Raw genomic sequence first — 72,089 nt, 5'->3', positions numbered from 1 at the left:
TAGTTAATGAGTTAGAAGTTTTGTCTGTTTTGTTAGTTGTAGAGTGCAAAGGTTTATTGAGTTACTAATGGTCATTAGTGTGTCATGTTTTGTAATAATTAGCAAAATTGAAGGCTTGAAGATGGAAAGCCAATATTGAATCTATAAAGTTCCCGTTATAGTTAGTGTATGAACAAATATTTGATATCAAAACTTGAGAACTCTAGTATTTTAGTGTTTGAGTGAAATGACCAACCTTACGAACACTGTGCCTCTACTTAGGTTGACAAAGAAAATTAGTTAACTCACCTTACCTTTTAAACACTCCGTCTTCTATCCTGATTTCTCCCTTTTGTTATTTCGTCCCGGTATACGTCCCTTTTTAGGGTCATATGTCTTGAAGTGATGTGCCTTACCAACGATTTGATTCGAGCAGCTGAACGGTTATCTGAAACTTTACCCTTCTACTTGTCTCATCCTTAGGATGTTTTCCTAAGACGGATAAAGTATAATTAATTGCTTGCTGCTACAAGAAGGCTATAAATTATTATAGGTACTAGGATTACTAAGGAAGGTTCCTATAATTTAGCCTTTTGGTACAAATTGTAGCTTTTATGAAATTACTTTATTTACTTAAAGAAAAAAGGTTCTGAAACTCCTTTTCATAGCTAATTTGACTTCCTTTGACTAAGAAAAGTTGGTGAAAGATGTTTCTAGTCTAAAGATTAAAGGTATTGGTCAAATCATGAACGAATCAGTGATATATTATTAGATTAAGCAAGGTAGTAATAGAAATAATCTTAGGTTGGGTCTTTTTTCGCTCCTCAAACTATGAGCAATTAATATCAGACATCACATAAAGTCTACGTGGGTGGGAGGATGTTGTGACCCTAGACGCATTAGACGGTGTAACCCAATTAATGTCTCTTTGAAAGAGTTTTGATGATAACAAAAATTCCAATTTCAACCCCTATGTTAGTCTCCTAAAGTGTGAAATTTGTTATCCATCAGATTAAAACTAAAACAGAAAATACGGAGTGCTTTAGTGATTGAATTCATGGCATATAATAAAAAAGAATGATATACTTTGATTTTGTCATTCGCTTTCTTTTCCCTCTTTCTCCAGAAAGGGACACTTATACAAGCTAAGAGAATGCCTATTGTACAAAATTTCTACTCTAATTTATGTCAGTCTCCTGAAGTGTGAGCTATATTGTCAATTCAATGAAGAAGTTATACGTTGGAAGACATCTTCGCTGCAAGGAATTGTGAGGCCACCCAATGGATGATCATATCCAAACTCTTCCTCAGCTTTACTCAACAGCTCTTGGAATAAAGGTTGGTTCCAGTATGATACAGGGATCACAAACCGCTTCATTTTCTCTCCAACATAGACTGCAAGATGGCCCTTTTGTGCATCCACTGCTTTTGAAGATGCTTGATTTACTGCAAATAAGGCCCTTCTGATAATAGGTAAACGAAAACCCATTGTTGTGTTGATTTGAGAAGATAAAGTTTTCAAGAGATGTCTCGAGAATTTTGAATACTTTCAGATGTGAATGGTTTGTATTGATCCTAAATGCTTGAATAAGTGAATATATATATATATATATATATATATATATATATATATATATATATATATAGATAAAAGGTTATGCAAAAACTTTGAATTGGTTACTTGAATTATTGGTGGAGGTGGTACATGGGACCGAATAAGAGACATGGCATGTGGTGTTGTCTTTGAGGACTTTCATGATAATCAAAGTATCATATTATCAAGTAGATAATAGAAGTGACCCACCTTCTGGATCAATGAAAAAGAAGTGTAATTTGATGTTGTCGACACTTGCTTATTCAGGGTGGTGGGGGAGAGGAAATTGATTGATGCAAATTCCAAGGTGTGTTTCTTGGTTCTCCTCTTATCACAGTGGAGCTATAAGGTGCTGTAAGACAGAGCCATAAGTTCTTGTCTCCTATTTGGTCTCCTCACTCCTATCATAGCCCTCCGTTAAACATTCAGATACAAGATTTCTCACATAATAGGTATGGTGTTTAAACACTTTTGCGTGATCGACACAATTGTGAATCATTAGGCGTTAAATTGGAATGTGTGGGACCATCCTATTGGATGACTTAAGAAAACATCACATCTGGTACGGTCGCAGAAGTTGTTTTCAGGGATTAGGAAACTCAATGGGAGTGCATAGCCATAGCCACCTTCCGAGATATGATCGACAAATTAGCCACCTTATATAACCTCATGTTTGTCCATGCATTGCGATAAAGATAATCTAATTTGAGATTATATATCTCTGGTGTATCATCAAATAATATCAGATGATGGGTAGCAACCACATTGAAAGCACTGAATAAGTGTATGGACTAAAAAATAGAAGCAACATACATGAGGCCCCACTATAACATGTTACCTTCATTCTTGAGGAAATTCTAAAGACAACACCAAGTGCCCCTGTCTTTAACTTGGTTGAATTACTAATATTGAATTGAATAGCCGTCCTTCAATAATTCATGCACCCAATGGTTTCTTATCTATCCATTTCTCTTTATATATATTCACAGCTAACCATTTAGGATCAACACAAATCATTCACATCCAAGAGCATTCAACGCTGAAGAACTTATTATCAGGACTTTTCGTAAAGCATTTTCATCCCAAATCAACACAATGAGTTTTCGTTTACATGGTATCCGAAAGGCATTGTTTGCAGCAAAAAATCAAGCATCTTCAAAAGCAGGGGATGTGCCAAAGGGTTATCTTTCAGTCTATGTCGGAGAGAAAATGAAGCGTTTTGTAATTCCCGTATCATACTTGAATCAACCTTCATTTCAGGACTTGTTGAGTAAAGCTGCGGAAGAGTTTGGATATGATCATTCCAATGGTGGCCTCACAATTCCTTGTAGTGAAGATGTCTTTCGAAATTTAACTTCTTGCTTCAATTGACAAATAGTAGTATGCTTTTGAACACTAACATAGATTAGTGGAGACATTTTGTACCATAGACGTCTTCTCAACTTGTAGAGATCTCCCTTTCTTCAGATCGGGAGAGAAAACACTATTCAAATGACAAATTCATATTCTTTACTGCATACGGACAAATTTTCTGTCTCATTGTAATATTTTACAACTGTTTCATACAATTCAATTTTATCTCTCTCGCTATTCGATTCATGTATGGTTCATATGCCTTTAGCTTCTAACCATGACTATCCTTTTAGTCCAAAGTAAGTAATTTTTAACAAGTGTAATATTTCACAATGATATGCACGACCTATAGCAGCAAAAATATGTGCAATTGAAAATAGTATATACTAGTGTCATCAGTATAGAAGTGTGTTATCGCTACTAAAAATTTGATTTTCAACGTCAGTTAAGGGTATGGTTTAGTAGCGATTTTAATTGCCACTACTTTTATTTCCATCAATACCGACATAGAATTTAATGTCATAAAAGTCTCATAGTGTCGTTTTATTATATAAGCTTTATAATAGCTCCCATTAAGATTATTAAAGTCTCATAGTATCGTTTTACAATATAAGCTTTAGAATAGCTCTCTCATTAAGATTCTTAAAGTCAGTTTTAACCGCCTCTAAATTAATTAGTAGTAATTATAATTACCAATGAAAGGATTAATTATGAGATTGGCAGGTCTGATTACGTATCTATGAAATTTCAGATCTGATATTGATATTGTTTATTTGGGATTGGGAAGTTGGAATTGTATAATGCACTGCAAAATGGTATTAAAATTACCGACAAATAAATCCATTGCCACATTCGTCGAAAAATTCACCAACTAACGCAAGTAATTACCAACAACTATATTCTTCGGTAATTACCGACGAATATATCCTTCGATAATTACCAAAGCGCATAATCCGTTGGTAAATATTACCTACAACCTTTTACGGACGAATATGCGTCCATCTGTAATCTGTCAAAAATATAGTACACAAACGAATATTGGTTGTTTTCGATGGATTTGGACCGCCAGTAATATCTATTTTTTTTATAGTGATACTAAAATAAAGCTAATGTCTTAGATATTTTACCAAAAGTTCACATTAAATTCAGATATTCAAATGTTTAAAATGACTAATTGATTACACTTTATATCTAGAGGTAAACTGTTAGTTATACTATCCCAATCAAGGTTACAAATTATTTGCCAACAATTAGATATCAAAAGCATGCAATCAATAATCATGCAGTTAAGAACAACAATAGAACACAAGGGTGATGAAAAGGAAGTATATTGAATAGCAGAAGTCACAAAGATGGATGATACATTACATCCAACCCAAATGAATTAAAGAATTAGTTACTCCTATACACTATGAGCACTAGAAATATGAAGAATAATGGTGATGATAGATGACTCCAGCCTCCAACACGGGTCTGTGCCATATTTCACTTAGGGTTAGTTTCCCAAAAGATACATTACGTCCAATCCCAATGAATTAAAGAGTTAGTTACTCCTATGAGAACTAGAAATATGATGAATAATGGTGATGATGGATGACTCCAGCCTCCGAAACAGGTCTTTGTCATCTTTCTCTTAGGGTTAGTTCCTTATTCCCCAAAAGATTACATTAAAACTCTATAAAGCATTCTATTTAGAGATTTTTAGAACACATAGTTTGCTGGGCGAACTGCACTCACTGGGCTACCTAACCTCTCCTCGTTGGGCGAATTGGTTAATGGAACGAAGACGACTGGGTCTGAAATTTATACTTGAATTTGTAATTGAAGTAAAGAACCATAGATAACTAATTCTATTAATAATTGAATTACCCAATTTTGTTGATAATTTTCTTAAATCTTTTGATATTTTCATTTTTTTATAAAATATTTCACAAATACAAACCAAATACTTATATTTACAAAATTATTAAATAACACCTTATTCAATTAAAGGTTAAAATACCTTTTTGGTCCCAATTTTTGTCAAGTTTTGTCAAATAAGTCCTAATTTTGGTTGTGTTCAAATAGGTCCCAATTTTCGTTAACTTTGTTCAATTTGGTCCTTTTTTGCTAACACCGTTTAAATCATTAACGGTCATGAATAGTGACTGTCACATGTCATTTTGTGGTTGTTTTGAATTTTTTTTTGAATTTTTTTGTAATTGTTTTTAAATGTCCACATGTCAACCTAGTAGCGTGCCACATGTCAAAGTCAATGTTCTATATGCAATTTGGTCCCTATATCTATTATTTTTGTTCAATTAAGTCCTAATTTTGTTTAAAATTAACCAATTTTGTCCCTATTAAAGATGTGACAAAATTTAATTTTTATATCAAAGTTATAATGATGTGAATTTGAATATATTATATAAAAATATTTAATAAAAAATGTGAATTTTAATATAAAAATTAAATTCGGTTTCAATTTGGAGAGGAATCAAATTGGTTTATGTTAACAAAAATTGGGACTAAATTGAACAAAAATAACAAATATAGGGACCAAATTAAATATAGAACATTGACTTTGACACGTGATATGCTGTTGGGTTGACACGTGGACATTTTAAAAAAAAATTTAAAAATTTTAAAAAACATTCAAAAAAAATTCAAAAAGATATTCAAAAAAACCACAAAGTGACACGTGGCAGTCACTGTTCATAGCCGTTAATGATTTAAATGGTGTTAGCAAAAAATGATCCAATTGAACAAAATTGATCAAAATTAGAAATTATTTGAACACAACACTAAAATTATGACTTATTTGACAAAACTTGAAGGGACTTATTTGACAAAATACCAATAATATAAACATGATCATGCCAATTATAAAAACAAAAAAGAATAATGAAGGGACTTTGAATGCACGCATGTGGCACCAATAAAGCATACTTAATCCATTTGTTTCTCTTAATAATGCATCAGTTACCTTAATGTATTACAAAAACGTTTTACGCTTTTTTTCTGCACTTGGTATCCTAGGATTTCTTGAAGATATATAGGGTCGTACATGATTAGGATGAATTATGTATGAAGATTAAGTATAGATGTCATATGTCTTGAAGTTGATTACTGCGGCTGAAGGGTTATCGTTATCTGAAACTGAAACTTACCTTTGTACTTGTCTTATTCTAAAGACGTTTTTTTAAGATTGCTTGTTGCTAGAGGAAGGTTATAGGTTATTAAAGGGATTAGGATTAAAAGGTGAAATAGATTGTATTAAGAGGTTTAATCAGTTCGACTTCCTGGAAATGATTTTCATAGCCACTCGCACGACAGAGATAACCAAGGTTTTACCTTGGTTCTGTTTTTAGCCTGTAAATTGTTACGTTTTTTTTGAAGTTCTAAGGTGCTAGGTTTTCTAGTAAGGATTAAAGGTATTGGGTCGTTTTACGCTCCTCAATACATGAGTGGGAGGGTGTTGTGACCCTAGATGCATTAGACAGTCTAACCCGACAGTCTAACCCAAATAATGTCTCTATGAAAGAGTTTTGATCATAACAAAAATTGCGATTTCAACCACCATGTTTGTGCCAGTCTCCTAAAGTGTGAAATTTTTTATCATTAAAAAAAAAAGTGCAGATTAAAACTAAAACAGAAAATACGGAGAGCTGTTTTGGTGATTGAATTCATGACATATAAACAAAAGAATGATATAATTTGATATTGTCATTCGCTTTCTTTTCCCTCTTTCTTGAAAAAGGGAAACAAGTTAAGAAAAGTCCTATTGTACAAAATTTCTCCACTAATCTATGTCGGTGTCCTAAAGTGTGAGATTTAAGATCAGTTGAAGCAAGACGTTATACTTAAGAAGACATCTTCGCTGCAAGGAATTGTAAGGCCACCCATGGGATGATCATATCCAAACTCTTCCTCAGCTTTACTCAACAAGTCCTGAAACGAGGGTTGGTTCAAGAACGACACAGGGATCACAAACCGCTTCATTTTCTCTCCAACATAGACTGCAATTTGATTTGCTGCAAATAAGGCCTTTCTGATAACAGGTAAACGAAACCCCATTGTTGTGTTGATTTGAGAAGATAATGGTTTGAAGAGAAGTCTCGAGAATTTTGAATGCTTTCAGATGTGAACGATTTATGTTGATACTAAATGCTTGAATAAGTGAATATATATAGATAAAAGGTTATGCAAAACCTATGAATTGGTTACTTGAATTATTGGTGAAGGAGGGACATTGGACCAAATAAAAGACATGGCATGTGGTGTTGTATTTGAGGACTTTCTTAATAATCGACCTATGATATGACTCAAGAAAACAACATCGCATATGGTATGTTCGCAGACGTTGTTTTCAGGGATTAGAATGCTCAATGGGAGTGCATCATAGCTCACCTTCCTCAATAATGATCGACAAATTAGCCTCCTCATATAACCTCATGTTTGTCCATGCATTGCGATGAAGCTAATGTAATGGTGGATAAGCTTCAGACTTTCAAATGTTTGAGATGACAGTTCTATTCATAAATATATATCTCTGTTGTATCATCCAATAATATCAGATGATAGGTAGCAACCACATTTGAAAGCTCTGAATAAGTGCATGGACTTAAAAATAGAAGCAACATCAGTAACATTCATGAGGGCCCACTATAACATGTTACGTACATTCTTGAGGAAATTCTAAAGACAACACCAAGTGCCCCTGTCTTTAACTTGGTCGAATTACTCATATTGAATTCAATAGCCCTCCTTCAATAATTCATGCACCCAATGGTTTATTATCTAACCATTTCTCTCTCTATATATTCACGGGTAACCATTTAGGATCAACACAAATCATTCACATCGAATAGCATTCAACACTGAAGAACTTATTATCAAGACTTTTCGTAAAGCATTCTCATCCCAAATCAACACAATGGGTTTTCGTTTACATGGTATCCGAAAAGCATTGTTTGCAGCAAATCAAACATCTTCAAAAGCAGGGGATGTGCCAAAGCGTTATCGTTCACTTCGGTGTATGTCGGAGAGAAAATGAAGCGTTTTGTTATCCCCGTATCATACTTGGATCAACCTTCATTTCAGTACTTGTTGAGTAAAGCTGCGGAAGAGTTTGGATATGATAATCCCATTGGAAGCCTCACAATTCCTTGCAGTGAAGATGTCTTCCGAAGTATAACATGTTGCTTCAATTGAGAAATAGTAGTATGCTTTTGGACACTAACATAGATTAATGGAGACATTTTGTACCATAGACATGTTCTCAACTTATAGAGATCTCCCTTTAGACTATACTCACACATCTTCTATCTCATTTTGCGATTGTTTCATACAATTCAATTTTTTCTATCTCTAACTTTTGTGCCTTGCTACTTTTCTCTTTTATAGTTTATGGTTTTGATGCCTTTAGCTTGTATTGTATAACTCATAATTCATAACCATGACTAACTTTTTAGTGCAATGTAATTGTTAACAAGTGCAATATTTTACAACGATATGCACGACAAGGAAAAGATATATGCAATTGAAAATTGTATATACTGGTGTCATCAGTGTAAATGAATGTTAGAGATCTTGCTGATTAGTGATATGATCATATTAAAATATATAAATGAATAAAAACCTTATTTTATAATTTGATTTTGCAAGGTTGACTCAGATTAGAGTTTACTTTCTAAAATGAAATCAAAATCTATCATAAGATTGTTGAGTTCATTATGTCAATTGCTCTTTGTTGTTACCGGACCACCCACCTGTATATTATAGTTTGTTCATAATTTGCTTCTTCATACTTTCTACGAGGGCTTGTGCCTTTGCATTGCATTTTTCTTTAACACCCTTCTGTAAGTGTAATGGGCTTCGGTGTTGCGTACTTGACAATTATGGGAACAAATATTTGAGGTTGCATAGTGAAATGTATGAAAAATGTACGTTGTGCTGGTGTCTATATGATTATGAGTATTTGTGGTATTTATAATAAAGGGTTAAATATGTTTTTGATCCCTCAAGTTTCAGTGAATTTTAGAATTAGTCCCTCATCAAAACTTTATACCAATTTAGTCCTTCATCTTTCAAAATGCGTGAATTTAGTCCTTTTAACCAAATTTTGTTAAGTTTATCTGACGTTTCAAACACATTTCATGATAATATTTAAGTTAATATTGAAGCAAAAATGTGTCAAATAGTGTAAATAATTTAAATATTATCATGAAATGCGTTTGAAACGTCAGATAAACTTAACAAAATTTGGTTATAAGGACTAAATTCATGCATTTTGAAAGATGAAGGACTAAATTGGTCAAAAGTTTTGATGAGGGACTAATTCCAAATTTCGCTAAAACTTGACGGACCAAAAACATATTTAATCCTATAATAAATTCAAACCTTCAATGGTTAACTAACTGTATTAGTTTTCAAACACTCAGACACTTTTGTGAATATTTTGATTGAGTTTTTAATTCATATAATTTAAGTGATACAACATGAATTTAATTATAGAGTAAATTTGGATTTCCATCTTCAAGCCTACCAATTATTACAAAATAACCACTAACTCCTGACATTCTAAAACTGCTAACCCATTAACTCTCATTTAACTTTACTTAAAATATTAACTTTCATTTAAGTTTATTCAACAAGAGCTGCATATAGTTGCCTAATCTCCTTGATTTAGACCAAACCACTATATCTTTCAAAATTTACAAGAACACCCCAAGAAAATAAGAAACACTATAAATATCTTGAACCCTAGAAGATATTCTAACACTACTTGTGAAACCCTATCACAAGCAACACAACATGAAACAATGGATTATACAATGGAACGAGTTCATCGGGTACACAATAAGCACTGTAGCAAATGTAAAAACTAGGGTGAAACACAATGTCTTTCTCTAACACCGAGAGAATAATCTTCCAATCACACAAAGGAAGCCTTAAGAAAAATGTGTTTTTGCTTAGGCATAACTTCTGCGAGACTGCGACCGTACCATCCGTGATGTGGTTTTATCGAGTCATCCAACATTCCAATTGCGTAATGATTTTCAATTCAAGTATTTGTGTTGATCTCCCAAAAAGTGTTTAAAGCACCATACACAGATAAAAGAGTATTTGAGAAATCTTAATTTTATTTGAATGTTTAACAGAGGGATATGATAGGAGTGACGAGACCAAATGGGAGACAAGAACTTATGGCCCTGTCTTACAGCAACTTATAGCTCCAAGGTGATAAGATGAGAACAAAGAAATGAAATTTGCATGAATGAAGTTCGTCGGCCCCACCAGCTTGAATAAGCTTGTGTCGACAACATCAAATTACACTTCTTTCTCATACATCCAGAATGTGGGTCACTTCCATTATCTACATGATATTATGATATGTTGATTATTATGAAAGTCCCCAAAGACACCGCCACATGCCATGTCTCTCATTTGGTACCATGTTCCTCCTTCACCAATAATTCAAGTAACCAACTCATAGTTTTTGGATCACCTTTTATCTATATATATTCACTTCTTCAAGCATTTAGGATCATAACAAATCATTCACATCTGAAAGCATTCAAAATTCCCAAGACTTCTCTTGAAACCGTTGTTATATTCTCAAATCCACACAACAATGGGGTTTCGTTTACCTGTTATCAGAAAGGCCTTATTTGCAGCAAATCAAGCATCTTCGAAAGCAGTGGATGCACAAAAGGGCCATCTTGCAGTCTATGTTGGAGAGAAAATGAAGCGGTTTGTGATCCCTGTGTCGTTCTTGAACCAACCTTCATTCCAGGACTTGTTGAGTAAAGCTGAAGAAGAGTTTGGATATGATCATCCCATGGGTGGCCTCACAATTCCTTGCAGCGAAGATGTTTTCTTAAGCATAACATCTTGCTTGAATTGACCTTAAATCTCACACTTTAGGAGACCGGCATAGATTAGCGGAGAAATTTTGTACAATAGGCCATTTCTTAGCTTGTATATGTTTCCCTTTCGCAAGAAAGAGGGAATAGAAACTGAATGACAAAATCAAATTATATAATTCTTTTGTTTATATGCCATGAATTCAATCACTAGAACATCTTTCCGTATTTTCTGTTTTAGTTTTAATCTGCAGTTTTTGTTTGAATGTATTAAAGTATAATGCAAATTCTAGAAGAATCTCTAAAAAATATAAGATAGAGTTATTGAAATGTAAAGAAACTTCTAGAGTATTGGAGAAAAGCCTAGGATAGAAAGAAAAATCAAGAACATTCAACTATGTAGAAAAATCTAGAAGTATTTGCATTAGTTCTAGCTAGGAGTTTCTAGAATAATCTATGGGACTATAAATACCCATGTATCCTACCATTTTGTAACATCAAGAACAACTAACACAACATCCAATACAACTACTCTCAACTACAAATACACTTCTCCAACTACTACTTTCACACTCTACTATCTACACATTTTCTCTATCCCTTTCACAACCTTTGAATTACTATCAGTGGTACCAGAGCTACGTTCGGTCATCTACTGGGCGTAGATAAACTTTTCAACTACTTCAAAAAAATTAGAACTTCATTCTATACTACTTCCAAAATATTTTCTCAACCTATGGCCACTACCAATCAAACATCATCAATTCCAGTACCTATTTTCACAGGAGAAAATTATGATTTTTGGAGTGTCAAAATGAAGACATTCTTTCGCTCCCAAGATTTATGGGACATTATAGAAGAGGGATTAACTATTCCAGAAGACACTTCCACTCTTACTGCAGCTCAAAAGAAGGAGTTGAAGGAAAACAAACAGAAGGATTCAAGGGCTTTATTTGCTCTTCAACAAGCAGTTAATGACACAATCTTTCCGAGAATAATAGGTGCCACAAACGCAAAGCAAGCTTGGAACACAATACAAGAAGAGTTTCAAGGAAGTGATGAGGTACGCAATGTTAAACTTCATTCTCTAAGACGAGAGTTTGAATTAATAAGAATGAAAGAATCTGAGACCATTAAAGACTACTATTCTAGAATAAAGGAAATAGTTAGTCAGATGAGAGCCTATGGGGAAACTATTCTTGACAAAAAAATCGTTGAGAAAATTTTAATTTCTATTCCCCAAAAATATGATGCAATCGCAACCGCAATTGAACAAACAAAAGATTTGGCCACATTGTCAGTAACACAACTAATGGGCTCTCTTGAAGCTTATGAACAAAGATTGAAAAGGCATGAAGAAGACTCAGTCGAAAATGCCTTTCAATCAAAACTAAAATTACGGTCTCAGAATAAAGAATATGAAGAAAATAAAAGTAGAGGAGAAATTTCTAGAAATAAAGAAAATTCTAGAAGCTTCCCTATGACTCGTCAAGGAAAATATCCCCCATGTGGCATATGTAAAAAGACAAGTCACATGGAAAAAGATTGTTGGCATCATGGAAAACCTCAATGTCAATACTGCAAGAAATTTGGCCACGTAGAGAAGTATTGTCGTAATAAAAATAAGCATCAAACAAACTTTGCTGAAGAACATAATCAGGAACAACGCTTATTTTATGCCAATCAAGAATCTCCTAACGGAGGAGAAAGTTGGTACTTGGATAGTGGATGCAGCAATCACTTGGCCAAAGATCAAAGCATCTTCAAAGACATTGATAAATCTGTCAATGTCAAAGTTCGACTAGTAAACGGTACCACAGTGGAGTCTCAAGGCAAAGGAACTGTCATGGTGGAGACAAAGAAAGGTACGAAATTCATCAAGGATGTTTTATTGGTTCCCAATCTTAAAGAAAATCTTTTAAGTATTGGTCAAATGATGGAGAATGGATATTCTCTCCACTTTGAGAAAGATACATGCAAAATTTATGACAGTAGAAAGACAGAAATTGGCCAAGTAAAAATGGAGAAGAGAAATAGAAGCTTTCCCATAAGCTTCAAACCTGGAACTAATATTGCCATGAAGGCAGAAGTTGATGACTCGTGGCTTTGGCATATGAGATTTGGCCACTTCAACACATATGCCTTAAAGCTTCTATATAAGAAAAACATGATGAGAGATCTTCCATGCTTAAAAGAGAATAATGAATCATGCAAAGGATGTCTCCTTGGTAAACAACATCGATTACCATTCTCGACCAACAAAGCATGGAGAGCAAAAGACTTACTAGAGTTGATCCATACTGATGTTTGTGGACCAATGAGGACGCCTTCACATCACAACAACAGGTACTTCATCCTCTTCATTGATGACTTCTCTAGAATGACATGGGTTTATTTCTTAAAGGCAAAGTCAGAAGTATTTGGAATATTCAAGAAATTCAAGGCCCTTGTTGAGAAGCAAAGTGAAAAACAAATAAAAGTACTTAGAAGTGATCGTGGAAAGAAGTATACATCTCGCGAGTTTGACAAATTCTGCGAAGATGAAGGCATAGAGAGACAACTCACAGTCGCATATACTCCACAACAAAACGGTGTATCAGAAAGAAAAAATCGCACAGTCATGGAGATGGCAAGATCAATGCTAAAAGAGAAAGGTATGCCTAACACTTTTTGGGCTGAAGCAGTCTACATTGCAGTTTACATTTTAAACAGATGTCCAACTAAGGCAGTCAAAGACAAGACTCCTATTGAAGCTTGGAGTGGAAGAAAGCCATCAGCCAAACACCTACGAGTATTTGGATCTATCTGCTACATACATGTTCCTGATCAAAGGAGGCACAAGCTTGAAGACAAGACTATACGAGGAATATTCTTGGGATATAGCACACAATCAAAAGGCTATCGAGTTTACAACCTACAAACAAAAATGCTCGTCATTAGTCGAGATGTTGAAATTGATGAAAATGCTTCTTGGAATTGGGAAGAAGAAAAAGTTGTTAAAAGCACCACTTTAGTTCCAGTACAACAATATCAAGAAGAAATTCAAGAAGAGGCAGAAGCTTCAGGTACGCCTTCTCCACCTCCATTAGAAGATTCTTCACTAGAGTCCACTCCAAGACGAGTAAGATCTTTGGTAGACATATACGAAACCTGCAATATGGCCATGATTGAGCTTAACTGCTATGAGGAAGCATCAAAGCAAGAAATATGGGTCAAGGCTATGGAAGAAGAGGTTAAAATGATTGAGAAGAATAACACTTGGGAGCTCGTAAACTGTCCTCAAGGAAAAGACATCATTGGAGTGAAATGGGTATATAAAACAAAGCTCAATCCTGATGGAACTATACAAAAGTATAAGGCCAGATTGGTCGCAAAAGGATACTCACAACAACCAGGAATCGACTACAATGAGACATTTGCTCCAGTCGCACGACTAGATACAATAAGAGCTCTAATAGCCCTAGCAGCATAAAAAGGATGGAACATCTATCAACTAGATGTCAAATCAGCCTTCCTAAATGGAGTGCTCGAAGAAGAGATTTATGTTGAACAACCTCAAGGCTTCATCAATAAAGGCAATGAAGGCAAAGTACTAAGACTAAAAAAAGCCTTATACGGCTTGAAGCAAGCTCCTCGAGCATGGTATAGCAAGATTGATCAATACTTCATCGATCAAGGATTCAGGAGGAGCAAAAGTGAGCCAACACTATATATTAAAGCACAAGGTCAGTATCACCTCATTGTCTCCTTATATGTCGATGATCTTATCTATACAGGAAACAATTTGGAGATGATGAAAGAATTTAAAGAAGACATGATGAAGACATTTGAGATGACCGACATTGGGATGATGAACTATTTCCTCGGTATAGAGGTGAAACAACAAGAAGACGGCATATTTATCTCTCAAAAGAAATATATTGAAGCCCTATTGAAGAAGTTCAAGATGTATGATTGTAAACCTGTCGCTACTCCATTGGTGGTAAATGAGAAACTACAAAAAGATGATGGAGCACAAGAAACAGATGCATCACGCTACAGAAGTTTGATTGGAAGTCTCTTATATCTCACAGCCACAAGACCAGACATTATGTATGCCACAAGTCTTCTATCAAGATTCATGCAAAAGCCAAGTCAGATTCATTATGGAGTAGGGAAAAGAATTTTAAGATATCTACAAGGCACAAAGAAGTTTGGAATATGGTACAAAACCATGACTAACTCAAGGATCATTGGCTACACCGATAGTGATTGGGCAGGATCAATAGATGACATGAAGAGCACCACAGACTATGCTTTCTCGCTTGGATCGGGAATATTCTCTTGGGCATCAAAGAAGCAAGCAATTGTTGAACAATCAACAGCTGAAGCAGAATATGTGGCTGCTGCTGAAGCAACAAGTTAATCTATATGGCTTCGAAAGATATTCAAAGATATGGGAGAGAAACAAAGTGGACCTACTAAAATCAACTGTGATAATAAATCAGCTATCGCAATGACGAAGAACCCAATACATCACAGTAGAACAAAACACATAGCAATTAAATACCACTTCATCAGAGAAGCGAAAACAAATATGAAGATACGACTTGAGTACTGCCCGACAGAAGATCAAATTGCAGATATCTTCACAAAGGCCTTACCAAGACCAAGATTTGAACTACTACGCGCTATGCTTGGAGTTACCGAATTTGCATCAAGGAGGAGTATTAAAGTATAATGCAAATTCTAGAAGAATCTCTAAAAAATATAAGATAGAGTTATTGAAATGTAAAGAAACTTCTAGAGTATTGGAGAAAAGCCTAGGATAGAAAGAAAAATCAAGAACATTCAACTATGTAGAAAAATTTAGAAGTATTTGCATTAGTTCTAGCTAGGAGTTTCTAGAATAATCTATGGGACTATAAATACCCATGTATCCTACCATTTTGTAACATCAAGAACAACTAACACAACATCCAATACAACTACTCTCAACTACAAATAGACTTCTCCAACTACTACTTTCACACTTTACTATCTACACATTTTCTCTATCCCTTTAACTATCCCTTTCACAACCTTTGAATTACTATCAGAATGGATAACAAATTTCAAACTTAAGAAGACCAACACAGATATGCTGGTTGAAATTGAAATTTTTGTCATCCGAAAATAACTCTTTAAAGAGACATTGTTGGGTCACAACACCCTCCCACCCATGAAGAGTTTATGTGATGTCTGATATTAATTGTTCATAGTTTGAGGAGCGGAAAAAGACCTAACCTAAAACTATTGCTATTACGACCTTGCTTAATCCAAGAATATATCACTTATTCGTTCATGATTTGTTCAATACCTTTAATCCTTATAGACTAGAAAACCTAGCACGTCAGATCTTCTAACAAAACGTAAGAATATATAGAAGCTAAAAACAATACCAACAAGTCAATAGGGCTCTATGATTGTTTCACCTGATGCCTCAATCGACTCGTGCGTATTACCTTTGTCCTGCAAATGTGTATGAAAAGCATTTCTTAATCAAAGTAACTCGAATCGGCTACGAAAAACAGATTCAGAACCTTTCTTCCATCGTTCCTATTCGTTGGATCACATACTCTAGTCCCCAGACACCTTTCCACTGCAAAATCCATTTACTTCACTAACTTCTTTTACCTTTTATCTTTAGTTCTTTGCAAGGAGACAGCATGAGCTACACACACCTGACTTAAGACGGATCAATATATGCTCATAAAAATCCATTCAAAAGACAGCTTTAGAACATCTCATCCATTAATCTTATTTTGAAATTCATTCATTCAACTACTATACCGTTCAAATACTGTTGCCTTTCTCGTTTTATCCTGGACCAGAATAATGGCTAAGTTTCATCTCTGCGTTTGTTCTATAGCATTGGGATTTACATCCTCTGCACATTGACCCATTAGAACCATACCATTAAGATCAATAAACCTAAACGTATCTCTGCTTTCAGCTTTAGTAAACCTATATTAAATGCCAAGCTCTGAAGTTGATTTTCCACTCCCCAAGTCGCTGTTGCCTTAATTTTTTTCGTAAATAAAGTATTTTCGTAAAAGCTACATTTTGTACCAAAAGGTTAAAGTATAGGAACTCGAACTGATAAAACCTCTTAATACAACATTTTTCCAACCTTGCACAAACTCTCCCCTCTTTCCTAATTCGAATCCCCTTAAAAACTTATAACGGTTAGAAAATGAGATTTTTCTAAAATCTGGCTTTTGTGAAAAACGTTTTTGTTAAGTTTTGTAGAAAACTTGTTTTTATATCTCTCCTGTAACTAAGAGAAACCTTTGGTAGAAATTAAGTCACTCGATCTTGATTAATATTTTAGGGGAAGCCAAAATAATACAATCAAAATTTATATCTTTAATTATTGCTACTAAGATAAAGATAATGAATACATAATTTAGTATAACCATAACTATATAAACAAATAATAATTATTGCCATTTGTTCTTTTATATTCTTAAACTTATCAATAATTGGTCCAGAACTAAAATTTTTAACTATTTCTTTTTCAATGTAAAAAATTCACCTTCCATCTTTCTTCAACAATCTTGTTTTAATAATCTTCATTACAAAAAACAATTTTTCTATTATAGTAATGACTCACTTGTAATTTTTTGAACTTTAAGAAAAAAAGTTTATAATTGGACAATTGAGTGAGTAGTATCATGGTTAAGAATATATATGAAAAATTTGAATTTGTCTTGTTTCCATCTTCACACAATTTTCTTTTTTATCATTTTTAAAATATAATTTATTCTTTTATTCTTACAAATATATTTTTTTAAAGACTAAGACTAAAGAATAATTTGTCATAATCTAATAAAAATTTGATACGTAAATGCTAAAATAAAAATTCATGTTAATGAAGCTACAATTAAAAATGGGTTATGAAAAAATACATAGTACAATATTTTTTTCTTCTACATTCTTAAAAATTAATATACAAAATGCTCGTTAAAAAATATTTTTAACTATTAAACTAATATTTCACTATCAAGTAAGATAAAAAAAATATTTTTTTTCAAGAAGGAAAGAGAACATATAAGAGATAAGAGTGGAGACAACGATTATTTTCCTCTTTAAAAAAAAAAAAAAACAAGTAAAAGTAAAAGATGAGATATGTGAGAAACTCAAGAGACAAATGAAAAATATCTTATTTTTTATTTTTTATTATATTTGATTTCAAATTTTATTATCAATTAATATTAAATATTATGATTTATAAGTAAAATAAAAAAGATTTAATTTTATTTTCTTTGATTTTTGATATACTACACATAATTTAAAAAAATTTAAATACTATACATAAAATTTAAAAAGTTTCAAAAATTTTAATTGCATAAATTATAAAAAGAATCAAAAATTTTTAGCATACATAATTTAAAAAACTTTAAAAATTTTAAATACATAAATTAAAAAAAAAATCAAAATTTTTGGGGGCGATGGCCCTGCCCCTGTAATAGTCTGCCACTACACTCATATTTTTGTACTACAAGATTTACTCCTTTTAATAACATTGTTTTGGTTATGTTTATTAAAAATGTTACTATATATAAATTTTATGAGCTATATATTTTTACTACAATATAATTATTCATAACAGTTTTAAACAATGTTATCATAATAGTAGGTGTGAGGACATGATAATTGAAACAACAAATATGTAAGTTTTTCATTTTTTTTTTTCTTTGAAAGCGGGAGGTGCGATTTCCTCCTTTTCTTTTTACCATTTTCTTTTTGTAAATGCATTTCCCCCTCAGGAAGGAACCGTATTAAGTATTCTTCCTAAAAGTTGAAGTTCCGTTTGTGAAATTTCAAAATTCTTTATGTTTTGTTTGTACAACGCAATTTAGGAAAATAATTTACTTATTTAGAGAATTTTAATCTTTAAGTATAATGACTTGTTTGAATAAGGAAATTATAAAGAAATTGAAATTGAGGAATTTTAAAAAGGTATCAATACTTAACATAATAGAATTTGAAATTCACTAAAAAAAAGAAGGAAATTGAAATTCCACAATTTGTCTTGAGCTTCGATCAAAGTCACGTTTTCTCGATCTTCGACTACGACCAACTAGTCTCAACCTCTGTTTGGGTTGACTAGTCTTGACCTTTGGCCAACATCGACTAGACCTTCCTTCGGAGACAACTTGGCTTAAAATTCCGTCATAGTCGACTTGTCTTGACCATTTGATTTAAACCAGTTTAGTTCAACCTTCAGCACTAAAGGTTGAGCCTATTCAGCCTAGGACGAAGGATGAATGAGAGTCACTCATGGTTGAGGGTCTAGACGAGTTGCTTGGCACAGAATGTGGAGATGACCCGGCCCAAGCCAAAATCGAGCTGAATTAGCTTGAACAAAAGGTCGAACCAAATATTTTAAAATGGAATATTACCTCAAAAGAGAAATTTATTATCTTTATCCAACCAAGAAAATTTAAATTCAAGATATTTCTAATATAGCGTACAAGAAGATAATTAGTGTGGATGACACCATTGAAAAATGAGGACACAGGAGCTTAGGACCGGTGGCCATAAAATAGGCTTCTCATGCTCTAGATACCATATTAGAATTTAATCTACTCTAACAAAGAAATAAAACAAAAAAGGTTGATCTATGAAATTATTGTCTTTCATATCCATAGTTTAGAATGTTCTCTTTATATATAGATTTTGCAACCGAGATCGCGGTGGGACGGCGAAAATAATTTAAAAAAAAAAAGATGAGTCACCACCATAGTTTATTATGGAAAACTATAGAAAAACCTTAAAAAGAATAGTCTTCGAAACCAAATTTGGATTTGAGAATTGGTTATGTATGGGGAAGGTATTAGCACCCCACAACGTCCATGTTAAGATGATTCCCTCTTTAATTAAGTGTGCAAGATAGAATTTGATGTTTAAAATATGTGTTGTTCCCCAAGAATCAAACAAAATAAAAAAAAAACACATACAAAAATAATAAAGATTAAAAACAAAATTATTTTTTTATTTTTTTGGGCCTTGTACCTTGCTCCAACATATTTCCTTTTGGAAAACCAAAGATAACGTAGTTCTTTATAAAAAAAAAATTAGTTGTTTGATATTATTATTTTATTTTTCTAAATTTTATATTTTTTATATATTTTTTTATTAATATCAAGAGAACCCAAGATTCTACATGATAAAAGATTTAGTTATCAAGCAAATTCGAGATTTGACATGACATTTAAAAAATATTTTTATAATTTTTATTTTTATTATTATTAATATTTTTTAAGAAAAAAGAATTAAAAACCTACGAAAGAAATATTTTTAATTATTAAGATAAATGGCATTTGAAATAAAAAGAAAGAGAAAGGTTGAACATATCGATGACAAACCCAAAATCATCTCACGTGCGAGCCCCAATCACATTTATTCATACAACAAGTTAATCGATCATACATTTGATATTATAAGAGAATCAATAACATTAGGAGCAAAAAGAGTTTACCATTCAGGGACACAAAGGAAGCAAAATTGATTGAAGGGATACTAAGGTGACCCACTTTTGCGTGTGTGCTCTAATATTAAAAAAGAAGAGGGGTTTTTTGAATTTTTTTTTCTGTCTTCCATTGGAGAAATTTTGTGCTTATATAGGCACCTTGAGGTACCACTGGAATCCTAGTCTTTAATTATAACAAAATATATGAGAAAGAAATTGGTCTTGATGAAACCTACTATAGAAATTAAATGGTCGAATAATATCCACGGTATTGATTATAATTATTAACGAAATATTTCCTGCAATTACTAGAATCATATTTTCCGTCACATAAAGATCGTGATCAAATCATAACATATTATTTATATAATTGATTTTAATTATTACCAGAAATATTTTCTTCTAACTATTAAAATCGTACAATTCTCTAAAAAACATTATTATCGGGAACATTTACTGCTAATTACTAAAATAATATCTTCCCTGACTGACAAATCAATGAGACACATCACGCAAGCGTAAATGCAAGATATTTATTCAAATTATTACAAAAACATATTGCTCCTAATATTATACCCTTCTCTAAAAATAGAAATTATAAAATGTCATTTTCCGACATGTTATGTGAAGAGTGTAAATAGCAAACAATGGGGTGAAAACATGTATAAAACATTTGGGCTCATGAGAAGGGTGTGATAATTAAAAACAAATTAGATTCTCCCTTCTTTTTCTTCTTTTTTTTCTTTTTCTTTTTTCCTTTTTTTTTCATGGTAGAATTAAAGTTAAAAATCTAACATATTTTGATTTTATTTTATTTTTTATTTAACAAAACAAAATACATTCACTCGAACGAAATTGGGTGTTTACAATAGAGAACCTAGAGAGTAAGAGAATACAATCCATAAGGCAGAGCTAGCAATATTGTTCCATCCATATAACAAAATAAGAAATTACAAAAACAAGATACAATGTGATTAAAATAGAATACAATATACACTAACAAAGTCTATGCATCTAGAAAGATTATTTTTCAAGAGTAATGTAGGTGCACTTAGACGGCAAATTGTTCTAGAGTATCTTTCAAAGGAATGCCTTGTATGTATCATTAATGTTTTTACTTCTTAAATTCTAGGTTTCAAAATTTTAACTTTCTATCTCCATATATACTACTAAATCATACCAAACTATGATAAAATTGTATATAGTCATTCGAAGTGACCCAAAGGTCAACCGAGTCGGCCCAAGGCAAATGTCAATCAAATTGGCATTAGAAAACGTCGGTCAAGTTGGCGTCGACCGAAGATCGATCAAGTTGATGTTGGTTGAAGGTTGATATAAGTCGTACTGACCAAATATCAATCGAGGCAGGATGACCACGAGGGTCAAAATAGCCGTTCTCTGAAGGTCAGCCTAAATCGACCCTAGTCGAAGGTCATCCCTAGTCTATCTCGGTCGAAGGTCGACTTGAATTAGCATCAGTCGAAGGTCAGTCAAATTTAACCCTATTATAGCTTAGCCAGTTGAACCCTACCAAAGCTCTACATAGTCAACCTCGGTTCAAGTCAAAGTTTTGCTCCAGTCGACCTTGGTGGAAAATAAGCTAATTCACCCTAACAGATTTTCCTACCAAGTCGGCTCAAGTCCATATCTAATCGTTAGATATTTTAGGTCTATCTCAATTTATTTAATCTAATTGTCAATGTGGATTAATCTATATTTAATCCAAAATAAATTAGATTGAAAAAAGTTCAAATTTAATTAATCTAGTTAAAAGAGACAAGTATTATGGATCCAATCTATTTTATAAGATAGATAATAGATTTCGTAAAATCCAATCTATTTTATTAGATCTAGAGTAATTTTGAAAAGTCCAATCCATCTCACCTGTAGTCTACGAGATGAGAAGTTTCCTGTAAAATAGAATGAATATTAGTCAATGTCGTCCGTGGTTAGATTTGAGGTATATCATAGATCAAATTTGTCATGTTTGTAATAATAAAAAATGTTTATTATTATTTCATTGTCATATTTATTGAATTCATATGATAATGTTCTTGATTAAAATTAAAGACTTATTATAATAGATATTATAATAATGAAAAATAAATCTTATATAATTTAAATTTAAATTATTCTATAATCATGGGATTATTGAAGATAGGACATCATTATTCTAGATATATCAATATGTGTAGTGGTCTTTATAAGATAAAGATTAAAATATCTCATTTCTTAAATTACACATATAAATGCTATGTATACAAATATGACCATTGAACTAACTCAAAGGAGAATTCCTAATGGTCAATATTACCAATGAATTGTCAATAAGAAGTTATTTTAAAGAAAAATATAATTTTTTTAGACTTGAGATTATCATAGAAATTAACAATTTATTTATTATACTTTGATATCAGACTTCTAACACTTTGTGATGTTAGTTGAATGATTATTGGGTATGATTAAATTCTTGTGGGACTAATGATTAAACATGAAAGAATCCATCAACTCTTGGTAATGAGTTTGAGCTTTATATAAATAAAGACCTTGGCTGAAGCATTATGAATGAAAGAAAAAAAGAGTTTTATAAGTCATTCACATGTGTTAACTTATTAGAATTTGACAGATATACCATATTCTAGAATTAACATAAAACTATAAAAATGGAAGGAAATATTATATTAATCTTCTAGTGGTTCAAAAGTAAAAGGTACTTCTTCCTATCACGTCGTTGAGGAGTGTTTCTAGACACCAACCTTGATTAATAAATTAATGAGTTAATTTATTACTGGTTTAGTGATGAACCTACGTGGTCAGACACTAACGAGTGTTCATATCATTGTTGGATATTATTGATTGAATTAAAGAGATTAATTTTAATTAATTAGTATCTTTTTTAAGTGAAATATTATTATTTTTTTTCTAATACCAAAAGTATAATTAATATAAAATATGAAAATTTATAAATTGATCGGTAAAACTTGGTCAATTAGATTAGTAAGCAAAATGAATATTTATATTAATATAATTAATAAAAACATATGATTTATAACTAAAAACAACAAACCTAGAGAGAGGTTTTAAAATAAAAAGAAAAAAGTATTATGTGGGTTTTTCTATTTTTCGTGAGATGAAATTAAAATGCTCGTTATATATGAGACTCATGAAAACATAAAAAGAGATCCATGTTGGCGTTGTTTTTAGAAAGAAAAGAAGCCTTTTCAAAACCTCTCTCTTTTGGAAGAGTTGCTTTTATGAAATTACTAAGGTTATAGTTTTTCACGGGTCAAGGGTTGATGCAACAAGGTCATGTCACGTGTAGGATCTTCATGCGGGAAAAAATTCCCAATAAGGTATTTTTCTTGAATTTTTGTTTTTTATATCTAGTATGCATAATTTTAATCAAAATAGATCAATATTTGTGTATGTTATGAGTACGATTTGTAACCTTCGATTGGTATCAACTTTGTTTTTGTTAAATTATGTTGCTGGCTTATGATTATTTTTTGAAATCATAATCATAATGTTTAATTGTGATTAACGCTGAATTTTTTTTCTGCAATTAAACCGTAGAAAAATCTCACATGGTGATTGTTTAATTATTTTCGGAAATTGAATGTCGATATATATGTATCATAACACTGTTATTGTGTAGCCTTCCAGTTTTCAAATCACAAATCCTTCTATGAAAATTGTGGTGGGCTTATATGGCGTAACGCTCTAGGTTAACATATATGGAATGCTAGAATATAATGCCGATTGATATATTGATTAAAATGGGAATTATTTCCATACAATAATATTATTATTGTTTTGCGCGTTCTGTTACTTTGAATACCATCTAACATGAGGTCTTATACTAATATATTGAAATGGTCACTCTGAGTTCAATCCATCAAACGTAACCGTCATATAATATTATAATATTATATTAAATTGAATTTTTGGAAAGTTTAAGTTACGGTTCATTTTTATCTTTATTCCTAATACTTTTTTATGCAATTATAAATGGTGGTTAATTAATTAGTAAAATGATATATAAGTTTAGAATTATATGTTACAGAAACTAATTATATGATTGCATAAATATTTAATCTATATATGATGTAGATATACTTAATCATTCGCTTAAGTCCACACTTATTTATGTATGTATCCTACTTAAATTCGTATTTGAAAAGAGAAAATTCTCGGATCAATAATTTTGTGACTTTATTTTTAGAAAAAATTCATGTAAAGTCATTTGATGACTATTTCCAATTCGTTCATATGTGATTGTTGATTGACCATTGTGTAAGATGCGACGAAGGATGAAGAACACACCATTAGCTTGATTTAACTAATGTGAAGATAAATAAGGAGAATCTTTCAACTCATGAATAAAATAAAATAACAAGTTCCTCGTGTAACATATCTCTTATATTTCTTATCTACCCTATTTTTTCAATCCTTAAAAATTTATGACACTAATAATATTTGATACTGTAAGTATATGACACATAATATTTCATATTGTAATATAACTCTTAAAATTTTATAAGTTTGTATTCCAATAAAATCCGCAACAAACTTCCAATATCAAAATGTGATACTTATATGTATGTGATACATTTTTTCTTAAATTGTATATGAGAAATGACTTGACAATCAAGTATTTATTCATATATTAAGATATTTATATTATATTTCCACAAATATTGATTTCTTTAAAATTGATATTGTAGTAAGTGGGAGTATTTTTAATATGTGATAAATATTTATATTGACATATTTATTTTATTAGATATTCCAATATCTATTTTGTCATTGCGTTCGCTACTCGTCGGTGTTAAGTTGTTGAAAACAATTTTCTCGATTGGTATTGAAATCTGAGACTTTGATGAAAAATGTTTTCATGATTTCCCTAATCGTTATTGATCCTTCTTTATGGGTATTAGATAATGGTAGTAGTTTTAAGATATGCAATTCATTGCAAGAACTACAAGTAACTAGATGGTTAAAGAAAAGAGAAGTGAATTTTCAAGTGGGAAATGGAGCAAGTATTATTGCCCAAGCTATAGGAAAATTTTCCTTAATAATGCCAATTGGAAAAGTGCTAGTTTTAGAAGATTGTTATCATGTTCTTAATTTCGTTTCAAACATTATTTCTATTCTATGTTGAATAATCTTGGTTTTCGTATTGTTTTTAGCAAAAGTGTTTACTCGATTTATAATAATAACGATAATACCCGGATGTAATTCAAGAAAAACTTGTTAAACCAATTCATGAACAAAAAAATCACGCAAAAAAATCACGCAATTTCATGATATCAAGCCAACCCGGGTGAGGAACAATGAAAAATGCTTAAGACTATTCTTAAGTACTTAAGAAGGACTAAAGACCAATTTCTCACAAATTGAGGTTCTAAAGTCAAGTTAAAAGGTTATGTTGGTTTTCAAAAAGATATTGATGAGGCCAAATTTGGTTTGGGTTATGTCTTCACCTTAAATGGTGGTGTAGTAAGTTGGAAAAGTTCCAAACAAGGTAATATTGCTGACTCAACTACTGAAGCAGGATACATAGCAGCAAGTGAAGCTACTAAAGAAACAATTTGGATGAAAATTTCTTAATTGGACTTTGTGTAGTTCCTTAATTGAATGAAGCAATTACGTTGCTGTGTGACAATAACAAGACAATTGGTCAAGCACATTCTTAGAGAATTTGTTGAACGTGAAGACATTAAGCTACAAAAGGTAGAAAGCAAAATGAACGTCGTAGATCCATTCACCAAAGCACTTGCATTAAAAGAGTTTGTTGGAGGTTGTTGGAGGTATGCTCTAGATCAAATTTGTCATGTTAGTAGTAATAAAAGTGTGTTTGTTATTATTATTTCATTATCATATTTATTGAATTCATACGATAATGTCCTTGATTAAAATTACAGACTTTATTATATTAATAAAAAAGAAATAAGTCTTATACAATTTTAATTTAAATTGTTATTGATCATAGAATTATTGAGGATAAAACATCATTAATCTGGGATAAAACATCATTAATCTGGGTAGATCAATATCTGTGTAGTGGTCTTTATAAAATAAACATGAAAATATCTTATTTTTTTAAAATTACACATATAAATGATACATAAAGAGATATGACCATTGAACTGACTTAAAGAAGAATTCCTAATGGTTAATATTACATATGAATTGTCAATAGGAAATTCTTTTGAACAAATATATAATTTCCTTAGACTTGAGATTATCATAGAAATTCAAATGTTATTTATTATACTTTGGTATCTCACATCTAACTCTCCATGATGTTAATTGAATGATTATAAGGTATGATTAAATTCTTGTAGGATTAATGATTAATCAAGAAAGAATCCATCAATTCTTGGTAATGAGTTTGAGCTCCAAATAGATAAAGACCTTGGCCAGGATATTATGAATGAAAGAAGAAAGGAGTTTCTTAAGTCATTCACATGTGTTAACTTATAGGAATTTGACAGTTATACCATCTTCTAGAGTTAACATAGAGTTGTAACGATGGAAGGAAATATTATATTAATATTCTAGTGGTTCTAAAGTAAAAGATACTTCATATTATCCCGTTGTTAAGGAGTATTGCTACACCTCAACCTTAATTAATAAATTTTTATTACTGGTTTAGTAATGAACATATAGGGTCACACACTAACTAGTGTTCTGATCTTGGATGGAGAGAAAAATATTGTTAATAAATTAAAGAGTTTAATTTTAATTAATTGGTTTTTTTTAAGTGAAATAATATTTTTTTTTCTAGTACAAAAGTATAATTAATATAAAAACTAGAAGTCTATAAATTGACTAGGTAAGACTAAGTAAATTAGATTAGCAAGCAAATAAATATTTTTATTAATATAATTAATAAAAATATCTGATTTTTTTTTAAAAACAACAAACCTAGAGAGAAGTTTTAAAATAAAAAGAAAAAGGTACTATGGGGGCTTTTCTATTTTTCGTTAGATGAGATTGAAACCCACGTATGTTTGAGACTCCTGAAAACATAAAAAGAGTACATACATGTTAGCTCTGTTTTTAGAAAGAAAAGCAGCAGATTCAAAATCTCTTCTTTTGGAAAAGTTGCTTTTGACAAATTACTAAGTTTACAGTTTTTCACGGGTCAAGGGTTGACACAACAAGACAGTCTCGGTGTGGATACAGGTGTAAGACCTTTATGTGTTTAAAGGAAAAAAATTCTCAAAACCCTTATAAGTTATTTTTCTTGATTTTTTATCTTTATGGTACCTAGTATGCATAATTTTAATCAAAAGAGATCCAATACTTCCATTGTGCATGTTATGAATACAATTTATAACTATTTTGGTTAAAATTATGCATACTAGATACGAAGAAGACCAAAATCCAAGAAAAGTACTTTATATATGGGTTTTGAGAAAGTTATCCCTTCAGACGCATTAAGGTCCTATACATGTATCCATACCTAGAACCCATGACCCTTGAAAAACTATAACCTTAGTAATCAGATAAAGGCAACTCATTTAGAGAGAGATTTTAAAACTACTCCTTTTTCTTTCTAAAAAACAAAGCCAATGCGTACGTGCTCTTTTATGTTTTCAGTAGTCTCATATATATATATATATATATATATATATATATATATATATATATATATATATATATATATATATATGTTTTAATCTCATATAATGAAAATCAGAAAAGCCCACATAATACTTTTTTTCTTTTTATTTTAAATCCTTTCTCTAAGTTGGTTGGTTTCAGTAAAAAATCAAATATGTTAATTAATCATATTAATAAATATATTTTCTTACTAATCTAATTGACTCGGTCTTACCTAATCAATTTATACAATTTTATATTTTATATTAAATGTACTTTTTGTGCTAGAAAAAAAATACTAATTAATTAAAGTAAAACTTTTTAATTTAATCAATAATATTTTTCTGTCTAACAAAGATCAAAACACTCATTAGTGTCACACTGTGTATGTTCATTACTAAACCGATAATAAATTAACTCATTAATTTATTAATCAAGGTTGGCATGTACCAACACTCCTTAATGGTCGGATAGTATGAAGTATCTTTTACTTTAGAACCACTAGAAGATTAATATAATATTTCCTTCCATCTTTACAACTCTATGTTAACTCTAGAATATGTTATAGATATCAGATTCTAATAAGTTAACACATGATGAATGACTTAAGAAACTTCTCTATTCTTTCATTCATAATACCCTGACCAACGTCTTTATTTATATAGAGCTCAAACTCATTACCAAGAGTTGATGCATTCTTTCTTGATTAATCATTAATCCCACAAGAATTTAATCATACTTAATAATCATTCAACTAACATCACGAAGCGTTAGATGTTCGATATCAAAGTATAATAAATAACTCATTAATTTCTATGATAATCTCAAGTCTAAAGAAATTATATATTTGTTCAAAAGAATTTTCCATTGACAATTCAAAAGTAATATCAACCATTAGGAATTCTCCTTTGAGTCAGTTCAATGGTCATATCTCTATATGTATAATTTACATGTGTAATTTAAAAATGACATATTTTAATCTTTATCTTATAAAGACCACTACACACATATTGATCCATCTGAATTAATGACGTTTTCTCCTCTATAATTCTATGATTAAGAACAATTTAAATTAAAATTACATAAGACTTATTTCTTAGTATTATAATCTCTATTATAATAATAAGTCTTTAATTTTAATCAAGGACATTATCATATGAATTCAATAAATATGACAATGAAATAATAATAAACACAATTTTATCATTACTAACATGACATATTTGATCTAGGGCATACCTGAAATCCAACAATCTCACACTTGCACTAGAGCCAATCAGTCATGTATCTCATTCCCAACTCCCACTTGTGCCCATCATACTCTTTTATGCCAAGTGCTTTGGTGAATTGATTTGCAGTGTTCATTTTGCTTTCTACCTTTTGTAGCTTAAGGTCTCCATGATCAACAAATTCTCTAAGAATGTGATATTTTTTGGCAATCACTACTGCAAAAATACAATATTACATCGGTTGTTTAAGATATACAACATCGGTTTTAAAACCGATGTAGATCTAGTCGATGTAATAAATGAAAAAAATTCTACATCAGTTCACATACAACCGATTTAATATTTCAAAAAAAAAAATCCAGTCCCTATTCATGAAGTTATACATCTCAGAATGAAAAAATAGCAGAAACTACGTAAAGGCTAATCAATAGGATACATGAGTTATCCAGTAGAAGATGGATGCAAACTAACACAAGACAAATTCTATAGTTCAAAATTTACAAAGTTAGATGGGATAAATGGCTTTTGTTTTAAACTAGTCAAAGTTTCAAGGCTCGAGCAAAGTGCCAACTTAAACTATCATCAACCTATACAATGTTAGTGCCATTCCCTTGAGGTCAAGTAAGTAGTCCAAGGACCACCGAATCTGTAAGAAATTGTGGCAAAAGTGCAAGAAAATGTCGGGAGCTGTTGGAGGCGTGAAGGTTAGGGCTCATAACACTGGATGCACGAAGGTTAGAGATTTGTTCAAAGAACCACCAGATTTACGAACCGCGCCAACAGATCTACAATGACACACACCGGATCTGCAACGAGAACCACCGAATTTGTAATGATGAGCCATAGGATCTGAAGTGACGAGCCACCAGATCTACAACGGGCATCACCAGAGCTCGAGGAAGAACAACATCTGGCATGAGAACAAACGCGACCCATTGTTGTTGAAATGGCGAGGCAAGCGAACAGTGATGAGATGGAGGTTTGTGAGCAGGGATGGCAACAGAGCGGGACGGACACGGGTTTTGCTATCCCATACCCATCCCCGTAAAAAAAATTTATCCCCATCCCCATACCCAAACCCAACGGGTATTAAACTTTTGACCCATCCCCATCCCTACCGGATAACGGGTATAATCTCGTACCCATATCCATACCCATTTTCTTACTACTTCAATATTAATTAATTAATTTTTATAAAATAATAAAATTTTTATGATAAAGAAAACATAATATTATGAAATATTCAATATTAGAATGATGATTGTTTCTTCCATATCAAATACTTTAAAATAAATTATAATTGTTTACATTTTATATAATAATACCAAATAAAATTTCATGAGAACTAAAACAATTATTAAATTTGCAAATATTAATGAAACATAATTGATAAAATTTAAAAATATTTTTTTAAAAATATAAAAGAAAAACAAATATTCAAATTAAAATATATTTTAAATGTTTGTTTACTTCAATCTTTTAAAATCTTTTTTTTATACACTAATAAAAGTTATAATACATCATTTGATCAAAATGATACAAAGAACATAATTGATATTTTAAATGTTTGTTTACTTCAATCTTTTAAATTCTAATAAATATTTTTTTATACACTAATAAAAGTTATAATACATCATTTGATCAAAATGATACAAAGAACAAATAATAATCATAATAAAAATTTAAAATAAATTATAATTGTTTACATTTTCGATTATAATACCAAATAAAGTTTCATGAGAACCAACACATTTATTAAATTTACAAACATTAATGAAACCTAGTTGATAATATTTAAAAATATTTTTTAAAAAGTATAAGCGAAAAACAAATATTCAAATTAAAATATATTTTAAATGTTTGTTTACTTCAATCTTTTAAATTCTAATGAATATATTTTTTATATACTAATAAAAGTTATAATACATCATTTGATCAAAATGATACAAAGAACAAATAATAATCATAATAAAAGTTTAAAATAAATTATAATTATTTACATTTTAGATTATAATACCAAATAAAATTTCATGAGAACCAACACATTTATTAAATTTGCAAACATTAATGAAACCTAGTTGATGAAATTTAAAAATACTTTTAAAAAAAAAATATAAAAGGAAATAAATATTCAAATTAAAATACATTTTAAATGTTTGTTTACTTCAATATTTTAAATTCTAATGAATCTCTTTTTTATACACTAATAAAAGTTATAATACATTACTTAATCAAAACGATACAAAGAACAAATAATAATCATAATAATAAAATTTTAAAATAGATCTTGTATCTTTTGAACTTCAATTATGTTGGATGGTGATAAAAAAATATTAATGACAATTACATTAAATTTTTATATTGTAGTAAATAAAAGTTATTTATATAATTATAGTGAAAAAATTACAGTATGATTGATAATGAGTTAAAAAATAAAAAATAATTAAATAAAATATATTGAAATAGTATTATACATAATGAAAAAAAACAAGAAATAAAAATATTAAAAATTAACAAATGTTTACAAACAATTTGAGAGACTATTAAAAGAAATCGCACAAAAGAAAACAAATGTATAATTAAGGATATGATAAGTTGAAAAATATCTTAGAGATCTAAGAAAACTTTTCAAATATCAACATATATACTCAGTAGTTGAGAAATAACAAAAAATGTTTTAGTGAAATAAAAAAGTTATTCAAATGAAACAAAAACTAATAATAAGAATAATAAGTAAATGATTTTTTTATATTACCTAGTAAACGAAATGTTTGTGTTATTAAATACTTAAATTGAGAGTATTAAACATTTTCATGTGAAAGAAAAATATACATTAAATAAAAATATTAAAAAGTAATAGAAATATTCAAATGTGAGACATAAAATTTTTTAACTAACATACATATTTTGAACATAATTACATAAAGATCATGATAAGATGAAAAATATAATTGAAATGCAAATGAGTTTCATGACAAACCAAATAATTAGAATAAATAAAAAATAATATATATATATATATATGTGGTTATTTAATTAATTAGGAATATTTTAATAATTTAAACGGGGACGGGTAATATGACGGGGATATGTACATCCCCATACCCATCCCCATACCTAATTGAAAAAGTCGGGGATTCCCTATACCCATACCCATACCCAGTCAATGCGGAGATTCCCCGTCAAAACGGGGACGGGTTCGGGCAATACCCATGGGGACGGGTTTATTTGCCATCTCTATTTGTGAGGGCGACAATGAGGCACGCGAACGGCGATTTTGAGTGGATGAAAATGGGAAGAGAATGGAGAAAAATGGAGTTTTGTGAGCGCACAATGGGAATGAAGGAAGAGAGGCTCCGAAATCGCGAAAACGAAGAAGAAAATGGGAAACCAGGCGCCCTAAATAAAAAAAAAGGATATTACATCGGTTCAACTAACAACCGATGTTATATCATTTTCAATATTTACAAAAATGCCACCGCGCAAAAAATTACATCGTTTCTTCATGAACCAATGTTGTATTCTGTTGTTATATCTCTATTTTGCACTAGTGAATATTGCTTTGTCTTTTGATGCAATCTAGGCTCTTGTGTAGAGCGATTGCCTTGTTATTGCCACACAACAATGTAACTGGTTCGTTCATCGAAGGAACTACACCAAGTTCAGTTAAGAAATTTTTCATCCAAATTGCTTCCATAGAAGTTTCACTTACTTCTATGTATTCTACTTTAGTAGTTGAGTCAGTAATCTTAGCTTGTTTGGAACTTTTCCAACTTATTGCACCACCATTTAAGGTGAATATAACAAGAAACAAATTTTGCATCATCAACATCTGATTGAAAACTTGCATCAGCATAAACTTTTAACTTGAGTTCAAAAACTCTATATATGAGGAATTAGTCTTTAGTCATTCTTAAGTACTTAAGAATGGTCTTAACCACTTTCCAATGTTCCTCACCCGGGTTGGCTTGATATCGACTACTCACACCCAGTGCATAAGTAACATCATGGCCGCGTACAAGTCATGGTATAGATCATAACTCCCACTACACTAGAATATGATACACTATTCATGCGTTCTCTCTCTTCAGTAGTCTTAGGACAATCCTTCCTAGTAAGAGTGACTCCATTTCCTATAGGCAAATAGCCTCTCTTGGATTTGTCCATGTTATACCTCTTTCGAATGGTATCAATGTACATAGATTGGGAAAGTCCTAACAACCTTTTGGATCTATCTCTATAGATCTTTATTCCTAGAATATAAGTTGTTTCTCCTAGATCCTTCATGGAGAACTGTTTAGATAGAAAAATCTTTGTATATTGCAAAACCCGAATATAATTTCCGATAAGCAATATGTCATCAATATATAACAACAAGAATACAATCGTGCTCCCACTGAACCTTTTGTATGTATACTCAAGGCTCTTCTTCATATCTAACAAAATCAAGCATTTTTAATATGTTGTTGCAACGAATGTTCCAACTTCTAGAAGCTTGCTTTAATCCAAAAATGAATCTTTGCAACTTGCAAACTTTATTATGATCAGGAGCAGGTGTGAAACCTACAGGTTGTGTCATGTACACATCCTTTTTCAACTCTCCTTTAACAAAAGTTGTTTTCACATCCATTTGCCATATTTCATAATCATACACTAGTGCATAATTGCATTTTTACCTCGCCTTATAGGCCTCAGTTGGCAAGGAACCGAAGCATATAACGACGCAGTGACATTTTTGCAATTCCAGGCAACTTTTATGCCTCGATTCAAGAAAAACCGGTGCCAAAAGGTGCTTATATGCTTTGGTTGAACAGACCCAAAGCCAAAAACGTGGCTAGAAATTTCAAAAATGCCACTAGCCGTTACGTCTTTGGCCTCGGGTGGCACTGAACCGGGGCCAAATAGGGCTATATGCCTCAGTTATTAATTGAACCGAGGCCATATAGTTTAATTAGGGCACAAAAACGCGAACCCCTCTACTTCTTCCTCGCGTGCCGCTACATCTTCTCCATCTCTCTCTGTGTGTTGTTTCGCGCGGTGGTTATTAGAGTTCGGGATTGCATATTTGATTGTGGAAGAATGCTGACAATTTCATATCTGTTTCTGATGATATTGCTACTGTGATTTTTGCGCATATTATTGGAGTTCAGAATTGCGCCTCTTGAATTGTGGAAGAATTATGCCAATTTTTTGTTTGGAATTAATCGAAAAAGTAACTAAAATTCAATGCGAAATGTTGTTATTTGGGATGAAATGGAAAAGTGATAGGGATTAGGTGGTTGGTGATTCGAAATGTAGGAGTGATGTTGTGATGGTTTTGTGTGTTTGATTTCTGTTTGTTAATTAAATGGTTCTGTCAATGGTAATCATCCTGATTTTGTTGTGAGAAGGGAGGACAAGGAGAAAACGATTTATGATGATGAACAGAGGAGCGTGCTGTGTCGCGAAAAATTTAATTAAAAAAAATATTTTTACTATATGGCTTCGGTTCTCGTGAACCCGAGGCAGAAAAGGAACCATATGGCTCCAGTTCATTTAGAACCGAGACATAAAAGGGACTTTATGGCTTCAGGTAACAACCGAGGCCAAAAGGGGTACCTTTTAGCCTCACTCCAATATGCCTCAGTTCCAGACCCGAGACAAAATGAGGAAAATAACTGATGCAAAAAGCCCTTACTGCACTGGTGATAGTATGCTGCTATAGCTAGTACATTCTGATTTAATTTGAGGATTGCCACAAGAGGGAAAGTCTCATCATATAATATATTCCTTCCTTTTCATGATATTCCTTGGCAAAAAGACGAGCTTTATAGGTCTCAACCCTTCCATCTACTCCAACCTTTTTCTTCTAAACTCATTTACAAACAATTGGTTTTATATCCTTTGAAGCCTCAACCAAAGTCCATACTTTATTGATCTTCATGGATTCCATTTCAGATTCCATGGCTTCTTGCCATTTTTCACGATCTATGTTTTGCATGGCTTCTACATAACTTTTAAGGTCATCATCAATATAATGATCCTCAATCGTTATGTCATATGTGTTAGAAATATTATAATATAATTTAAAAAATAATAATTAAAATAAAAAACTTAGTGTTACTCATGTGTTTATAGACCTTTAATTTATGGGTTAATGTTTTCTATGGCTAACGGCTATATTCTTATTACTATTTACTTCTGTCTCCCTTTTCTACCTATAAATATCACCTAGGTGCATGGAGAAAGACACAAGAACAGAGACAACAAACACTAGAGTTTTCTAAAAATGTTATTCTTTTCTTCTCTATATTATATTTAAGACAGTGGTATTCATAAGGTTCGGAGATCCTTCGCCACACTCGATCGATCTAACGGGTTGTTGTATCTTGGGAGAGAAACACATTGATTTGAAACACATATGATTGTGTATTTGTTTAGTCCTGTGCAGTAGGGGCGTTTTCTCTCTAAGGAAAGCGCTATGCGTGCCTCAACCCAGACTATTTCTACTCCTTTCCTCATCTACTTTTATTCTCTTATTGTTATTATAATTGTTGATCTTTGATTAATATTCATTGATTTATATATATGTCTTAGTGTTATTACTGTTCTAATAATTATTAGTATGTTATTTCATATTTTTATTATTATTAGTATTATTTGATTAATCATTTTCTAACATTCTTAGAAAGAAAAGTATTATTTTGTTATTTCTATTTTTGACTACTCATCTGTATTCATTTCTAAAATTAAAAACAATAGAGAGTTGAAGACTGAAAACACATTTTATGAACTAATGTGTTTGTTATGATTATAATTAGAGCCGTCAAAATGGGATATAACCTGCAAGCCAACCCGGCTCATCACGGGTTCGGGTCAAGTTGGGTTGAAAAAAAAATTACAAATTTCAGTACGGGTTAAAAATGAACCCAACCCACTAAGAACCCGGCTCATTCAGGTTGAAACCATGATGAGCCAGGTTGGCTCACCAACCCGCCAATAAATTTTAAATTTTAAATTAATATATATATATATATATATATATATATATATATATATATATATATTATATATATATATGCATATATTATATATATTATATATTATATATATTATATATGTATTATATATATATATTATATGATATATGTATAGATTATATATATATATATATATATTATAATATATTATATATATATATATATTATATTATATGTATATTATATATATATATATATATATATATATATATATATTATATTATATATGTGTATATTATACATATTATATATACATATAATATTAAAAAAATAAGTGACAAGAATGATTTGATGTTAGATAGTAATTTATATTTTTGTGATTTTGGTTTCTATTTGGAGTTTATCATAATTTGGGATTTTATTTGGATTGTATTGAAGTTTATTTAGATTTTAATCGGAATTATAATTTAGTTTTTTTGAGATTGAAGAAAAAAAAAATTATGTGTTTTTTTTAATTAAGTGAGTTAGTGAGTCAACCCGTTTAACTCGCCAACCCGTGGTGGGTCGAGTCAGGTAATAAATGAAATTCTTAGTCATTGAATAATTTTTTGTGATGTTTATAGCTAATATTTTTTGTTGTTATATTAATTTATGCTTTAATATTGTCTACTCTTACCATTGACAAAGATGTTCTATATCATGTATATATTTTAAGTGTTTGTATGAAAATAATTATAAAATAATTTGTCATACTAAAACTACTATTGTGTAATGGAAAACATTTGAACTAAACTTTGCATTTGCAAAGGAAAAAAAATTTAGCTTGATATTTATATGAAAAAAATGACTAATAATATATATAATCTTTATCAAATTTATGAATTTAATATTATTGTTTATGACATGAAATTAAAATGAATTATTTTAATTTGTATCATGTTTAAGATCATGTAAATGTTGATAAAAGAAGAAATCTCTATATGATAAATTGAAGGGATGGTCAAGTAAAAATTAAACTTGTCTTCTAGATTTTTTTTTAAAAATGTTTTTCATGTTTCTGAATTTAGAAACTTCCTTGTTGCTCAACATAGTTATGAAGTGTTTCTTGAGTGCAATAAGATTATTAATTCAAGACATGTGTTTTGGTTGGTAATGATATATTTGTGATGGTTTGTTTGAGTTAAGTACATTTATCTTGTAATAAAATATTTAGCAGTTATTCTTTGATTATCACATATGTTGAAAGTATTGATATACGACATGCTATTATTCTAATTATGAGAAGTTTGGTTAGAGACCATTCAAATTATAAAATTTTGAGGTGCAAAATTAATTAAATAGAGAAGTGATGATACATGTATTTACAAATGAGTGTATTTATGTAAAATTCATGGTATTATTCATTAAGTAACATTTTCATATAGTGTTAATCTAATGGTGCAGTGAAAGAAAAAAATGTTTTTATTTGATATGGTAAATGTTATTCTACAAGTTTTAGCTTGTCTTTGCCTACAAAAATTATATAGGGTGAAACTTTATATTCAGTTTACTATATTTTGAACACAAAAGATTGTGATAAAATTTGTTATGAGTTATGAAAGAAAAAAAAAAGAACCACATTTAAAATATTTTAAAGTGTGGGGTGTCTTGCAATGGTTAACATACCTGTTAATAAAAAAATCTTGGTTATATATTATAAAGTGAATGAATATATATCTCACTGTTTTGCCATCCAGTGTAATATTATTTATGTTTCTTCTAGTTGTGCCAATATGTCCAATTTCTTGAGATGATTGAATGATATTTTAATATAAATTGGATATTGATTCTGGTGGCACAATATCAACTATTGGTTATGATTATGTTTTAACCTTGGGTGAAGGTGTCCTATCATGGAAATATGTTAAAAAGTTGTTGTTATGATCTACTATGCAAACATAAATTATTCTTTTTTTCCAATGCATCTTTACAATCAAATTGTTATATTTAAAGTTTCTAGTAAAAATGTCAATGAAAATTTGAGAGACAAATGTATTAGAAACTTAATTACTCATGGTTATCTCTCTTGACTTTGTCAGGTCAAAAATAAATATTGCAGATCTGCTTATCAAAGTGTTGATGCATCAACAACAAGTATTTGAGTCGTTGAGGGGAATGAGATTATAGCCCATAAATTAGTTGCAATAATGGACACCCATCTCCACATGAATGTTGATCTCATGGAATAGAGTTCAATGGGTAACAACGAAGTTGTTGTTGACTAAAGTACACCAAATAATTTGATTAAATTTTATTTCTCATTCCCATGGCGAGGTGTACTATAAATTGTGGCAATAATTAGGTTGAGGTATGTGCATTATTATGCTTATTTTATAAAATACCTCTTAATAAACCCAATGGTTGAGGTATGTGCATTATTATGCTTATTTTATAAAATACCTCTTAATAAACCCAATGACAATTATTGTAGGGGTGTGAGTCACAAACAACCCTTTGAGGGTTTACCTCGTGAGTGGGGTAACCATTGTGAGACATGGACAGGTCTCTAAGTGACACTCATGAAACAAGATACATGCACAAGGCCGTAAGGTGCACCCACTGATTAAAACCTATAATGAACATCGATATTGTATGTGTTATTTACTAAAACCTGCACACAGAGGCCGTAAGGTTACAAATCGTATCCATAACATACACATCGAAAATATTGGTACCAAAGCCTTGGTGGAAAGCAAGAATATTCACCATAAGAGATGCTCTTGCTAAGTCAGCTCAAATCCATATCTAATCGTTAGATATGTTAGGTCTATCTCGATTGATTTAATCTAATTGTCAATGTGGATTCATCTATATTTAATCCGATTTAAATTAGATTGAAAAAATTCAAATTGAATTCATCTAGTTAAAATAGATAGGTATTATGGATCCAATCTATTTTATAAGATTAGACTAGATTTCGAAAAATCCAATCCATCCAACCCTTACTCTACAAGCCGAGAAGTTTCCTGTAGAATAAAATGCATATTAATCAATGTCGTCGGTTTGCTACACCGTGTGAGATTTGTTTTTTATAGAAGATGAAAGTTATATGTTGGAAAACATCTTCCATGCAAGGAATTGAGGCCACCCATGGGATGGTTGGGTCCAAACTGTTCTTCAGCATGACTCAGTAAGTCTTGGAATGAAGGTTGATTCAAGGATGAAATGGGAATATTAAACCGCTTTTGATTCTCTCCAACATATTCTGCAAGATAACTCGTTGGGACCTTAATTGATTTTGATTATGCTTGGCTAGCTGCTAAATGAAAACCCATATTGATTTGTGTGTTCGTTGTGAAGACAACGGGTAGTGTGTATATATACAGCTTTTAAGATTCAACCAAATTCCGAGATTAAATTAATGACTGTTAAAGGATTGAGGACAGACAGGAGATATCACATGGCTGTTTTAAACAATCATGTCACCTTATCAAGCAATGGCTGATATAACAACATCCTCACATGGCTATTTTATACAAACGACGCAACTGTTTTTCGGAAAGTGAAGATTTGAACTAAAAAGGGAACTGCAAAGGAACTGCTTGAGTAGTTGAATTCAATTTAGTTAAACAAAAATATTATATACAATGATTTTGTCATTACTTTTCTTTGCCCTCTTTCTAGATAAAGTAGATGTTTACAAGCTCAGCAGATGCGTATCGTGCAAAATGCCTCTGCAAATCTATGTCAGTCACCTAAAGTGTGAGATTTAACGTCAATTCAAGCAAGATGTTATACTTAAGAAGACATCTTCGCTGCAAGGAATTGTGAGGCCACCCATCGGATGATCATATCCAAACTCTTCCTCTGCTTTACTCAACAAGTCTTGGAATGAAGGTTGATTCAAGTATGACACAGGGATCACAAACCGCTTCATTTTCTCTCCGACATAAACTGCAAGATGGCCCTTTTGTGCATCCACTGCTTTTGAAGATGCTTGATTTGCTGCAAATAAGGCCTTTCTTATAACAGGTAAACGAAAACCCATTGCTGTATTGATTTGAGAAGATAATGGTTTTAAGAGAAGTCTCGAGAAGTTTGAATGCTTTCAGATGTGAATGATTTATGTTGATACTAAATGCTTGAATAAGTGAATATATATAGATAAAAGGGTATGCAAAAGCTATATGAATTGGTTACTTGAATTATTGGTGAAGGAGGGACATTGGACCAAATAAGAGACATGGCATGTGGTGTTGTCTTTGAGGACTTTCCGAATAATCAACTTATGACTCAAGAAAACAACATCGCATATGGTATGTTCGCAGAAGTCGTTTTCAGGGATTAGAATGCTCAATGGAAGTGCATAGCTCACCTTCCTCAATAATGATCGACAAATTAGCCACCTCATATAACTTCATGTTTGTCCATGTATTGCCATGAAGCTAATCTAATGGTGGATAAGCTTCAGACTTTCAAATGTTTGAGATGACAGTTCTATTTATAAATATATATCTCTGATGTATCATCAAATAATATCAGATGATAGGTAGCAACCACATTTGAAAGCTCAGAATAAGTGTATGGACTTAAAATTAGAAGCAACATCAGTAACAATCATGAGGGCCCACTATAACATGTTACGTACATTCTTGAGGAAATTCTAAAGACAACACCAAGTGCCCGTGTCTTTAACTTGGTCGAATTACTCATATTGAATTGAATAGCCCTCCTTCAATAATTCATGCACCCACTGGTTTCGTATCTATCCATTTCTCTCTATATATATTCACGGCTAACCATTTAGGATCAACACAAATCAATTCAAAACTCAAGAGCTTATTGTTCTCAAAACTTTACGTAAACCATTCCCATCCCAAATCAACACAAATGGGTTTTCGTTTACATGGTATCCGAAAGACATTATTTGCAACAAATCTAGCATCTTCAAAAGCAGGGGATGTGCCAAAGGGCTATCTTGCAGTCTACGTCGGAGAGAAAATGACGCGGTTTGTAATCCCCGTGTCATACTTGAATCAACCTCAATTTCAGGACTTGTTGAGTCAAACTGCGGAAGAGTTTGGATATGATCATCCCATTGGTGGCCTCACAATTCCTTGCAGTGAAGATGTCTTCCAAAATATAACATGTTGCTTCAATTGAGAAAGAGTAGTATGCCTTTGTACACTAACATAGATTAATGGAGACATTTTGTATCATAGACGTCTTCTCAACTTCTAGAGATCTCCCTTTCTTCATATCGAGAGGGGAATGACCATTCATATTCCATAGAGCATACACACAAATCTTCTGTCTCGTTGTAATGATTTACAATTTTTCCATACAATTCAATTTTCTCTATCTCTAACTTTTGTGACTTGCTACTTTTCTCTTTCATTAGTTTATGGTTCTGAATTCTGATGCCTTTAGCTTGTATTATATAACTCATAATTCATAACCATGACTAACTTTAGCTTGTATTGTATAACTCACATAGTTCATAACCATGACTAACTTTTTAGTGCAAAGTAATTGTTAACATGTGCAATATTTTACAATGATATGCACGACAAGAAAGATATGTGCAATTTAAAATTGTATATACTGGTCTCATCCATGTAAAAGTATGTTAGAGATCTTACTGATTAGTGATATGATCGAATTAAAATATATAAATGAATAAAAACCTTATTTTATAATTTGATTTTGGATGGTTGACTGAGATTAGAGTCTACTTTCTAAAATGAAATCAAAATCTATCATAAGATTGTTGAGTTCATTATGTCAATTGCTCTTTGTTGTTACCGGATCACCCACCTGTATATTATAGTTTGTTCATAATTTGCTTCTTCATACTTTCTACGAGGGCTTCTGCCTTTGCATTGCATTTTTCTTTAACACCCTTTTGTAAGTGTAATAGGCTTCGGTGTTGAGTACTAATTATGGGAACAAAATATTTGAGGTTGCTGTAACGTGTCAAGATGATAGCATGGAAAAGAATAAAACAGAATCTAAGTTTGTTATAACAGAAGGACATGTGGAAGAAAACCCATATCATACGGCATTGAGAAGAACAAACAGAATCATGAGAAGAAACGTTTATTTGCGGGATTTTGCAGAATGAGAGGATGGTTGATGGTATGATTATCCTTTCTGATAATTCCTCTGCTTCACCTTCTTACTCTGAACTTTTTTTTCATTCGGATTCATTAATTTTGGATTATTCAGGTGTGAAATTCTAGAAGGGTGCATAAAGGAAGACGAATCAAAGTGTTATCGACACTACCTTTGTTGCCTTGTTGATACACTTTATTTGAATTTGGTTCAGTTTTTGTTAGAATTGAACTCTGTTGTTGCTACTTTTGACGTTTGTTGCATAATACGAATATACATTGTTCCATTGGTGCTTCCATTGACGTCAATGGTTGAGAACACACAATTGAAGATTTGCAAAATCAAGTTACAACTCAAGGTGAAGAACTGCGTTAATTGATGAATTTGATTGAACTGTGGGATCAAGCACAACACGACCGTGATATCGCTCAACAACAGGTGGCGACACGGTTGTAGAATACCACCCAGAAACGCTTGGAGCAGATGCAGAAAGCCATTAATTTATTGGTTCATAATCATTCTTAGCGCCTTGGTGTTACGAACTCCCCTAGAGATTCCTCGTTGCCTATGAAGAATATCTCCTTAGGGTTTCCACATTTTGATGGAACCACGCTAATCCTGGAATGGATTTTTAAAGCTGAGAAGTTTTTCAACTACCACAACACTCCGAACGCTGCCCGCGTGCATATTGCAGCTATTCATTTTGAGAAGGATGTCGTTCCTTGGTTTCAAATGCTACAACGCTTGAATGCTATTCGATCTTGGACTGAGCTTACTACAGCGTTGGAATCTCAGTTTGGTCCTTCTTTGTTTGATTGCCCAGCTCAGGAACTATTCAAACTGCAACAATCTGGTACGATTTCTGACTATTATCTGCGTTTCATGGCATTGGCCAATCGTTTGTTTGGACTCTCTGCTGAAGCATTATTACAATGTTTTATAAGTGGCCTTAATAACGATATTCGCCACGATGTTATTGTTCAATTTCCTGTGACCTACGAGCAGTCTCCTTAGCCAAGTTATATGAGGAGAATATGCACCTCCCAGCTCCACCCGGCGTTCTACTCCTACTCAAAAATATTCACAGCTTTCCTCTAGTAGTACTAGCATGACTTCGGGGAAACAAAATATTCACAGCTTTCATCTCGCCGGCGACGCAGAACACCCTCTCTTCACTATCATATCTGAACGGAAACATCCCACGACTAACCATCGTGAGCCAAATCGCGACTTCGACACACACTTCGACGTTCAAAACCCATAGAAGAGTTTTACAATTTGAAAAAGGAGAAGTACATACCTACAAGCGAGATTGAATGACGACAATGGAGGCGGTTTTGCAACCTCTGCGATGACAACAATGGAGGAGGCTCGCGTGACGGAGGAGGCTCGTTCAACGGCGGACCGGCGGTGGAGAGACGAAACTGCTACTACGTGGAAGAAGGAACCTTTGCGATCTGGAACAATGGCGTTCGAAAATGGAAGAGAGAAAAATGGCTACTGCTCCATGCGAAGAAGATGAACAGTGGCACGATTTATTTTAAACCCTAAGAAGGCTTATTGCCTCGGTTGATTTTAAACCGAGGCATAAACATCTATCTGCCTCGGTTAGATGTGATCCGAGGCGTATTCCACTTGAAAAGTAATCAAATATGCCTCGGTTAAAATAGACCCGAGGCATAAACATCTATCTGCCTCGGTTAGAATTGACCCGAGGCATAAAAGTCTGCCACCAATTTAAAAATATCAATGTAGCGAGAAAAATAAAAGTTTGAAAAAAGTGCCACCGCGTCTTCATATGCCTCGTTTGGAAGTGAACCGAGGCATATAGGGCGCTGTAAAAACCCCATTATGCACTAGTGAGAAGATGTCTCCTGCCGAGATGCAATTGCGTCGGGAAAAAGGCTTGTGTTATTTCTGTGACGAGAAGTTCACTTTCAATCATAAATGTCCTAATCGCCAATTGTTGTTATTGTTACAAACAGAAAAGGATGATCTAGCCCCTGACTTGCTCGCTTCAAAGGAAGCCACAACATGCGTTCCCAATAGTAATACCGTTCCTGCAAGTGATCCTCTTTTATCCTTAAATGCCTTAAAGGGGGGCCTTGGCGTTGGCACTATCCATTTTGAGGCTTTTATTAACCAGTTACCCATTAGAGTTTTAGTGGATGGTGGTAGTTCCGACAACTTTATTCAACCACGCATGGCCAAGTTTTTAAAGTTACCAATTGAACCAGTTTCCACGTTTCGTGTTATGATGGGTAATGGGACTCATTTAGCGGTCGAAGGTATGATCCAAGATCTTGTTATTCAGGTGCAGGGAAGTACTTTCGAATTACCAGTTTTTCTTCTACCCATATCAGGAGTTGATTTAATTTTAGAAGCTCGCTGGTTAAAGACTATTGGACCTCACCTGGCCAATTATGAGTCTTTGCAACTATAGTTTTTACATCAAGGGAAATTTATTACCTTACAGGGTGATGTTGATACATTCCCTCCACCTGCACAACTTCATCATATTCGTCGCATGCTTCATACTAATTCTATTGCAGAATTTTTTTGTATGGAACTCGTGGCGCCTGACTCTCCTCCACATTCCTTATTGGATTTGCCTCCTGAGATGGCTCCTGAGATGGCTTCCTTACTACAGGATAATGCTTCAGTTTTTAGTACACCTACTTCCTTGCCTCCTTCCCGAATGCATGACCACACCATTCCCCTGGTCGAAGGTTCTGCTCCTGTCAACACTACAAAAAAAAATTGTTAAATATGACAGTTATTTGGAGTATAAAATGGCGGTTATGACTGCCATATTTTACGCGTATGGCGGGTACAGGTATCACCATATATCCTGCCGCCATAATGAATAATATGGTGGTCTTGGACGAAACACCGCAACACCCGCCATTAAATGCACTGTGCAAATAATGGCAGTTTTGACCGCCGTATTTTGTGTGTAAATAATGGCAGTCAAAACCGTCGTAATTTGTTTATTTTAAAGGAATTCTATTGCGAAATATGACAACTAGAAATGCCATTATTATCACTATATTGACACGTTATACAACGTTTCAACTACCATAATTTGAATCTGAATTTTTTTAAATCATTTTTTATTTAACCTGCTTTCCATTATTGTTTGACCTGCTTTTTATTATTATTTAACCTGTTTTCCATAAAATTAAAAAAAAAAGTAAAAGATCACATAGACAACATTTTAATCATTAATATTTTCATTCGTAATTCATATTAAAGATGTTGATATTATGGTACACCATCCAAAAGTTTGCATATTGAAAAAAAAAACCAAAAAAAAAAAATCCTACACATTATTATCATAAATTTTGCTAAATTTCTATAGTTATGTTCCTGTAGCTATGTTTTTAACTAGTCTTTTCTGCACCGCTTGATCTTCTTATTCCAATAATAATGGATAAAGCACCACTTCCAACATCGGGTATCTAGAATAGAAAAAAAAAAAACTTAAAAGCTATTCAAATTCACATGTATTATAATAAACTTATATAATTTCTTGTTGAAAAAATATGTTTCTTGTTATACAACTCTGTTATTAGTGATATGATTTTGGAAGTTTGACATTAGAGAAAACACTAGAATAATTTTATTATAATCAGCCTATCCAGTGTGTAAAAGGGCTTAGACACCATGTGTTGTATCTATATTCTTTTACTGAGGGCATGCTCCTATGAGGAGAACCATGTTTGGATGTCGAATGCAACTCAGTACCTCAACCTGTATGTTCATGCAAAAGTATACATACTTAAATTGTGGATGTGATCATGGTAGCATTTGGTTGAGTATTACAAGTGCAGAAAAATCTAGGCCAATATAGATAATTATGATTTTAGAGGGTTTTCAAACCACAATATTGGAACCATAATTAAAGTCACCAACCACAAGTTGAAGAAGCATTTCAATTTCGAAGTATAACTTATAAGTACTTTAGAGAACAAAAACTTCTTCAATTCAAAACCTTGTAAGAAAGTTAACTAGACATACAAACTTCACGTTTTTAACCAAGTCTTACATCACCAAAATAGACAAGTCCAAGAGATTTTACCTCCCTACCATATATCTTATCCATTTCTTCCTTGCTTAAGTACCCTCCTAAGATCACAAAATTTTCTTTTCTTTATTTTAGTTAGGCTGAAAACCTTTTCATTTATTGGTATTGCACATGAAGTGTTGCATAAAGGGGCAAGAAAGTTTGTCTTTCTGGTTAATTACCTCTCTTTGAAACTGTAACCTTCCTTGTGCTGCATTAGGACGTAGAACCTTCATTGCCACAGGTGTACGGTCCAGAAGGCACTTATAAACTGGACCACCATAACCCCTTTCTCCGATCTTTTGTAACTCGGCAAAAATATTTGTGGCAACTTCAATCTCCTCAACTGTGTACCTTCTATACCTCAAACCAGAACCTGATAAAGCATCCACTGCTTTTCTCTTCTCTTCCGTTTCCATCAATGCTTTCATTTCAGCACTAGTTCTCTTCTATGATTCTAGTTTTGCAATCGTCTTCTGTGCCTCAGCTGTCTCGATGGCTGCTTTTGATCTTGCCTTCTCCTTTTCTGCAACCGCCAATGCAACTTCTTTGGCAAGCCTTGCCTCCTCCAATCTCCTCTCTTCCTCTAATTTCCAGCGTTGGAGTTCCACAACCTGTGATGCATTGCATAGCATTCAGAGTTAGACCATTTTGTGCTTTCAAAATGCAGAAACAGATGCCATAATATCGTACCTTTTGCTGTGCGGTGAGTGCTTCTTTGTAAGCATTGCTGTACATTTCCATTGTTTGCTTGAGCTCCAATTTCAGTCTTCTCATTTAAGCCTCCACAACATCCTACAATTGCAAGACATGTTTATCCACAACGTAGTAGCAATTAGGAATAAAAATACTTTACCCAGATAAAAAACTGAACTATTTGACTCTTTGATCATTTATTTCCATGACAAGTTCGTTTTTCAACTGCATAAAAAAGCAAGTAATGATAATAACAATACTCATAACACACAAAAATCCTTATATTCGACAAATAGAAGAAAATAATGCAGCATCTTACTGTATTGGCAAGATGTGGTGAGTCACTTTTAAACCATGTTTCCTATGATTCTGTTTAACCGTGGTCAAAGCAAGAATCTATAAACATTCCTCTAGATGGAGAGTCTCCAACCACACTCACTGCCTTCTCGAATTCCTTCTTAAAGCTTGAAAATAGAACACAATGATAATAGAGGCATGAAAAATTTTATAATGCTTTGAAGGATTGACTAGAACACAGTGAAATTATTTTATGTGTTACATTTCTTATTACACAGAAGTTATCAAGAACAGAAATTGTTCACCTTGCACTATACTTAGTTGATCGTGTGAGCATTTGCTTAAATCAAGCTTCCCGGTGTAGAACAAGTTCCCACTACTCTGGACATCGTTCTCCACCATCCCAAATGTCGTGTCCCTCCTCGCCTCAAACCCCCCGCCATCGACTACCCTGCGGGTCTGCAGACCTTGTACAGCAGTTGCATCGTCGCAACCTACTTGAACCCGACCACCTCGTACCTCAGGTAGCACCCACTAAGCTGGACTCATGTCGCTACAGCCGCGTCGCCGCACAGGCGACCTAGCATGTCCGGAATCCCGTTCCACGCAACTATGGCAGTCAGAGCCGGTGAGGTCTCTGGCATTGGTACACGTCGGTGAGCCTGTTCTGCGTACTCGCGATGAAACCCTTTTGGGTGAGGGTGGGGATGATTGAGTGGATTTTCTAGGGTTTTGTCTTCACTTTGTTTTGTCTCCTACAAACACTATATTAAAATTCAATTTTTATAATTTTTATTTGGTAATAAAAAAATAATTAAATGAGAGATGAATAAAAAAAGAGTATTGTGAGCGAAAGATAGCACTACTCAAAAGATGTCTGCCAAGAAAGATGTATAATAGGAGTATAATGACATTTGAAAATGTGATATTTTGCATACAAAATATGGTAGTTATAAAATCGTCGTATTATGAAATAAATTGTGGCAGTCTTTTATAACTGCCATATTTATTTAATTTTTTTGTAGTGCAAGGTGAAAGCATATCGCTATCCTCATAGTCAAAAGGAGGAAATTAAGCGCTTAGTTCAGAGCATGTTAGTAGAGGGCATCATTCATCCCAGTCGTAGCCCTTTTTCTTCTCCAATTCTTTTGGTTAAAAAGAAGGATGGATCCTGGTGTGTTTGTACCGATTATCGAGCTTTAAATGCCATCACAATTAAAGACACCTTTCCCATACCTATAGTCGACGAATTGATTGATGAGTTATATGAGGCCACATGTTTTTCTAAGTTGGATTTAAGGTCCAGTTACCATCAAATATTGCTCAATCCCAATGACAAATATAAAACCGCTTTTCGGACGCATCATGGAAACTATGAATGGCTTGTCATGCCTTCCAGGCTTACTAATGCCCCAGCTACTTTTCAAAATTTGATGCACAAGATTTTTAAAGGCATGTTGAGAAAGTTTGTCTTAGTCTTTTTTGATGATATTTTGGTGTACAGTTCCAATTGGAAGGATCATTTGTGCCATTTAGAGACTGTTTTAAAAACATTGCAGCACCATGAGTTGTATGCCCGCTTGGCCAAATGCTCTTCTGGGGTCATGAAGGTTGAATATTTGGGCCATGTGTTGTCTGGTAATGGCGTGGCTATGGATATCCAAAAAGTCTTAGCTGTGAAGGATTGGCCTCAACCCACCAACATTAAGCAACTCCGGGGATTTTTAGGCTTGACTGGATATTACTGCAGATTTATCAAGAATTATGCTACGATCGTTGCTCCCTTAACGGACTTGCTTAAGAAAGACTCTTTTAAGAAAGACTCTTTTAAGTGCCATGACTTCTACACCGGTGCTTGCAATTCCTAATTTCAAGGAACCATTTATTCTTGAGACGAATGCTTCTGGCATGGGTATTGGAGTTGTTCTCTATCAAGGGCACCATCCTATTGCTTATTTTTCTAAGAAGTTGTCGGCAAGAATGCAACGCCAGTCAGCATACATTCGTGAGTTTTATGCAATAACGGAGACCATGGCTAAATCTCAACATTATCTCCTGGGCCATAAATTCATTATCAGAACTGATCACCAAAGCTTAAAAGTGTTATTGGAACAAAATTTACAAATCCCGGAACAACAACAATGGCTCCCAAAATTTCTTGGCTGTGATTTTACAATTCAATACAAGCCTGGCAGAGAGAATATCCCCCCCATGCGTTATCTCGAAGCTTGGTGATGGCTTGGTCTGAATATAATAATGATTGGTTGAAACAGGTAGGACAGGGGATTCAGCAAGGTGATCAATTATTTCAGATTTTTAATCAGTGTTTACAAGGCCAAGTCCACGCTCATCATTATACTGTCAAGGATGGGATATTGTTTGGGAAAGATCGCTTGGTATTGCTTGTAGGCGGTGAGTTTCGACTTCAGATTATGAGGGAGTTTCATACTTCCAAAATAGGAGGTCATGGTGGGGTTTCCAAAACAGTAGCTCGCATCTCTTATCGATTCTATTGGCCCCGAATGCAACAAGATATTAGAAATTTTGTACGCCACTATCACATTTGCCAACAAGCCAAAATTGATCATGCTTTGTCATCGGGTTTACTACAACCCTTACCGATTCCTCAACAAATATGGGAGGATATTGCGATGGATTTCATCACCCATCTACCTCTTTCGCATGGTTATTCCACGATAATGGTGGTTGTCGATCGGCTATCTAAGTTCGCTCATTTTATTCCTCTTAAAAGTGAGTTCACTAGCAAAATTGTAGCGGAAACCTTCATTAATTCAGTGGTTAAAATCCATGGGTTCCCTAAGACCATTGTCTTTGATCAAGAGAGGGTGTTTATTAGTTTTGGCAATAACTTTTTAAAGCTTAGGCACACCAACCAAACAATAATTCTAATGTTCAGAATGATTAAATAGATTTCCCAAGCAATCTCCCTCATATGGCTCTTGTTGCAAAATTATTCAGTACTCTCATTTGTGATGGATATTACTTTCCCTTACTTTCCATGTTCTCTAAGATTAGACACACAGATGTCTCTTGTAAAGCCTATCTAAGTCTGACATGCCTTACCAAATCTCATGCATTAAGCATCCATCAAAACATGCATTAAGAACATAAATAGTGAGGGCCAAACACACTATCCCATTTCTGCTGAAATCCCATGTCTAAGACCTTCCAACAACTAGATCATGCTCTAATGTGTACTCCGAAACAAACATTAAACATAAACCAAATTAATGGAAATCATAAACATATATAAACCAACTGCACAAGACAAAACACAAGAAAATAAAACACATGATTTGAGATAAAAAGGAAACTATCAAGGAAATGCTTCAGTAGTAGAATTCAATTTAGTTAAAAAATATTATATACAATGATTTTGTTATTACTTTTCTTTGCCATCTTTCTCGAGGAAGGTGGGTGTTTCCAAGCTCAAATGATGCATATTGTGAAAAAGGCCTCTACTAATCTATGCTAGTCTCTTAAAATGTCATACTTAAGGTCGATTCAAGCAAGATGTTATACTTAGGAAGACATCTTCACTGCAAGGAATTAAGAGGCGACCCATAGGATAATCATATCAAAACTCTTCCTCAACTTTATTCAACAAGTCTTGGAATGAAGGTTGATTAAAGTATGAGACTACAAGATGGCCCTTTTGTGCGTCTGCAACTTTTGAAGATACTTGACTTGCTACAAAAAAGGCCTTCCTAGTAATAGGTAAAGGAAAACCAATTACTGTATTGATTTAAGAAGATAACGGTTTCAAGAGAAGTCTCAAGAATTTTGAATGCTTTCAGATGTGAATGATTTATGTTGATCCTAAATGCTTGAATAAGTGAATATATATAGATAAAAGGTTATACAAAAACTATGAATTGGTTACTTTAATTATTTGTGGAGGGACATGGGACCAAATAAGAGACATGGCATGTGGTGTTGTCTTTGAGGACTTTCAAAATAATCAACCTATGACTCAAGAAAACAACATTGCATATCGTATGGTCACAGAAGTCATTTTTAGGGATTAGAAAGCTCAATGGAAGTACATAACTCACCTTCCTCAATAATGATTGACAAATTAGCCACCTAATATAACCTCATGTTTGTTCATGCATAGCGAATAAGCTAATCTAATGGTGAATCCCAAATTAACACAGTGGGTTTTTGTTTACATGGTATCTAGAAACCATTATTTGCAGCAAATCAAGAATCTTCAAAAGTAAGGGATATGCCAAAGTACTATCCCACGGTCTACATTAGAGAGAAAATGAAGCGGTTTGTAATCCTGGTGTCATACTTGAATAAACATTTGATAGTACTTTGATGTTGTGAAAGGAATAGTTGATGGGGTAGAGAAAATTATGGAGATAGAAGAATGTGGGAGTAGTAGTTATGTAGGTTTTGTTAGAAAAAACTCACACACGTTAAAAGAATATGCAATGTAACTTACTGTCACTAATGCAGATTTGACATTTTACTTCGCCTTATAGGCCTCGGTTATAGCGGAACCGAAGCCTATAAGGAGGCGATGACATTTTTGCAATTTCGTCCAACTATATTGCCTCGGGTGTGTGCAAAACTGGTGCAGTAAGAGGTTTTAGGTCTCAGTTGCAAAAGAACCGAAGCCTATAAGGCAGTCCAGTAACCAAAATTTCAAAAATGCCATCAGCGTCAGCACTTTTGGCTTCGGGTGTTTCTGGACCGAGGCAATATGAAGAGGTTTTTGGCCTCGGTTAAAAAAGAACCGAGGCCTATAAGTGAGTCAGTAACCCTAATTTCAAAAATGTCACCAGCGTCATCACATTTGGCTTCGGGTCTTTATTGACCGAGGCCATAAAGGGACTTTAGGCCTCGGTTATTAATTGAACCGAGACCATATGCCCTATTTAGGTTCCCAAATTCGCGACTTCGCACCTTTCACCTTCGTTCCTGAGCGAACACTTTGCGCGCAGTGGAGGCATTCTCGTCTTCGTTTTCTCGTGCGGTGGTGTTTGGTTCGTCATTGGCGAAGGAGGCGTGCTCGCGGCTCACGGCAAAGGCGTGATTTTATGGTCACTCTCTTCCTTTGTCTGCGGTGGTGTTGGCGGCACAGTGGTAGGGTTGCCCGCAACAGTGGCTTGAAGTTCTGCTTCGAACGGCGATTGAGGTGCTGGATCTCTAGATCTCTTAGCTCTACTGGTTCATGGTGGTTTGTCGTTGTCGCATTCAGACTGTGTCGTGGTAGCATGGGTTTGAGCATCGCGGTGGGTTGCTCGTTCAGTGCTGGTGAAGGTCTGGCCGCGCCAGCGTTTGCCGACGATCTCGGTGGCGAGGATGAGTGCAACATTGCTAATGGTGGTGCGAGCGAAGTACCCCTATGGCTTCGGGACCTCAGAGAACGAGGCAGAAAAGTACCCCCTATGGCTTCGGTTGACACCCGAGGCCAAAAACCACCCTTTTTTCCTCATCCCAATATGCCTCGGTTCTGGAACCGGGGCAGAATATAAAAAACAACCGGGGCCAAAAGCCCTTACTGCACTAGTGTGTGGTGTTTTTCATTGATGGAGAATTGGCTATTATATAGCCAATTACAAACCAAATATTAACAAACCAAACTAAATCTTAATCTAATCTAATCTTATCTAATATTCCATATTATCAAACTAAATCTTAGATACTCCAACTAACTAAAATAACAACTAACTTAAATCTAATTGACCAAATATAAAATACCTTATCACTTTGCTATATGAAAACAACTCCATAATCTAAAACATAATCTAAATATTATCTAAAAAATTAAAGATTATCTAACAAAGTTAAAGATTATCCAACAAAACTCCCCCATAATCTTAAATTTTTTTTCTTCTCTCATCCCAAACAATCTTCTATCTCCATAGCTGATTTGCTTTTCTCTTTAACCGACTTGATCTTCTCTTTGTCTGACTTGATCTTCTCTTTGACTGATTTCATCTTAAGCTTGATTGACTTACCCTTTGTTGGGTTCTTTATTATCTTTGTGACCGACTTGCCATTAATCGGGTTCCTCTGAATAGGCTGAGCTCTCTTTAAGAGATCGGGCAATTCCCACGCCTTCTTCACACCAAACCCATCATCTATTTTAAGTCGCCACTTCTCATCTTGCTCCTTTAGTACTGCTCTATGATCTTTCTCGGCATGCAACTGCTCTTCTTGTTCAAGATCCGAGTTATCCACAATCCACGTTGAGCTATCCGAGCTAGTTGGACGCTCTACCGAGCTACCTAGGCTCCCTGCTAAGCTTTTCAAGGTGATCACTTGCTCCCCCGAACGATCTGGGCACTCCACTTGCTCCACCAACTTAATCAAGGTATTCGGACTTCCCACCGAGCTAACTATGTAACATCCTAATCGGATATTACTAATTTAAGTAATAAAAATTAAGAAATATGATGAAAACCTCATTTATTATACTTCACTTCCCAAAACGCAGGAAATTTTAAAACATTCATTAATCGGAAGTTATCCAAAAATCCATAATTTATGAAACTCCAATACAGTATCCAAATTCATAAATCAGTAAGACATTGTTTACAAGGTTCATAAAAACAATAATGATAAAATTCCAGTAAAAGCTTTTCCCAACTAACCCTTTCTCCGATGCTATGCCTCATCAGCACCACCTGCAACATCATCTGCTCCCGTGTAACGCATTACACGATCATCGCCAAACACAAACAGATAAGGTGGGCTCATAAACAAATAACATATAAGTTAATAAGAAAATCAAGATACACCCATCTATTTTAATCTAGTTAATTCTTAGCCAAGACCTTAATCCCCAAGGCTTTTCAACCTTCACAACACACAAAATAGTTAGTCTCAGATTCAGGGTTTATGATGCTCACACGAACCTGCCTACTCGTTGTTCTGCCTCTACGAACCTCCCCGCTCGTAGTCCTGCTCTACGAACCTCCCCGCTCGTAATCCTGCTCTACGAACCTACCCGCCCGTAGTCCAACACACGTGATCCACCAGCTACGTACCTCCCCGCACGCAGCATCTTTCAAGTGTCAGCACGAAACATACGAACCTACATCGCTCATATCCCCATACGAGAGTAACAGGATATGAACCACCCCGCTCATATCATCACATGTTCACCACCATCCATGAACCTACCCGCTCATGGCACAACATCCCCTGATCCAAGTCTCACATCACATCATGATAACGAAACAAGAAAAGCACACTACCCTACACAAGGTACATACTCAAGCTGGTCTTAGGGATTCCAATGCTTCCACGAACCTGTCTGCTCGTGGTCTAACTCTACGAACCTCCTCGCTCGCAGCATCTCTCAAGTGTGAACACGGAACATACAAACCTACCTCGCTCGTATCCCCATACGAGAGTAATAGGATATGAACCTCCCCGCTCATATCATCACGTGTTCATCATCAGTCATGAACCTACCCGTCCATGACAACATCAAGCATATCCTAGACCAGGACCAACACAACAAACCATGCAAAACATATCACAATGCACCCTGCCACTACACCATCGCCTAACGCAGCCTAAACATCGCTAGGTGAAATGGCAGTACAGACCGCTTGACGGTTCCACCTAACCGCCGAGCGCCATAACTCACAAGACATCCTTATTTTCCTACTATCGCCTAGCAGTCCACTTTACACCGCCAGGCGCCACACCAGTAATGTGATACTACTAGTTTTAGGTACTCTAATTCATTTCCTACCATTCACCCATTCAATTCTCAAACATCCAGAAATCAACATACACATTCATAAATTTCAAATTACAACATCACAACACATATGCATCTTTCAAGTATAAGCACACATTCCTCTCTTTTATAATTCATATATACTTACCTCTTAAATCAATTCCAACACACACTTTATTTCTCCTTCTCATTTTCCCAACCCTTTGCATGCTTACAATTCACATACTCCACATAAGACACCATCAAAGCTATATACTTATTCTGCATGCCCTCACAATTTTATTACATTTAAAGTATGATTATCATGTTCCCATACTTTCCCAAAACCCGTCATGATCATGCAACACTCGGTCGTAGAGATATCATCAATAGTGGCCTTATTCACACACTTACAACATCATACATTTGAGCTAACATATATAGGTTCATATATTCAACATGCCTCAGCAAGCAATACCAAAAACATACTCATCATTCACACATTTATATATTTATATATATACATTCTCCAATCAAGGCCATACCAAGACTTGAGAACACGTAATCATCCATTTGTAATCATACTATTAAGGAATTCAAACAATCAATCATGCGTGACGTATATCACTAGCTACTGTCCTCCAAATCAAATCTCCACTGTTCATAGTGAAGAACTACATGTTATGGACTACCTTTCAAAATTTCTCCTAAATCGAACGGTTAACAAAACAGGAAATGCAGTTTTACGACAACTGCGCAGGCCAGGAAAATCAGTGGCGCCTGGCGCCGTGAAAGCAGCGCCCGACGATACCTGCTCCGTGAAAACACGAAAAACAGCGTTTTTCGTTAACAGAACACCACTCTCATTGCCTGGCGGCAGCTCTTTAGCGCCAAGCGGTACATACAGTTCTGGGAAAATCCCAAATTTTTCCCACACCCATGAAGAACCCTAAATTCCCAAATCTCATTCAATATGCATAGGATACTTTCGTATCAAACCAAAATATCATAAAGTCCATAAAAAATATCACATAAATCACACTATTGTTCGTTCCGTCTGGCGGAAGCACCTATGCCGCCCGGCAGTTCATCTTAAACAACCCAGAAATGGGTGTCACGCTCATGCATCGCCTACAGACCTTCAAAGTCGTCAAGCGGTTTCTGGAAATTTCTAGAAACTTAAAACCAGTAGAATTTTAATGCAGAAACGTCACCCAAATCATACAACATACCACATAAATCATACAATTTAATATGACAAATAGAGTAGCTCCCTTAGCCTATTAATCCTTGCTCAATTCGAAAACTCCAAGCTTATTTCGTGCTCCCCACAAGTGCTCCTTTGTTTCACCACCAAATTGACCTGAAACCCTTCCGCCTATGCTGATAATGGTTGCTTTGATCACTTCCTTTCCCAGTGCACTCACAACAGCAGTTTACACACTCTTACCACTGCTTTTTCCTCCAATTATTAGAGTAAAAAAATCCTATTTACTCTCTAAAACGAAAATTTTTATAAAAGAGGCTTAATGACTATTCAATAGTCATTAACAAGGTGATTTCTCAGCCCCCTAGGCTGCCCATTTTGCAGCTAGGGTTTCTCTCCCCTTTCATATTCTTGCCAAAAGAAAATTAGGCAAAAAGAAAGTTTAATTCATTCTTAGCAAGGTTTGAACACACAACCCCTTAATTACAAAGTCAATGCACAACCAATTCAACCAACACATGTTTTATGGTAATTCCTATAATATTAGGATTACATTATCACTACTCACATTCAATCATAACATTAAAATAATGCACATTTTAAAATATCATATAATTGACATACTTAGGACTCGAACCCGAGTTTTTTCACACAACCAAGTACTCTCAACCACTTGAGCTAGTACTATTTCACATCATATCAATTTGCATTAAATGTCATAAAGGCTTTTACTACCCGCATTTATTAAATAATTATTTATTTAATTACTCAAATTTCTCGGGCCTTACAAACTAAGCTGGCCTCATGCTCCATCAAGCTTTCCACATGCTCCATCAAGTTGTTTGAGATCTCCACACTCTCTACTAAGCTTTTCAAGTTGTCCACACGTCTTGACAACCTCTCCGTGCTACTAGACTGATTTATGACACTTAACCTTCTTGCTGGTTTCTCCACTATTTATGCTCATCCCCCGAGCTACATCCCATCATCAACAACATTACTTCTTCTTCAACTTCTTCGGCAAGATTGGTTGTCTCTTCTCTTTCTGATCATACTACTTTAATTTTCTTACCTCTCTCTTTCTTCACCACGTTGTTCCGAACAGATCCCGCACTGCCTTTATTGTCCACATGTTTCAAACACCTTTTCTGCAAGATGCTCAACTCCAATTTGTACATCCGATTTTTCTTCTTTTCTGCACGGGCTGCTAGTCGCCTGTGCTTGTCCTTCAAGTACAGTACCTGGTTCTTTATCAGAATCAAGTTTCCTTTCTCCACTATCAGACCTATGCTCAACATATTACCCTTCAGCTCAGGAACATAGTAGACATCCTTGATTTCTCCAACCCGTCCATCCTTCTACATGTGCCGGATTATTCCACGTCCTTTTATCACCATCTTGGAATCATCTCCATATGACACTAATCTGGCCTCCACCTTAGTGAGTTCATTGAAGAAACTCTCATCTTCACACATGTGATTGCTCGCTCCAATGTCCAGATACCAAACCGAGTTTAAATAACTTGGACTAAGCTTGTCACCTGATCTCCTTTCCTTCACATGGCCTGAATGCCACTCAGCTTCCGATTCACCGCTCTTGAGTTTGGCATCTGAGTTTTGCATTATCATTAAACTCCCTATCTCCTCCTCGTCGTCTTCCTCTCTGAGAAGATTTTTCTCCTTTTTTTTCGATTGACCATATTTTGCTATATGATCGACCTTACCACAATTGTAGAAACTTGTCGATCTGCATTCTCTTGCGTAATGGTCGTACTTGCCACACCTGAAGCATTCCACTTCTGACTTGGACCAATCTCCTTAACCCTTTTCTTGACCACGACCATGCCAATTCTGTTGCCTGGTCTGATATGTGCTCTCTTTAACATCATCTCGGTCACGTCCACCTTGACCTTGACCACCTCGTCCTCTGCTACCTCATACTCTACCTCCAAAACCTCGGCTCTGAGTATTTCGAGTTTCATCCAAATCAAGTTACACCTTTAGTGCTTGATCACGCGGTTCGTGCTTCTTCCCTCTCCTTTGTTCATGGGCCTCTAGTGACCCGACAAGTTCTTCCGCTAAGAGAATTGACATGTCCTTTGACTCCTTGATGGCGCATACGATGCTCTCGAAATCATTTGTCAATGACCTCAAGATTTTCTCCACAACCCGGCTTGCTGGCATTGGCTTTCCATTTCTGCCGAGTTGGTTGGCCACCTTCTCTACCCGAGTTATGTACTTGGTTACCTGCTCTTTATCTTCCATCTTCAGCCCTTTAAACTCTCCACTGAGAGCTTGAAATCAGACTTGTCTATCGTTCCCTCTGTATGCAACCTCCAAAATATCATATGCTTCCTTTGAAGATGCAACGTTTGCAATCTTCTCGAAGCCTGACTCGTCCCAACATTGTAGAAAAAATACAAAGCTGACTTGTCTTAAACTCGCGTCTTCTTTAACGTGGTAATCTGGGCCACCGTCTGATTTGCGTCCTCCGTTGGTTCTTCGTATCCACTCTCTACGATATCCCAAATGTCTTACTGTAAACACTTCATCCTTATCTTCTTTCCAAGCTTAAGTATGTTCCTTTTCACTATCAAATATTGGCTTGTTATAATTTGCATTAGTTTCTCTCAATTCACCCAACTGTCCACTCCTTTTTTCTCTCACTATTTGATATGGCAAAAAATCGAGGAAACATATGACTAAGAGGTATTTTTTCTGCCCATTTCTCCTCCCAAAATTTTGTTTTATTTCCTGATCCCACTTTCCATAGTATGGTGTTGTCAAACCAGCTACCCAACTACCCTTCCCCACACACTTTACTTACGTCTTTCCACCACCATGATGCATGCTTTACTTTATTATACTCACTTAAATTTCTCCATGATCCATACTTAGAGTTTAAGATCTCCTTCCGTAATCCCTTATTTTCCATACACATTCTCCATTTCCATTTTGCTAGTAAAGATATGTTAAAATTTTCTATGTCTCTAATTCCGAGCCCACCCTCAACCTTTGGTCTACATAATTTTTCCCGTTTAATCCAAGCTATTTTTCGATCCTCTAACCCTCATCCACATACATAATTTATTTGCATTTTCTTGATCATTTGACCAACACATTTTGATGCTTTGAATAGTAGAAAAGAGGAAGAGCCAAAATAACATAATTGATAAGATATAAACGACCAACAAAAGTAAGTGTTCTACTCTTCCATCTAGATAGCTTATTCCTTAATTTATCTATTATCTCCTCTCATAATTGTTTACTTGTTGGATTCCTCCATATAGGCAGGCCTAGGTACTTGAATGAGATTGGCATATACCTACAATTTAGTATTATAGTACCACTTTTTGTACCCTTACGGCGCCTATCTTTCTTTTATGGTAGTTAGTCGTAAGATCAAAGACTAACTCAAAACATCTCATAATGTTTTTTATTACCATGATATTGTTAGTCTTAGGTTGATATACAAAAAAAGGTCATTTGCGAATTGCAACAAGTTAACCCAAATTGAATTGTTTCCAACTTCATACTCTTTAAGCATTTTCTTTCCAATTGCCCATCTCACCATCCAACTAGCCCCTCAACTACTATTAGGAATAGAAATGGGACCATTGGGTCTCCCTATCTTAAACCTTTTATATTAGTTTAAATTCTTGAGTTGGGCTTCTATTTACCAACATAGATATTGTTATAGACCCCAAACAAGCATGTATCTGTCCAATCCATTGCCTATAGAATCCTAGTCTCCCCATTATGTAATATAAAAAATCCCAACTCATAAAATCATACGCTCTTTCGTAGTCCACTTTTATTATTACCTTTGACTTCTTTTTTCTACTCAGCTCTTCAACAACTTCATTAGCTACAAGGATATTGTCCAATAACCCCTCCCCTTTAAGAATGATGATTGTGAGAAATCTATAACTTTTGGGAGCACACACTTCATTCTATTTGCCAATATCTTGGTAATAATCTTATACATATACCCCACCAATGATATAGGCCTAAATTCATCCAAACCCATTGGGTTATCACGTGATGGTTCAATGTCATATGTCAGTCTAAGTGTCGAATGACAGTGTCTCATATTCAATTTAATCTATTTGAAATTTTGACTCAATTGAATCTCAATCTTTTAAAAACTGAGCAATGTTGTCCCTACTCACGGATGGGACCAAATTATTAATTAAGCTTAATTACATCTTATGTATACATGTTAAAATATTCTTTTTAGATTTTGTACATCTAAATATTCAAATTAATTTTATTGTTTACATTGTTAATTCAATAAAAAAAATCCATATTTTATACTTATATTTTTTTAAATATTAAATATGTAAATGTAGACGGTTGTAATTTTAAAATTTTTATATTTGTCACATTAAATTCATAAATAAACTAACAAAGATATAAATATATTATGTTATAATATGTAAATGTATTTGTCACATTAAATTTTTATATAAGGAGGAAAATGCTTTTTTTTTTTTAAATTACATGCCATTTTGCATTTACACTTTTAACATTTAAAGAATATATATAAGTTTAAAATAGGTATTTCTTTAAATATAATTTTAATATTCAGGAAAATTTATTTTATGTATAAATTCTTAAAAATTATTTAAAAAGGTATATATAAATATAATTAAGCTTAATTAATAATTTAGTCTTATTGTAGTGAGAAATAATATTATTTCATTTAAAAAAAATAAACGAGTCAAAAATTCAAATATAGAAATTAAATTAAATACAATACCGTGTGATTGTGCCACTTTAATCACCCTGTGACCTAATTAATTTAATGTTACAAATGAAAAAAAAAGAGCAAAAGAGGATTTTAACCTCCATAAAAATGTATGTAAAAAATGTCTTTAGTATTGGTCTTATACGTAAGCAAATATGGATCAATTCTTTCTTATTTTGCTGATATTATCTCTTAAATATTCTCCGATTAATTAGGATTTATTTTAAATGTTTTTTTATTTTTATTTATGATATTAAATGTCAACCCAATATAAATATAGTCTAAAAATTATTATTATTAAAAAACTATATTGTAATTAAATAATACTACTAAGTCCCTTTACTTTGTTATTCATATTAACAAATTTTAAATCAATATATGATCACTTAAAAATTTCACATGATTTATTTTAAAACATATCTAATTTTTGTAAAACTGTAATCAATGATCATTGATGATTTATATCGTTGATGGATCTATTTCTTCACAATGTGGTGATGCTTATAATGCTTACAAAAGCTTGACCTCATTTGAGTTTATACTGATATTGTATTTAATTAGAGAAATTATGGGGATAACATATGTTCTTTGTCAAGCATTACAACAACAATCTCAGGATATAGTTAATGGTTGGGATAAGTTATTAAAAAATGTGACTTCTATTTGTGGAAAACATGACATTGATGTGCCTAATTTTGGGGCTTCTTATGTAGTAAGGCAAGAACGTTCTCATCACCAAAAAGATCATATTACAGTGGAGAGTATTATTTGAGAATTGAAATATTCTTTGTTACCATTGATAAGCAATTATCAGAGTTAAATTGTAGATTTAATGACCAAGCAATGAAGTATTAATTCTAAGCTCTGCTTTGGATTCTAAGGATGCTTATAAAGCTTTTAATATTGATCAAATTTGCACTCTTGTAGACAAATATTATCCCATGTATTTCAATGAGCAAGAGAAGATTAATTTGAATTTTCAACTTCAACATTTCATTTTTTATGCTCATCAAGATTCAAATTTGAATAATGTATCAATAATGCAAGAGTTATGTTCATGTTTGGCAACAACAAAAAAGTCTGAAGTTTAGTACTTGATTGATAGATTACTTCGTCTTATCATGACTCATCTAGTTTCTATAGATACAACTGAATATTGATAAAATTTGCACTGTTGTAGACAAATGTTATCCCATGGATTTTAATGAGTAAAAGAATATTAATTTGAATTTTCAACTTCAACATTCAGTATTGATGCTCCTCAAGATTCAAATTTCAAGAATTTATCAAGAATGCCAGAGTTGTGTACATATTTGGCAACAAAAAAAATTTGAAGTTTACTACTTGATTGATAGATTACTTTGTCTTATCATGACTCTTCTAGTTTCTACAACTACAATTGAAAGATTTTTTTTCTGCAATGAAAATAGTCAACAAGAGGTTGAGAAATAAGATGAACCTTGAATATTTAGCAAGCACTATGATAATCTATATTGAAAGGGATATTGCAACTAACTTCACTTTTGATTCAATTATTGAAGATTTTAAGTCATTGAAATATTGTAAAGGAGCACTCTAACTAAAGGTAACTTTTATTTTTTTTTAATATATTATTGTTGATGATAAACTTTATGTTACACTTTCATATATATTTTTGTCATATTGTTTTTATTTTTATTGTAATGAGTGCTTGTGTTGAATAGAGAAAATGATGTAAATAAAATGAAAAAAAATAATTAAAAAAAATAATTTATATATAACAAATATAATTTGGCCCCCTAAAATTTTTGTTCAAGTTCCACTACTGGTGACAAATAAATTGCAAAACTAAAAAGAACATAATGGAGTTTACTTTTTCACAAATATTTGTTATGGTATCGTAGCATGCGGAAGCACATGATCATGACAATTGGAAATTAAAAAGAAGTAAGTAAAATCAAGAGAAATAACACACAAGGATTTACGTGGAAAACCTCTTTTGAATGTAAGAGGAAAAACCACGGGACGATAATGAACAAAGTTCCACTATGAAAAGAAGAGTACAAACTCTTGAAGGGGAACAAGAATCCTCACCAAAATACACTCAGGTGTATATTACAAAGTGTGTCTCTCTAAAATGTTTTTCTATATTTCTTCAAGACATGGAGATGTTATTTATAGGCTTCAAAAACTGAACCAGTTAATAAGCCATATGAAGAGTCTTCAGAAACTGCACTAGTAAATAGGCCATATGAAGAGTCTTCAAAATTGAAGCAGTAAATAGGTCGTATGAAGAGTCTTCAAAACTTAAGCAGAGTAATGATTAATAATTAGTGCTTAAGTAACGTGTGGTATTAGGAATTGAATGAGAACCACATATTCTAACAATTTCCACCTTGGTTCGAATTCTACAAGGGTTCATCGTCCGATATAGCCCCAAAAGGCATTCAAGTACTGTATTGACCAACCAAGTCCGAACAATGTTCAATCATAATTTCTCAGAAGTGTGAATCTTTTCAACCATAATTTCTCAACATCTCTAATAAAGTGATGTTTTATATTGATGTGTTTGGTCTTGTTGTGATAATGATTATTCTTGGATAAATGAATAACACTTTGGCTATCACAAAACACAATAAGAATTTTTTGTGTTAGACCAAGTTCATTTACCAGACCTCAGAGCCAAGTAGCCTCCTTCACTCCTTCTGTGGCTGAAATATACTCTGCTTCGGTTGTAGATAATGGAACAATAGATTGAAGTGTTGCTTTCCAACTGATAGCATTATTATAGAGGGTAAAGATGTAACCTAAGAGATATCTTCTTCGATCAAGATCACCAACATAATCTGAGTCAACATATCTTACAACATTATCAGTTGTAGCCATTTTTTTGTCAAATACCAAGCCAACATGAGAAGTACCTTTTAGATACGGAAAAATCCATTTTACAACATTCTAGTGTTTCTTGCCGGGATTATGCATATATCAGCTTACCATGCTAACAGCATATGCAAGGTCTAGCCTGGTGCATATCATGGCATACATAAGACTGCCAATAACATTAGCATAAGGAACATGAGACATATACTCCACATCTTCCATTGAATCTGGGCAAAGATATGAGGATAACTTGAAATGTGCAGCAAGTGGAGTAGAAACATGTTTACAATCATTCATATTAAACATATCAAGTACTTTCTCAATATACCTTTGTTGAGATTAAAACAATTTACCAACTTGAAGGTCCCTGCGAAACTCCATACCAAGAATTTTCTTTGCTGCACCTAATTCTTTCATTTCAAACTCATTGCTTAGTTGAGTTTTTAATTTCCTGATAGAAAACTTGTCACGTGATGCAATTAACATATCATCAACATATAGTAACAAGTATATGAAAGATCCATCTTGGAATGTTTGAAAATAAATACAGTCATCAAATTGACTCCCGCAGTAACCTTGCCCAATCATGAAAGAATCAAACCTCTTGTACCATTGCCTAGGTGCTTGCTTGAGGCCATATAAAGATTTCTTCAAACGATAAACAAAATGCTCCTTTCCAGGAACAATAAATCCTTCTGGTTGTTCCATGTAAATTTCTTCTTTCAGCTCTCCATGTAAAAAAGTTGTCTTTACATCTAGTTGCTCTAACTCCAAATCAAACAAAGCAACAAAAGCAAGCAAAACACGAATGGAAGTATGACGAACAACATGTGAGAATATCTCATTAAAGTCAATACCTTCCTTTTGATTACAGCCTTTAACGATTAGTCGTGCTTTGCATCTTGCATTTTCAACCCCGAGAATTCCATCTTTCTTCTTATAAATCCATTTACACTTTAATGGTCGTTTGTCTTTAGGCAGTTCTGTCAGAGTCCAAGTATTATTTTTATAAAGACTCTGAATTTCTTCATTCATAGCCCCTAGCCACTAAGAAGACTCAACACAAGAAACAACTTCAGAGTAGTTGACAGGCTCAACACCATCATTTACCTCTTGTGCAATTGATAATGCATAGGCAGTTAAATAATCAGTAGTGTATCTAGCAAGCTTTCTGATTTGTCTTCTAGCTTTGTCCCGAGCAATACAATAATCATCTCCTTGTTGTTGAATAAGAGAAGTGGTTCTATCATCACATTCACCATCATCATCATGATTATCAATATTGGATTCATTTGTAGAGGAAGATGGGACATCACTACCAGGAATTGAATATTTGAATTCAAACTCCACCTTCTCATTAGAACCTTGTATACTACCTGTATTGGTAGAAGAAGACACAAAAGACTATTTTCCAGAAGATAATAATGCATCCTCATTAAAAATTACATCTCTGCTAAGAATTAGCTTTTGAGACTTTGATTCAGAGCACTATAAACGATACCCCTTAGATTCAGATGCATAACCTAGAAATATGCACTCAATAGCTCTTGGAGCTAGTTTGCCATTATTAATATGTGCATATGCAGGACATCCGAAAATTCTTAAATTAGAATAATCAACAGGATTACCTGACCAAATCTCTTCTGGAACTTTGAAGTCAAGTGCTGAATGTGGAGAACGGTTGACCAAATAACATGTAGTAAATACTGCCTTGGTCTATAGATCATGTTGATGCCATAGCCCAACATTTGAGAGCATACAACGAGCTCTCTCAAGTAGAGTCCTATTCATTCGTTCTGCAACACCATTTTGTTGGGGATTCCTTGGAATGGTTTTGTGTCTAGCAATACCATGATTTGTGCAGAACTCATTAAAGTCACCACTACAAAACTCTAACCCATTATCTGTTCTGAGCTTCTTTACTTTCTTCTCTGTCTGGGTTTCAACAAAAGTTTTCCACTTATTGAATGTGGGGAAAGTCTCATTTTTATGTCGCAAAACATAGACCCGGACCTTACGGGAAAAGTCATCAATGATAGTCATCATATAACGATTTCCTCCATAGGAAGGAACTTTAGAAGGCCCCCAAAGATCAGAATGAATATAATCAAGAATACCTTTTGTACTATGAGTTGTTGTAAAGAAACTAACCTTTTTTTGTTTCCCAAAAGCACAATGTTTGCAAAACTCCAACTTACCAATGACATGCTTACCAAGATATCCTTGCTTGCTTAGAAGATGCATGCCTTTTTCACTCATATGGCCTAGGCGCATGTGCCATAATTTAGTGACATCATTTTCAGCCATAGAAGATGATACAGCTACTGAACCTGTCACAATAGTCCCTTGTTGGACATAAAAGCTTCCCATTCGGTTAGCTTTCAAGAGAACAAGAGAACCTTTTGATACCTTTAGAACTCCACCTTCAGCTGAGTACTTGCACCCGAGAGATTCAAGAGTGCCAAGTGAAATTAAGTTTCGCTTTAATTCGGGTATATGGCGAACATCAGAGAAAGTCCTAATGACACCATCATCAGTCTTGATCTAAATTGTACCTATTCCTGCAATCTTGCATTAGGCATCATTACCCATCAAGACAACACCACAATCAACAGATTCAAAAGTAGTGAATAAGTCCTTATAGGGACACATATGAAAAGTACACTAGAATCAAGGATGCATTCTATTTTACTCCTTTTATTAGAAGAGACAACAGAAAAAGTAATGTCACTGTGAGACAACAGGGGATTGTGTGGCTTTTCCTTTTTCTTGTTTTTCTTGTTTTTTCTTCAAGATAAACCAATCAGAAATCTTGTGTCCAGGTTTCTTACAATAGCGACAAAAATTGTTGGATTTGCGTCCCCTAGACTTGGATCTGAACTTTTTGTCACTTATACTCCTTTCTTGAGTTCTACCTCTGACACTTAAACCCTCATCCTTGTCCATAGAATGAACTTCAAGATCAAATTTTTCTTTGGACAATAAATTAGATTTAACAACTTCAAAGGATGAGGTATCATTATTTCCATACAACATAATTTCTTTGAAGTGTTTGTAGGTAGAAGGTAGAGAGACAACCAACAAAACAACTTTATCTTCATCATCAATTTTAATATCAATATTTTCCAGATCCAAGAGGATAGAATTAAACTCATTAAGATGAGATTGAATAGGAGTACCTTCAACCATTCGAATGCTATATAAGCGTTCTTTGAGACGAAGCTTGTTTGCAAGACTCTTGGTCATGTATAAAGACTCTAACTTTAGCCATAATTCAGCAGTGGTTGTTTCATTTGCTACTTCACGGATAACCTCCTTTGATAAAGAGAGTTGGATTGATGATAACACCTTTTCATCCAACTCCTCGCACTGCTCATCAGTCATGGAAGCTAACTTATTTTCTATTCCATCTAAAGCCTTCTTTAATCCACTCTAATTTAGAACGACCCTCATTTGGACTCGCCAAATAGAAAAACTAATCTTGCCATCAAACTTCTCAATGTCAAATTTTGCAGACATTTTTGAATTTCCAACTAAGAGCTCTGATACCACTTGTTATGGTATTGTAGCACGCGGAAGCACAGGATCGTGACAATTGGAAATTAAAGAGGAGTAAGTAAAAGAGCAAGAGAAATAACACAAGGATTTACGTGGAAAACCTCTTTTGAATGTAAGAGAAAAAACCATGGGACGATAATTAACAAAGTTTTACTATGAAAAGAAGAGTACAAAGCTCTTGAATGGGAACAAGAATCCTCACCAAAATACACTCAGGTGTATATTACAAAGTGTGTCTCTCTAAATTTTTTTTCTATATTCTTTCAACACATGGAGATGTTATTTATAGGCTTCAAAAACTGAACCAGTTAATAAGCCATATGAAGAGTCTTCAGAAACTGCAATAGTAAATAGGCCATATGAAGAGTTTTCAAAATTGAAGCAGTAAATAGGCCATATGAAAAGTCTTCAAAACTTAAGCATAATAATGATTTATAATTATGGCTTAAGTAACGTGTGGTATTAGGAATTGAATTAGAACCAGATATTCATATATATATATATATATATATATATATATATACTTAACAGTAAAAGGATATAGTTTACAAAAAATAAAATAAAATTATCTATTAAGGTCAATAAAATTCAAAAATAGTTATATCAGTAAAATAAAAAGTCACATCTCAAAATCATTAATCAGGATATTTCGACTAGCACATGTTGTTGTGCCTAAACGATTGTTCCACTAGTACATTTAAGAGTTTCTACCTCGCAGTATATGCCTCAGTTCCTGCGCACCCGCTGCATATAAACACGCAGTGGCATCTTTGTAATTAAAGTCACATTTTATGCCTCAGTTCTTTTCTAACCGAGACAATAGGGACCTTATGCTTCGGTCCTCCTGCCAACCGAGGCATATAAGAAGCAATATGCCTCAGTTTCGAAATAACCGAGGCAGTATCGCATTGTAGGGTTAACAAAAACCCCAAATCTTTTCATTGCAGTAGCAACATTCGCAATTTTCTTCTTCTCCGAGCAACTCGCACACAGCTTCCACTCTTCCACTACGCGCCAGCCGTTCGTTTCGGCTTCACCACTGTTGCACAGCCGCTGCACCACCGCTACACCGCCGCTGCACCACCACTGCACCGTTGAGGAGGTTGTTTCGGGCCGCCGCTGCATCTTCTTCTTCTTCGAGCAACCATCACCACTCTTCAAGTGCGCCGTTTGTTCCGCCTGCACCGCCGCTGCACTGCCACTTCACCGTCGACGAGATTGTTCCGGCGCTGCTGCATCTTCGTCTTCTCCGAGCATGAAGTTCGTCGTCATCGGATCTGGTGTTTTATGGGATGCTTTACAAGGATCAGCTACTGGTTGGGTCTTTTAGTTGCTTTTATTTATTGATGGAAGTAAATGAAATTGCCATTGCCATAGTTTGTGATATTGATTGATGTTGATAATTTGAGGTCAGATCTAAGAATGAATGTTTATGCCATTTTGTCATTGTTTATGCCATTCCATGTTCTGGGCTTATGTTTGTGTTAAAAATTATGCTATTGGTAGTGATTGAATCACATAGATGCCATTTTTTATTTTCATTCCAGCAATAGAATTATTGTTTTACCTCCATCAGAAATTGTGGTATTTTCTTTAAGTTTAATCTTACAATGCTTCACAACTGTTTCTTTTTTTCTGTGTGATTGAAGCACCCACAGGTAACGAGGAAAATGAAGACCCAAGTTTTTTTTTTTATTTCTGGTACACAATTAGGCCTCGGTTGGTGGAAACCGAGGCAGTAACTATGCAATATGCCTCGGGTTGATAATCGAGGCATAAAGAAGTGTCTTTTTACCTCGGCAGTATATGCCTCGAGTGTAAACCTGAAGCCAAAAGTTAAAAATAACCGTTGTCGTTTTCCTTTCCTGCACTAGTGTTCCTTGCAGTCACATTGTCAAGTCCTTCTTCAAAAACTAGAATAAGAGCATCTCTCAAACCATACAACAGAAAAAACTCTAAGTGCTATAGAATTTTTTGAGGCCTTAATAATAGCTTTAGGGTCTGCAACCACAATACCTATCCCTGTGGGAAGGGAAAGGGCCTTCGGAGAGCCAGGTATGTATGCATTAGCATTGATAAAATGAGCCAAATGCACTAAAAATGTTGCTACTGCATGCTTCAATTTTAATTTAGAAAGACTTAACCTTCTACTTTAAATAACTAAAAAATAAACTGCACCACTAATTAATTACAACAACTACAAAGGAAACAGGTGAACTACATCAACTTAACGAATGTGTAAAAGATAACAGCAGTCAAGCTAAATATGTGAGGACGAATGTAGAAATGATTGAATGTGGTATGCCACAAGTTATAACTACCAGGTGATATCCTTCTTGAGAAAGACATCATAAATTTAGTTGAGGAAGACAACATAAATGCATTCACAATATTTCCAGTTATGTTAAGAAAAAGTTAAAAATCATAACTAAATATACTTAAACAGCTAATGTGATAAGATCCATTCACCAATGAGAGACATCGCATATGGTGTTGTCTAAGAGGACTTTCTTCAGAAATGTAACATGTTATAATAGATGGTAGGAGTTCACCCTCTGCGTCTACGATAAAGAAGTTCTGATTTTGAAACTCATTCAAGATTGTAGCCAACGGAGACATCATTTATGCAAATGTCGTGCTCTGTTGCTCACAAAAGATAAGAAGAGAATGAACATTAAATACATGATCATATTATGTGACACTACGAACCAATTAGTCTTTCCTTTTCATAGATCCACAATGTGGAACTTGTTTACCTATTATAATACGTTACATTGCTACTTAAAATAGTCCTTCAGGACAGCACCACATGCTATGTCTCTTATTTGCTCCTGTCACTGTCACTGTCACTGCTATCTCATATCCATCCTTCCCCAATTATTTGAGTAACCAATTAATGCATATCCGTTTATCTATAAATACTAATGGCTTAAGCATTTAGGACCAACACAAATCATTCACATCCCAAGGCATTCTAAATTCAAGAGCTTACTCTCAATCCTTTTCTCAAACTGTTCTGTTCTCATATCAATACAGCAATGGGTTTTCGTTTACCTGGAATCAGAAAGGCAATATCTGCAGCAAACCAAGCATCTTCAAAAGCAGTTGATGCACAAAAGGGCTATCTTGCTGTGTATGTGGGAGAGAAAATGAAGCGATTTATGATTCCTGTATCATACTTGAACAAACCTTCCTTCCAAGACTTGTTGAGTAAAGCTGAGGAAGAGTTTGGATATGATCATCCCATGGGTGGCCTCACAATTCCTTGCAGTGAAGAAATCTTCTATCATATAACTTCCTGCTTGGATGGACAATAGATGTCATTACTTTAGGAGACTAACATAGATTGGTGGAGACATTTTTGTACAATAGGCGTCTTCTTAACTTGTAAAGATCTCCCTTTTGTGAGAAATAATGATATTATTTTGTGCAATGGAAGTGAACTCAACTATTCAAGTAGCTACTCAGTATTTTTAGTTTACCAATTTCAATTTTCGCTTCTTCTGCATGAACAAGGTTAAGTCCAGTTCTAAAACTAGACTCTATTCTGTGAAATGTCAATGCGGGAATAGACCACATGATTCCTAGAATGGTAGAGTGAAAAAATTTCACTTGGACCAAAGAGGAAACAAATTTAATTGGGTAGTTTAGGTTATTAATAAAAATATATGTAGCAAAGCAAAATTTTGAGAAGCTAGGGCCTTAACAAAAGAGGTTGGTTCTCTGCTCAAATAGATGTGGTTGCAACATAAAATTGGACTTATCTTCAAGGTTTAGTTTTTTTCTTCAATTAACTTGGCCTACTCTGTAACAGTAGCTTTACTTTATACCACTATGAATGGTATGAATCATTATCTATAACACAGTCCAGAGAAGTCAAAGAACGAGTTATTTTCAATAATATATTGAGGGACTAAGGATCACATGGTGTTGTCTCACAGGTCTCTCTAAAGGATTAGGATGCTCACTGGTTGTTCATATTCACCTTTCGAGAATGTGGCCAACAAATTACGCACCCGAGAATTTGTAGTTTTCTCATGCATTGTGATTGATATAGCTAATCCAATGGTGGACACATGCTTCTGCAAATAATTAAGATGACAGTTGTATTGATATAGAATGTACCAATAATATCAGTGACCGACAACAACCAGTAAATCTTAAGCAGACCAGATTGACAGCTCAGAATAAGTGTTTGGAGGTAAGAAGAGAACCAATGTTCAATACACGATCAGCATTAACTTTGGTCCACATTTTTCATGTACGAAAAATTCTAACTCACTGGGCCCATTTGATAATCGTCAACGTGATCAACTTTCAATTTTTTTTTTCTCATATTTTTCTGTCCAAATGAGGAACATTTTGGCCTTCACTAGAGAAGGAGGGACACTGCTATCTTAAATACTATCACATGCTACGCGGATTCATGAGACAATGCTCAAAGACAATACCATATGCGCTATTCCCTCGGTTGGTCCCATTACTCTGTTCCCTCCTTCACCAATGATTCTTCTAGCCAATGGTTTTTCGACATATCTTTTGTCTATAAATTCAGGCCATCAAGCATTTAGAATCAACACAAGTCATTCACATCCTAAACCATTCAAAACTCAAAAAGCTTATTCTCAAGAGTTCTCCCAAACCAAAACAACAATGGGTTTTCGTTTACCTGGTATCAGAAAGGCACTATTTACAGCAAATCAAGAATCTTTAAAAGCGGTGGATGCGCCAAAGGACTAGCATATATTTGCATCACTTTTATACTGTGATGATAGAAGACAAGTTTCT

The 72,089-nt window shown here is 33.7% G+C and overlaps 4 protein-coding genes and 1 long non-coding RNA gene across 5 annotated transcripts; 3 read left to right on the top strand and 2 right to left on the bottom strand.

Annotated features, from left to right (window-relative positions):
- Nucleotides 1–6,597: 6,597 nt before the first annotated feature.
- Nucleotides 6,598–7,053, bottom strand: LOC114170696 (auxin-induced protein 15A-like). Its single transcript, XM_028056229.1, has one exon. The coding sequence runs from the start codon at nucleotides 6,980–6,982 to the stop codon at nucleotides 6,746–6,748; it is 237 nt and encodes a 78-aa protein (XP_027912030.1). The 5' UTR covers nucleotides 6,983–7,053; the 3' UTR covers nucleotides 6,598–6,745.
- Nucleotides 7,054–10,341: 3,288 nt separating this feature from the next.
- LOC114168925 (auxin-induced protein 15A-like) lies at nucleotides 10,342–11,001 on the top strand. The gene has a single exon (XM_028053904.1). It carries the CDS (start codon nucleotides 10,542–10,544, stop codon nucleotides 10,812–10,814), a length of 273 nt encoding a protein of 90 aa, XP_027909705.1. The 5' UTR covers nucleotides 10,342–10,541; the 3' UTR covers nucleotides 10,815–11,001.
- Nucleotides 11,002–14,587: 3,586 nt separating this feature from the next.
- On the top strand, nucleotides 14,588–15,178 carry LOC114170305 (uncharacterized mitochondrial protein AtMg00810-like). Its single transcript, XM_028055786.1, has one exon. It carries the CDS (start codon nucleotides 14,588–14,590, stop codon nucleotides 15,176–15,178), a length of 591 nt encoding a protein of 196 aa, XP_027911587.1.
- Nucleotides 15,179–46,754: 31,576 nt separating this feature from the next.
- LOC114169021 lies at nucleotides 46,755–47,379 on the bottom strand. The gene is made up of 3 exons (XR_003600811.1): nucleotides 47,243–47,379; nucleotides 46,921–47,148; nucleotides 46,755–46,841 (listed from the first exon to the last, which is right to left on the bottom strand). It is a non-coding gene; the product is annotated as an uncharacterized LOC114169021 (long non-coding RNA).
- A 22,873-nt stretch (nucleotides 47,380–70,252) lies between these two features.
- LOC114169020 (auxin-induced protein 6B-like) lies at nucleotides 70,253–70,734 on the top strand. The gene has a single exon (XM_028054030.1). It carries the CDS (start codon nucleotides 70,340–70,342, stop codon nucleotides 70,616–70,618), a length of 279 nt encoding a protein of 92 aa, XP_027909831.1. The 5' UTR covers nucleotides 70,253–70,339; the 3' UTR covers nucleotides 70,619–70,734.
- Nucleotides 70,735–72,089: the final 1,355 nt, after the last annotated feature.

This window comes from Vigna unguiculata, chromosome 11 (genome assembly GCF_004118075.2).
Source record: "Vigna unguiculata cultivar IT97K-499-35 chromosome 11, ASM411807v1, whole genome shotgun sequence".
Classification (NCBI taxonomy): Eukaryota; Viridiplantae; Streptophyta; class Magnoliopsida; order Fabales; family Fabaceae; genus Vigna; species Vigna unguiculata.
Note: the sequence above shows the minus strand (reverse complement) of the source record. Positions and strands in the feature narration are given on the sequence as shown.

What these genes read in the sequence shown, in the direction of transcription:
- LOC114170696 (XM_028056229.1), bottom strand. Translation starts at nt 6,982, where the DNA reads ATGGGGTTTCGTTTACCTGTTATCAGAAAGGCCTTATTTGCAGCAAAT.
- LOC114168925 (XM_028053904.1), top strand. Translation starts at nt 10,542, where the DNA reads ATGGGGTTTCGTTTACCTGTTATCAGAAAGGCCTTATTTGCAGCAAAT.
- LOC114169020 (XM_028054030.1), top strand. Translation starts at nt 70,340, where the DNA reads ATGGGTTTTCGTTTACCTGGAATCAGAAAGGCAATATCTGCAGCAAAC.
- LOC114170305 (XM_028055786.1), top strand. Translation starts at nt 14,588, where the DNA reads ATGATGAAGACATTTGAGATGACCGACATTGGGATGATGAACTATTTC.